Source organism: Cajanus cajan, chromosome 10 (assembly GCF_000230855.2).
Source record: "Cajanus cajan strain Asha chromosome 10, NIPB_CcT2T_4, whole genome shotgun sequence".
In the NCBI taxonomy this organism is placed as follows: Eukaryota; Viridiplantae; Streptophyta; class Magnoliopsida; order Fabales; family Fabaceae; genus Cajanus; species Cajanus cajan.
This window is the reverse complement of record NC_138526.1, coordinates 5,809,787-5,881,875: the sequence shown is the minus strand read 5'-3', so window position 1 is coordinate 5,881,875 and position 72,089 is coordinate 5,809,787. Positions and strand designations below refer to the sequence as shown.

Genomic DNA, 72,089 nt, shown 5'->3' with positions numbered 1-72,089 from the left:
TGATGTTCTGAAAATACAGACTGAAGTGGAAGAGTTGAAAAAGAAGATTAAGGAGTTTGAAGAAAGGTGCTCAGGAATTGAAAATGAGAATCAAGCAAGGCTGAAAGAGGCGGAAGAAGCACATCTTAAAGCATCACAACTTCAGGAGACTATTGAAAGGTTGTTAAGTAATAAATAACAAACACAATATTTCTTCCAACATAAACTGGCATTGACTATCTACTCTTTATCACTCCAGATTAGAATTGAGTTTGTCAAACCTTGAGTCTGAGAACCAGGTTCTATGCCAGCAGGCTTTGGAAGAATCTAAAAATGAAGAGCTCTCTGAAGAGATCAAAATGTAAGTTCTAATATATTATTCGCATTATTATTATTTCTTTGCATTAGTGATATTTAGCTTCCAGAGACAATTAGTGAATTAGTATTTAGTAGATCATAGCAGCACCTGCATTTGAATGTAACTAGTAAAAAACTTTGTGTGACATTTAGTATTTAGCTGCCTATATGAGGTCCCTTCTTTTAGGCTCGGATGCTTTGATGGATACAACTCCCTTAGCAAAGGGGGATACAGAAATGATACCCCAAAATGAGCCTGGTGTAGCTCCAGTAACTGTTCATGAAATAGATTTTAGAAAATCAGATGATAACCAATAAATATGAATAGAGAAATGCTAGCAAGCTTTGTCACACTCTTTTAAACACTCATTAGTTGAAATTTATTGAAAACACAAAATTTGATGAGTCTCACATCCTATTTAATGATTATCCCTCTTGATTTTTTAGTTTTCAATAAATTCTAACCAATAAGAATGAGTGTGTCAGGAGTATGTTGTTTGCACTCTCACTATGAATATTATGATAAACTGTCCTTTCGTTTATTTTTAGAAGTTTTCTATTCACTGCATTTATATGGTCACTTCTTTATTTGGTACCTTCCCTAGGTAATGCAACTAAGTCACTAGTTTCAGTGAAGATTTAAAGTTTTTTAATTATCAGAATTAATTTCAACTGCATAATACAAGCCATAATATACGTCTCTGCTATACTGTGTCTTACACACCACTAAATTAAGAAAAATAAATAAATAAATTTTGGAAAAGTAATAGAAATGTGTAAGGGCCATGTCCAAGAGTGTGGGATTTTAGGTTGAGTAACATGTTTATCCCAAAATATCTAGGCACTTAAAAGTTCAAACTCATGGCCGTCTTCATTATGTACCCCCTTTAACTTGTTTCATGTTTACTCTCATCTTTTTAATCAATTTTTTTGTCTGTCCTGATCTTTATTTATTTATTTATTTATTTTATTTAATTGGGAATTTTAATTTTTTTAATTGCTTTTGCTTTCAAGTCTTTGGTGTGAGCTTTTAGGTTGTATAGCCTATTTGTTCTAAAATATATAGGCACTTCAGGCTCATTAGTCACTGACCTCTTGCTCATATTGGGCCGTTTGTTTAAATTTTTGTTTAAATATAATTTTTTTAATAAAATAAGTAGCTTTCTATTTTTTTAGTGTTTGTGACTGAATTTTTTTTAAAAAGTAGTTTTTTTTTTTTTTTTGAAAAGCTCTCTCTATATATAAAAAATAGTTTTCTTCATTTTTATTAAAAGTAAATCCTATCTACTTCTTAATTTGTCTTAAATCAATATTTTTAGAATATTTTTTTAAAATTTTAAACAAATTGCTCCATTATTACCCTTTAACTTTTTTTTTTTCTTTCTTAATTACCGATGTGGGACTTATTCCTAAATAGGAAGGAATGTAGAAAAGCATAAAACTGAAACTAACACATACATGCCATTAAAATACTTAAATTTTCATGTTGTCTCTAGCCTCAAGGATCAAATAGCAAATCTAGAATCAGAGAATGAATTCCTACGGAGCCAGGCAGCAGCTGCTTTGGAGCAGAAAGTTCATCCAGAAATTTTAGAAACAGACCATGAAGTTGCTGTTGTAGAGCAGATGCAACCAAGAGTTATTGCAGATAATGTGACTGCAGTCACTGCACCAATCAAGGTAGGTTACCTCAAGTTTTCTCTTTAAAATCATTATTGGAAATCTTACATTGGCTAATGAGATGGTCATACTAGTGTATATAAATAGGGAGCAATCTTTACCTTGTAAGCTAATTTTGTAAAGTTGTGTTAGGCCCATAATCCATTGTTTTAACATGGTATTAGAATCTATCCTAGAAATATTGATTGTTGTTGGACTTATCGTGTCACCCACGATCGGATCACCTACAAATATTTAGTCTTATGATTTCACGCTTGAGATGTTCAGTTCTCGGCATGAGAGATGTGTATTGGAGATCTCGCGTCGACTAGTAAGATGACCATACTATTGTATATTAATGGGGAGCAATCCTTAACTTACAAGTTGATTTCGTAGGATTTAGTGAAGTCCATAACCCACTATTTTAAGAATTATTTTTCACCATGTAACAATTATCATTATGATGATGCAGATTTTGGATAATGGAAATCAAACAGAGGAAGAATGGCATGCAAGAAAAGTATTTTACAATTTACCTCATTTGTCCTATAAGAATTTCAGGGTATGTGATAAAAAAACAATATGCTAATTTCTAGTTATAACATTATGTTTACAGGAACCAAAACCACCAGTCTTGTTTCTTACAAAACAAAGATCACTCACCGACAGGCAGCAGGTATGTTTTAAAGACAAAAACAAGTAAGGGAAAGAAATGCTATTGCTATTACTCTTTCTAGTTTCTACTACTGGTTGAAATTTGAAAATCACAAATTTTGCTAAGTTTTACCTTAAATTAGGGGAGAGACTCATTGGATGAGATGTGAGACTCACAAAATTTGTGATTTCCAATAAATTATAGTTAATTATAGTGTTAGAGATAAAGTAGTTAGTATTCTTCCTAAGGTAAAGTCATGCAGTTGCACACAAAAATAAAGGGTACTTACAATTTCCATATCTATTATAAACAGGAAAGTCATGATGCACTGCTCAAGTGCCTCACTGAAGATAAGCGATTTGAGAAGAACAGACCAGCGGTTGCTTGTATTGTGTATAAAGCACTTCTTCATTGGAGATCCCTTGAAGCAGAGAAAACACATATATTTGATAAAATTACACACGTTATCCAATCATCTATAGAGGTAGTAATAGTATTCTCCAAGAACTTAGTACACTGACAAAGATTAAGGAATTCTAAATAAAACATTCATCATTTCAACCAAGATGTAATCACTCGTATTGATTGCTGTATGAAAGTAACTCGCATTTTATGTTCTGGTAGAGTCAAGAAGGAATACATGATCTAGCCTACTGGCTTTCAACAACTTCAACACTTCTGTTTTATCTACAATGCACAATGAAGGCCAGCAATACAACTAAGGCAGTATCACGTAATCGAAACTCCCCCGCCACTTTGTTTGGCAAAATGGCAAAGGTGAGATTTTCAAAAGTGCTAGTTTTCATTTGTTGGATAGTCTTACATTGCTTACTTCAATTCTTAGAGTGCAACTTATATATCTATTTTTTTGGACAATTTCACTTAATGATAATTGATTTAAAAATTAAATTTAATATGGTATCAGAACTTATAGTTTATCTTGGTAAATTGCCTATTTTGGTAGGCTCGCCTGATTTGACACGCATTTTGGAGGGGAGTGTTGGAAGGTTTCATATTGTTTGTCACAATTCTTGGAATGCAACTTAATGTCAATTGATTTTAAGATGGAATCTAATATCATTACATTAAATCAACGTTAAAACTTAAAAATATAATGGCACTTAATTTACACCTTCAGGGTTTACGTTCATCTTCAATGGGCTTGGGGATTTCAAGTGGCTACAGTGGAATGGTGGACAAGCCGAATGACCAATCTAAAGTAGAAGCCAAGTACCCGGCTATTCTGTTTAAACAACACTTGACTGCATATGTTGAGAAGATATATGGAATGATTCGTGATAGTTTAAAGAAAGAGATTAGTCCATTCTTAAATTTGTGTATACAGGTAAACATCATGTTTAAGATCAATTCCAAAGTAACAGAAAATTTTGTATTGGTTGATTAGATAAATCTTTTATCAACATTGGCAGGCACCAAGAGCCATAAGGACTAGATCAATAAGAGGGTCCTCCAGAAACATCCATTCAAATATAGTTGCAAAACAACAGGCATTGCATATGCACTGGAAAGGCATTGTGGACAAGTTAGATCACGCCTTGCGAATATTTTCTGATAACTATGTAAGAACGAATTACTCACTCAATGTTTGTTTGGGTGGTTTGTACTTGTTAGAGAAGACATTTTCCAATATTCTACATCTTGTTACTTCAGGTCCCTCCCATCATAACAAGGAAGATATTTAGTCAGGTTTTCTCATTCATGAATGTGCAACTCTTCAATAGGTGAGCAGAATTTCCATTCAATTGCACTAAACATTTTGGGGTAGTAACTGTTTACTCAGTTTAATATGAATTCTCATGAAGTTTGAAAACTTTGGTCAGTTTGTTGCTTCGTCGTGAGTGTTGTTCCTTTAGCAATGGAGAATATTTGAAGGCAGGTTTGCATGAGTTGGAACTATGGTGTCTTAAAGCAACAGATCGGGTAACTTCATATATTTTCCATAACCAAAGCATTGACTGAAAATGCAAGAGATACATTTCCTACATCTTTTTATCTTTCTTATTTGGTTCATTTTTCAGTTTTCTGGGTCGTCTTGGGAAGAACTCAAACACATACGCCAAGCTGTGGGCTTTTTGGTATATTTTCTTGGATCAAGATTAAAGAAAATTCACTGTTAACTCTTTCATTCCCCTTTCCTCAATATTCAGTTTTTAAAATGCTTTGTTTATGTAGGTTTTGCATCAAAAGACTCAAAAATCTTTGGATGAGATCACAAACGAACTCTGCCCGGTAACTTCACTAACTCATCTACAAAAGACACCACAATACACAATGACAACCTTTTTTTTTTGGATTAAAGTAGCTTTTCTCTAACTTGTAGATTTCTATTAAGATTAAGTCTTTACTTTAAACACTATCTAAATACTCCTTCCAGTCCATAATTTTTTATTTGTTGGCCTTGCTGTTTTGTTACAATTTTTACTTTTAATGTTTTACACATTCCAAGTAATGTTAATCAACTTTTTTCACATGTCTTTATTTAACAATTGTTATTCCTACTCCATAATTGCTATTTTTATAAGTATTAAATAAGGTTATTTTTTATTTAACATACTAGAATTATATATTTCTTAAGGAATGTGCAAAAACCTTCAACATAAAATATTATAGACCAGGAGAGTAACATATTTGAAGCACTAGGAAAGAGCAAGATTCTAACTCTTTTCATTGCAATGTATCATTTCTTGTTTATTGTTCCTGTATCAGGGGTTAAGTATTCCACAAATATATCGTATTGGAACTATGTTCTGGGATGACAAGTATGGAGCACAGGGATTATCTGCAGAAGTAAGTACTTGTCTCCTTAACCATGTTTAGCTCTACTGCATGTTTGTGTGCAGCTTTCTAACCTTGCAAATTCATTTGAAGTATGATGAATATTAGCAAACTTTCGATTCGCTTCAAAACAATATTAAGATCTTTTTGAAACATAGAAAGTCTGAAACCAACGAAGGAGTAATAATTTAATAAAATATTGATAATCAACCTCCGAAAATAAATATTAAAACCGTAGAGGACAGTACACTTTCTTGAGGTGGTCCATTAAAATCTAGCTTGAGTAGCTTCAGTCGATTAAGTAATCAAAACTCAAAACTAAAGAAAACATATTTCTATAGGAAATAAAACTAGTCTATTTAGAGTCTATTTGGATAAACTTCTTTAGCAGTACTTTTAGAAGAGAAAAATAAGAAGAAAAAAAATGAAATAAACTTATTCGTAAGTTAAATTAATACATAAGCTAATTTGTAAAAGCTAATTCTTCAAAATCTTAATTTTACCTCATGCATAAATTAGTTTTAACTTATGAAGAAACTTATTTCAGTATTTCTTCCAACTTTTTTTCTCCTAAAAGTACTTCCGAAGAAGTTTATTCAAATAAACCCTTATATCCTAACACCAAAACAATTGGGTCATCCCTTGGTTCCTAATTAGAATACATACACCAAAGGCATATACATTAAATTAATTACAATCATAACATCATTCTGCATTAGATAACCTCATAACACATGATAACTAAAGATCTTTCAATTCTTTTTTCCCCCTTCTGACTATTGTTTTTACAGGTCATTAGCAGAATGAGAGTGCTTATGACAGAAGACTCAATAAACATAAACAATAACTCATTCCTTCTGGAGGTGGATTCCAGGTAATTAAGTATTATCATATGCTTCTAGATCAATTTTGATTTTCCTCTTTTTCATATTCCAAACCCAAAAGTCACTTCCTAGCCAATAGAAACACATTTTTCTGACAAACTATTACACTGGTTCCTTTTACAAAACTCAGCATACCATTCTTAATGGAAGAGATGTTCCGGTCCATGAGTGACATTCGCCTATCAGATATGGATGTGGATCCACCACCAATCCTCAGGCAAAGGTCTGACTTCCAATTCTTGTTGCAACAAATGGATAGTGACTCTCAGTGAAAGTTTGGTGCTGATATTAGTATAGTTTCTGATGTGCATTGATTTATTGTGGGTTTGGTGTGGAGAGAGGAATTGAGTGATGAGGTGAAGAATTGTAATTAGTTTATTTATTTATTCTAATTTTTTTCATTTGTTTTTCGGGTAGACCCCAATTTTGTTTATTATTCTTGTAAGGCTTCTTGTCAAGGAAGGCCACAGAGAATTTTGCCATTATTGTATAATGTTACTTCAAAAGATAATGAAAGGAAAGTTTGGCCTTTAATTCAATTTAGTAAACTTCACTAGATATTTATTAATAATTGCTATTAAGGATATTTTAGTTGGTTTGAATTTGATGGAGTTGTTCCTTCCATGGGTGATGACAAAGGTTGAAAGGAGACTCCTTGCCCTTGATCTAGGCTCACCAAAGGGTAGAGAAAAGGATGACTTTGATGGGAAAGGAAGATAGGCGTGAGATATAGATGGTTGGCGGAAGTGTTTAGGGTTAAGGTGTTTGGTGCTCACAAGGTTGGCTCACTCCAAAGGTAAATGGAGGCCACTCTAGGGTTCTCACTCTCCAAGGGTGGAGATAGGAGAAGGTTAGTCAAAGTTAATCTAGTGACTAAGGAGAAGATTTGAGGCACAAAAAGGCTCACTCAAATTCATATATTCCAAAGTATTTACAAGTGGTGGGGTGTTGGGTATTTATAGGAGGGGAGGCATCTAGGGTTTCATTTGGGACTTGCATGGCCGAAATTCATAAGGCAAATGCACTCCAAATGACATGCCAAATGAACCCTAGATGCTACTTGGTGACCAAGTTTGGAATCTATGGGTCTAGATTGGCTACATCAAGGTGCATGATAAGACCATGCAACCTTTGCCCTCTACTTGGGCCTAAGCCTTTCTATCACCAAAAATAGATCCAAAGCTCACCAATAATGCGTCACCCTTCTAGTGTAATACCCTAGCCCAAATTAAAAACCTAATCATCTAAAGCACCCCATAATACAAGGGTAAAATGGGAAATACAAAGAAAATAAATCCTATGACTAAAATACCCCAAAATACAAGGGTAAAATTGGCAACTAAAATAAACCCTATACTAATGAGGCTTAGGAGAGAACTAATACTCTATGATCATGAGGAGAGTATCCTTTGGTGTGTGAACACCCTCCTCCTCTTCAACTCTCCTAGCCATGGACCTAGTGATGGGGCCCACATGTGTCTTCAAGGATGGTCCTCCATCAGAATTTGTTTAATGGAAGAAAAAGAATCTATCTATCTGTTTGTAATATAAAAGTTGAGTTACATTCTAATACGTCAATACATCACTTTAAAATGAATTTGTGTTGCCATGTTATTTTGTAGTCTTTTTCTTATTCTATTATATTGTTATGAAATAAATGTGTAAGTGAAGGACACGTGTTAATTGCTAGCATGAGTAACCGGCTGTTAGTTAGTTAGAACCTCTCCTTTTGTGGAGGGTTGTTAAGAGCAGTTGGAAACAGATAATTATAAATAGCTAAGGGATGGTTTAGGCTGGGACATGATTCATTCAGCTTAAGACCAAATTCTTGTAATTCTTCTCTCAAGTCAATAAACATTCCCGAAGCTCTTCTTATTCATGATTTTCCTATTTCTCTATTCTGTTCTTCGAGTTTAAGATTCCTAGAATTAGAAAAATTTACAAGTGGTTGTAGACACCCAATTTCTTCCGAACTCACAAAAGTAATGAAATGGACGTCTATTATCAAGGAAAGGAACTCCCGAAGCATGGAAGCAATAGGACATGACATCAGAAAGTCTAAAGCCCAAATACGCTAGTTTTAGTAGCTCGGAACAGGCTATTCCAAAATCGGAACGGTCCGTTCCAAGTTACAAAAAGGGCTTAAAGCCCTAGTTTGGAACGGGCCGTTCCCAAACTAGAACTAGCCGTTCCAACATAGGCAGTTATGTGTTAAACTCACTTTTAGAATGGGTCATTCTAGTTCTAGGAATGGGTCGTTCCAGTTACAAAATTAACACAAAACGGTCGAATCCAAAACAAGTCGTTCCGATTTTGGAACGGGCCGTTCTGACCACTTTTTGATGCCTATAAATAGCAGGCTCGGGTACAGTTCTTGTTGGGGTTATTTTATGGCATTTATCTGAGGGGATATTTTATGAAAGTTATTTTTATAGGGTTATTACACAAACATACTCCACAATGATGAGATATTGTCCGCTTTGGGCCTTAACCCTCACGGTTTTGCTTTTGGTCATTACCCAAAAGGCCTCTCAATTATTGAAGTATGTTTGTATTATATAAGTTGTTATTTGTTGTGTTATTTTATCGATGTGGGACTTGTTTGTATCCCAACAATCCTTGCCTCAAACAAGGGACCTAACCTTTCATGCAGCGGAATTTGTCTTTATATAGCACATTATATATTATGAGTTATGAGGGGTGTTGCCACCCGCCGAAACGGACCTTGGCATTCGCGACGATGGTCGGACTCATTTTAAAGGTTTGAAAAGTGGTGGATTGCTAGAACGACTTATTCTCAAACTGAGACCTTGTCGAGCTAACAATTAAATGATTCACCAATCCATGTTAATCCCAAGCGGGACCCTCCATAGATTAGTGGTTTTCGCAAAAGGTAGGGTTCTTGGAGTCGCCACCAATGTTTTACTCAAAACATTGGAAAAAGATTTAAGGCAATTGATTTTATAAATCAACCTTGGCCATTACAACCAGAGTTGGGTAAGGGAGTCGGTTACGTGCGGGGAAGGTGTTAGCACCCCACAACGCCCCTTTCGGGTTCCCTATGACGGATTATTTCATAAATAACAGTGTAAAATTACTAAATTACCCCTATTTATTATAAACGATTATAAATTAAATATCTACATGATGACAATATTAAATATGCGACAATCAGAAAGCAATAAAAGAAGGGATTTTAAGAAAAACCTCTTGAAGCGTGCTTTTATATATCTAAACAGATGTTAGGAGGCTTTTTGGCGCTCCCTCCCACTACACGCTCGCTCGCTCCTTCCCTAAAAATTAATCTTTACTATGGAAATCAAAAAGATTTCCCTTCGACTAGTTCGAATTCTCAAGCTAAATGCTTAGAACTCAAGAACTTCGTCGGATCGGCTCTCGGAGAGAATTCTAGGGCAGAACACTGCTCAAAAACCCCAGAATACTCAAGAAGAGAGTCCAAGAAGTGTGTAAAAGTGTCAAATGACGTCCAAATGACGTCTTATTTATAGGGGTGAGGCGCAGTACGGCCCCTGGTGTCAATACGGCCCGTATTGAAGTTTTGAACTTCAATACGGCCGTATTGAATTTAATACGGCCGTATTGAGGTTCAAAAACATCAATACGGCCGTATTGGTTTCAGTACGACCGTATTGCAGTTCAAAAATGCAATACGGGCCGTACTGAGCTCCAAAGAGGCCGTATTGAGCTCCACTCCTCTCACTTTCTTATTTTTAGCTACTCTAAGACCTCTAAACCTACAGATAGTCATCCTATGGTCTTCTGGGAGTCCTTCTGGCTGACTTTCCGTTGATCTTTGAGAGTCTTCGAGTCTTATTTCCGACCCGGACAATTTTAGGGGACTACAGCTGCCCCCCCTTTACTTAGTCAAGCGGCTTTTTAGTGTACCGGTTGACAAGTAAAGGAGTTGACCCAATTGTCCGGGGAAAAGGCCATCCTTCCGACTTGTAGTGTCTTCTAGTGGAAAATTGCTGAGTAGCCTCTCCAGGTTGAGTACCGCCTCTCCAGGCTTTGCTTCCGTTGTTTTTGACGACGTTAGCAGATACCCTCTGTTGTTTCTGACGACGTTGGTGGCTGAGTACCGCCTCTCCAGGCTTAGCTTCACTCGACACCCGAGCTGGAAGCTACATACCTCCGTGTTCTTGACAACCTCGGGGTAACTGAGTACCGCCTCTCCAGGCTATACCAGCGTGTTCTTGACAACCTCGTGGTAATTGCATACCTCCGTGTTCTTGACAACCTCGGGGTAGCCGAGTACCGCCTCTCCAGGCTATACCAGCGTGTTCTTGACAACCTCGTGGTAGTTGCATACCTCCGTGTTCTTGACAACCTCGGGGTAGCCGAGTACCGCCTCTCCAGGCTATACCAACGTGTTCTTGACAACCTCGTGGTAGTTGCATACCTCCGTGTTCTTGACAACCTCGGGGTAGCCGAGTACCGCCTCTCCAGGCTATACCAACGTGTTCTTGACAACCTCGTGGTAGTTGCATACCTCCGTGTTCTTGACAACCTCGGGGTAGCCGAGTACCGCCTCTCCAGGCTATACCAACGTGTTCTTGACAACCTCGTGGTAGTTGCATACCTCCGTGTTCTTGACAACCTCGGGGTAGCCGAGTACCGCCTCTCCAGGCTATACCAACGTGTTCTTGACAACCTCGTGGTAGTTGCATACCTCCGTGTTCTTGACAACCTCGGGGTATCCGAGTACCGCCTCTCCAGGCTATACCAGCGTGTTCTTGACGACACTGGCAGTTGCATACCTCCGTGTTCTTGACAACCTCGGGGTAGCCGAGTACCGCCTCTCCAGGCTCTGCTTCGGTGTTTCTGGCAACCTAGGCAGTTGAGTTTGCCCTCTCCAGGGTCTGCGGTTTACCCTCCCCAGGGTCTGCCTCCGTGTTCTTGACGACGTTGGCAATGTGAGTTTGCCCTCTCCAGGGATCTGTGATGGTTTTGTCTCCACAGTCCACGATGCTGCTTCGACGATTTGTTTTTGATTTTGGTGCCGCTGAGGGCTGGATAACGCAGGGATCCGTCTAGGGGATGTGCAGTTACTCATAGGTTCTTGTGTCCCAATTTTGCATTGCGTAATTGGTGCCCATTGAGGAATTTCTGTTTCCTTGGGGTGTAGACACGAAGATGCTCTTTCTGAGATGAGCGGTGCCTTATGGTTGGCTGACGTCCTTTTGACGGTGGTGGAGTATCCCGGTTATCCTTATTCGGGCGACTCTTTTTGTTTTTCTGGTTTTGTTGCCTCTGTGTAGGCTATTATCCGCTGGGGATTTTGTCATTGATTGTGATTAGCCTCTTCTGTTAGGCGGATCATCTTGATGCTTGATGTTTGGTTGAAAGCCGAATTCCACTTGGGGAATGGTTTATTGATTTTTGCTTTTTGAAGGGATGCCTCTTAGTAGGCGACTGGGGATTTGAAGTTCTTATATATCCCAGAGTATTATTTAGAAAGCCTCTTCAGGCTTAGCTTCACTCATCGCTTGAGTTGGAAAGCTATCCTCCACTGAGGAAGTATGAGTCCTTTCGACTTGGATATTCTGTTTAGATGATCAAGCCTCCCTTGGGGAATCTTGCTTGATCTTGGTTTGATAGCTCTCACTGGGGAATTTGGCCTGTGAGTAGAAGCTGAGATATCTCTGGGGAGTATTATTTCGGCAAGCCTCTCCAGGCTCAATTATTCTGATGAGGGAGTATTATTTCGGCAAGCCTCTCCAGGCTCAGTTATTCTGAGAGAGTATTATTTTGGCAAGCCTCTCCAGGCTCGGTTATTCTGATGAGGGAGTATTATTTCGGTGAGCCTCTCCAGGCTCAGTTATTATGTACGATGCGGAATCTTTGCCTTTTTTGTCGAATTTTGACTTTTTCTGTATTTTTGCCTTTTTTGTCATTTTTTGGCTTTTTCTGTATTTGATTGCTTTTTCTGTCGATTTGCGGCTTTTTCTGTTGACCGCTGCCATACACAAGCAATTTTTCCTATTTTTCTATTTTATGTAATTGCCTCATGAAGAGGTCTTTGAAAATTTCTTTGTGGCTAATACGGCCATATCCATTTCAGTACGCCCGTATTGAGTTGAAAATTTGTTCATAACCCTATTTTTAGTACGGGTGTACTGAACATGACACGGGCGCATTTGTTTTTTCTGAAGTTTATATTTTTTGTTTTTTTGTTTTTGTTTTTTTGTTGATTTTTTTTTGTTTGTTTTTTCAATAAACAGAGAATAAGTGATCTTCCAGTACACCTATCATCTGTATGCATGTATGCGGTATGATGCACCTAATTCTATTTGATTTATTTTTTCAAAAGAATTAACCGATGCGTTTCTCTGTTTGAATTTTGCCATTCCTCCAGACGGGCTGTGCGATGCCGAATTCTGTAACCGAGGAATGATGCGTGTTATATTGAGATGGGCGTCATCAACCCAGTGATCCTCCCCTTCCTTTAGAAGACGTGTCAACCCTCCTATTGACCACTATATCTCCATGTTTCCACTAGATTATCCTAAAATCGTTTGGGACAAGAGATAAAAGAAGGGAAAGATATTTTTGTTCTGAAGTTTGTGTTTTAGAGGGGTTTTTATTTTCATTTTGAAAAATGGTTTTTGTAAGAATGGCTGGCCAAGGTAGGCTTATTGTGTTTAGGCTTGTTTGTTTAAGCATTTATGAAGTTAAGAAAATCTTGTTATTGACGTTGTGATTTTGACAACTTAGATAGCTTCCTTTGAACCTTTTTTAAATTCGGCTCATGGTACCATCATGGATTTCTTTTGTTTTTTGATTGTCCTTATTTTTTGCCTAAAACACCCTTTTATGGCGTCTTAGCGGACCTTTGTTTTTGTTTATTTTTGCAACCCTAATTTTTGCCTAGGTCACCCTTTCGTGGGATTCCTAGCGGGTCTTTTGCTCTTATTTTTGCGCAGCCCCCTTTTTGGGTTTCCTGCCGAGCTTTCTTTTATTTTAAAGGATTTCTTTTTATCCATGATGGCACTTGTCGAGGCCAAGGGAAGGTGCTCCAAGTTGTCACACACACTTCCACATAAAAATGATGCGGGTTTATTGTTATTAAGACAATTTTAACCTCATTTATGCTTATTCAAACAGGGTTAAATAATGCGGCCTAGAAATTTATTGTAAGCGAGAAAAGAAGCAATAAGAAATGAATATAGAATGATTTTATTATAATCATAATGGAAACATGTGCCCTATCGAGGCTCGGGGGTCGGGCTGTCCCCGAGGAGTAATCTCTAATAGTCATCAGGTCTATACATCCCTATCGGAAGGAAAAGAGCACTTGATGACGACGACCGGCCTTGACGCTTATGAACCGGCCTTCCTAAAGATCTGGCTTAAAGAACGTCGAGAAGGATCTTTGTTCCTCTTCGTTCTTTGATCTTTATTAGGGTCATATCCTAACCCTTGTTTTCCCGGATTATCTTTGATAGTGGGTAGCTCGGGAATTCCTTGGGAATCCTTGCCAAGTCCTTGTCCCGGCAAGTATCCGTTCTTGGTGAGCATGTAGGCTACCTTCTTCATTTCTCGGGGAAACGTTTCAACATTGGCAATCTCCAATGCTTGGAAGGCGGTTTCTAAAGCTTCCTCTGTTGCATCCACGTAAGGTATGGTGGATGGCTTACTGATGAGTATGTCATCTTCAGCTTGTACAGTCACCAGCTTGTCACCCACTATGAATTTGACTTTCTGGTGGAGCGTAGAAGGAACAGCTTTCGCATCATGAATCCAAGGTCGGCCGAGGAGACAGCTGTATGCGGGAGTAATGTCCATCACTTGGAATTCGACATTAAAGATGGTGGGTCCAATTTGGATTGGGAGATTGACTTCTCCCACCACTTCTCTTTTAGAACCGTCGAAAGCTCGGACGATCATGTTGCTCGGGCGCATTTGGATTCCCTTGATTGCCACTTGATCGAGCGTTCTTTTTGGCATTACGTTCAAAGAAGATCCATTATCTACCAAGACTTTAGCGATGTGATACTCCTTGCACTTTACTAAGATGTGCAAGGGCTTGTTATGATTTGGTCCCCCAGCGGGGATTTCTTCATCGGTGAAAGTGAGGTGATCATTAGCCGTGATGTGACTAACGATCCCCTCAAACTTGTCTTGGGAGATGGTATGCGACACATATGCCTCGTTCAAGACTTTCAACAGAGCTTGCCGATGCGGTTCGGAGCTTAGGATCAACGACAACAGAGTAATCTTTGCTAGCGTCCTATGAAGTTGATCCACGATGGAGTACTCGCTCTGTCGGATATACTTTAACAGCTCATCTGTCTCCTCCTCGGATTCTTTTTCCTCGGTTTTATCTTTTTCTTTTTCTTTATTCTTGGGAGCTTTGTCATGAAGATCTTCGGGAGTGTAGATCCTGCCACTCCTAGTCATGCCCCCAAGTCCAGCGATGTTAGAGATATCGCTGTCGGCAGAAGAATGGATGTCGTGTATCCATGGCACAGCCTCATTCGATTCGTAGGGGAAAGGTCTTGGAGCAGTGATCCTTAACGGTGTCGGACCTTCCCCTTTATTCGTCTTGATTACCAACAACGGAGTTGATGTGCGTTCGCTTGGCGCGGTTGTTGGCTTACACTTAATAACAAATGGCGTGCGATCCATTCTGAACATACGCATCGATTTAATCCTTTCTTTTTATGTTTATTAATGAATTACTAGGAGGGATGTATGAAATGCAAACCTAGATCCCTCCATGATCTTTGATAAGAATGCATGATATGAGATGATGGCGTTGAATATGCATGCATTGTGTTTATTCAACTAAGCATTATCATGTTTTCGGGATGCTCCTAAGATGATGCATGATATTGCTTGGTTTGGGATAAATAATATTTTTTCTTTGTTTTTTTGAATATTTTGTTTTTTTTTTGTATTTTTTGGGTGAAAAGGGAAACTACCTATATGAATGTGATGAAGGTAGATGTTAACACCATGTAATGGAAGATTCTTATTCCCATTTTATTCTTATTTAAAAGGGGAATGTTGTATGTTTAAAGAATGCAATGTATGCTCAAACAATGTCACATAAACAATGCACAAACAATTCACTCATCCACGAACAGTCACGAGCGAATCACGAGGTAGGGGTATCCTGCAGAAAAGTGCATATTCAAGGAGGTTCTAACTGTTCTCACTGGTCTGAGGCCCCCAAGGTGCCCCCATTATAGGGACCCAATTCCTCTCGTCGTAAGTCGATGGAAAGTTCCAACGCACTGTCGGACTTGAGTTCATGGTTATCACCTTGAGTGATGCTTTCCGACAACGGTCTACGGGCACCTATAGACCCATTCGACAACCGGCCGTACTAACATCCACTCCCTATGGCTTTCCACTCATGCCCCCGGGTATAGAGGGAACTGTTGTGTGCAAAGGTTTGTGTGCAGTTTGTATTTCAAACAATTGCGAGAATTTAAACATACAACAGTTATTTAAAGCCAAATAGATAAAGATGTTATCATACAAGTGAGGGGTAATAAAGTAATTTTAAACTATTATTTTGAAAAGAATCCATCACTAAATGGGATTGACTCTCGAGGCTTCCCCAGTGAAGTCGCCATCTGTCGCCACCCGCCGAAACGGACCTTGGCATTCGCGACGATGGTCGGACTCATTTTAAAGGTTTGAAAAGTGGTGGATTGCTAGAACGACTTATTCTCAAACTGAGACCTTGTCGAGCTAACAATTAAATGATTCACCAATCCATGTTAATCCCAAGCGGGACCCTCCATAGATTAGTGGTTTTCGCAAAAGGTAGGGTTCTTGGAGTCGCCACCAATGTTTTACTCAAAACATTGGAAAAAGATTTAAGGCAATTGATTTTATAAATCAACCTTGGCCATTACAACCAGAGTTGGGTAAGGGAGTCGGTTACGTGCGGGGAAGGTGTTAGCACCCCACAACGCCCCTTTCGGGTTCCCTATGACGGATTATTTCATAAATAACAGTGTAAAATTACTAAATTACCCCTATTTATTATAAACGATTATAAATTAAATATCTACATGATGACAATATTAAATATGCGACAATCAGAAAGCAATAAAAGAAGGGATTTTAAGAAAAACCTCTTGAAGCGTGCTTTTATATATCTAAACAGATGTTAGGAGGCTTTTTGGCGCTCCCTCCCACTACACGCTCGCTCGCTCCTTCCCTAAAAATTAATCTTTACTATGGAAATCAAAAAGATTTCCCTTCGACTAGTTTGAATTCTCAAGCTAAATGCTTAGAACTCAAGAACTTCGTCGGATCGGCTCTCGGAGAGAATTCTAAGGCAGAACACTGCTCAAAAACCCCAGAATACTCAAGAAGAGAGTCCAAGAAGTGTGTAAAAGTGTCAAATGACGTCCAAATGACGTCTTATTTATAGGGGTGAGGCGCAGTACGGCCCCTGGTGTCAATACGGCCCGTATTGAAGTTTTGAACTTCAATACGGCCGTATTGAATTTAATACGGCCGTATTGAGGTTCAAAAACATCAATACGGCCGTATTGGTTTCAGTACGGCCGTATTGCAGTTCAAAAATGCAATACGGGCCGTACTGAGCTCCAAAGAGGCCGTATTGAGCTCCACTCCTCTCACTTTCTTATTTTTAGCTACTCTAAGACCTCTAAACCTACAGATAGTCATCCTATGGTCTTCTGGGAGTCCTTCTGGCTGACTTTCCGTTGATCTTTGAGAGTCTTCGAGTCTTATTTCCGACCCGGACAATTTTAGGGGTCTACAAGGGGTTATGGGGTTATTGGTGGTCACCGAATCTAACCTGTGGCTCTGATACCACTGATGGGGTTATTTTTATGGTATTTGTCTGAGGGAATATTTTATGATGGTTATTTTTATAAGGTTATTACACAAACATACTCTACAATGATGAGATATTGTCCGCTTTGGACTTAAGCCCTCACGGTTTTGCTTTTGGTCATTACCCAAAAGGCCTCTCAACCATTGAAGTATGTTTGTATTATATAAGTTGTTATTTGTTGTGTTATTTTATCGATGTGGGACTTGTTTGTATCCCAACAGTTATCAGGGTCACAAAATTTCGTCCAAGCCTCCTTAGATCTCGAAATTTCTCTCTTTCTCCCTCCTATTGTATTTCTTGAGTTTTGTGAGGCATATTGTAGTGTGAAAGGTAGCCAAAAAGCTCCTAAAAGTCTCCATAGTTGAAGATCTAATAAATCTTGCTACGAGGTATTGCTCATTAATCTCTTGCTCTATCTTTTGCTTCTTTTATTTTAAATATTATTAAAATAAAAGAAATTATGTAGAAATTTTAAGTTTAATTGTATAATTTAAATTTCAAGCATGTAAATAGTCATTAATAAAAGGGGATTTAATATTTATATTATTATTGTTTATAATGCTAACTTCATCATAGGGTACCGATTAAGGGCGTTGTAGGGGTGCTTAATACCTTCCCTACACATAACCAACCCCCGAACCTAATTCTGGTTATCAAGGCCATTATTGGACTTTTAAAAACCTTTTCTTTTTTCAATGTTTTGAGTAAAACATTGGTGGCGACTCCATGAACCTATTTTCAAAACCATTAATTAAGGATTAGTCTAGTGTCTAGGCATTCCTTAATTGATGAGATTTTCAAAAGGATGTCTAAACCAAAATTCGCAAGAAAATGTTGGGTGAGTCTCTAATGGGAGAGTCAACATGCAATGTGACGACAATAAAGGAATTGGAGGAGCGTGTGTGTTCACGATTAGAGGTTCATTTGATAGAGTTGGGGGTTCCATGCAGAAAATGTTGGGTGAGTCTCTAATGGATTAGGTCCAAGAATTATGACGTCAGAACCTTGAAATGTTGCAGGATCTTTCTGTTGGAGTTCCTTCTAGGGGTGAGTGTTCCCATTCTTCATGCTATTCTTGTGGGACAGGTCTTGCTCGTATAGATTTTCCTAAATTTTCTAGTGGTAATGTGCAACAATGGACATACCATTGTGAAAACTATTTTCTTATTGATAATACTCCTGTTGATATACATGTGAAATTGGCAATTGTACATCTTGAGGGTCGTGCCTTGCAATGGCATACAGCGTTTTTGCGATTTGCGAGTTTTCTCCGTCGCTTTCTTGGGATAATTACGCCAAATTGTTGATTGAAAGATTTGGAGATGTTTGTGATGATCCTATGGCTGATTTAATGGGGTTAAGACAAAGGAAGAGTGTGAGTGAGTATCATGAGGAATTTGATTCCATAGTTACTTGTTTGAATCTTTTGGAGGAGTATATGTTGAGCATTTTTCTGGGAGGTTTAAAGAAGGACATAATGATGGTCAGAATGTTTAAACCTACCACTATACGGAAATATTTTGCTTTGGCTAGAATGTATGAACCTGCCAATTTAGGTTCTGCTTCTCCATTGCTGATTAATAAGTCACAAAAAGGTGTATTGGGTTCTTGATGGAGGACCATCCAAGGAGGAGGCATGCATGAAGGCCATTGGACCTTTAACTAGGTCCATGGTTAGGAAGCTAGAGGAGGCTTCTACAGAGGAAGTGCTTCTTAGACCTTTGCTCTTCATGAGCATTGAGTATGATTCCTCTTATTAGTCTCTTAAGTTTCCATTGTATATACATTGTATGATACTTGTACATAGTATTGCTTGTATAGGTGTATTTTGCCTTTGTATTTGTGAGGTACTTTCTTTCTTTTATTTAGGTTATCCTTTAGGAATTTAGGGTATGTTACTTGGAGACTTTTGCTCCATTTGACCTTGTATTCAGAGTCATTCATTTTTGTATTTTTCAGTAGAGAAAGTGGGGTGACAAATAGCAAGGTGTGTAGGTGCAACTAGTAATTGGGCCAGGACTGGGCCTAGGCCAAATTTTACATATTGGGCTTGTTTTGCTCCATATTTTTCAAGGAATTGATTTAGCTAGGTCTCACCATCATATGGTGAACCTAACTAAACCAATTCCAAAATTTTGGATTGGATTAAACATGGAGAAAAGCAAGTTGGCTGCCTAGCTTTGTGTCTTGGCAGGAATTACCTAGCTTCTCTTGCACACTTGGGAAGCTTGTAGCACAAGCTTCTAACTTAGCTTGCTTCCCAAGCTTCTAAGTTAGAAGCTTGCTCCACAAGCTTCCCAAGCTAACTAGACTGGTCAAGCTAAGCTAACCATGGTTCTCTTGAACCATAATTAGCCTAGCTTGCACCACAAGTTTCCTTCACCCTATATAACTCTTTTTCTTACCTTTGTAATCACTTTTGATGATATTGATTGAGTGAGATCAGAATTATCACGAAAATTCTCTCTTCCAAAAGTTGTAAACCTTTTTGATATTCATCCAATTCTCTTATCCTTTTCATAGAAGAGTGTGATGAGGAGTGAAGGGGCTTATCTTCCTTCCAAGGAGTGGCGCCTCTTGAAGGGTGTTCTTCACCAACCGTGGTGATTCCAAGGCTTCTCCTTCCATTGGAAGCCTTGGAGAAGCTTGAGAAGAATCAAGGAGGCAAAGATCTAGGGAGAAGCTTGAAGAGGAATCAACATCAATCCGGTTTCTCAACAATTTTTCCATAAGTTCTAAACCTACTAAAGTTTTCAATCATTCGGTGTCACGTCCCTACTCCAGTTCTTCTTCTACACCTAAGGTGAAAGCTAACAGGAATTTAACCCCTGCTTATATGAGTGAGCAAAGGGCTAAGGGCCTTTGTTATTTCTGTGATGAGCCTTATTCTCAGGAGCATAGTTTAAGTCACAAAAAGATCCAGATACATGTGTTAGAAGTTGAGGAGGAGGAAGAGGCAGAAGGTCAAGATATAGAAAACAAGGAAGGAAATGTACTTGAAGAATCTTCATAGGAGACACTACAAATTTCAGTCAATGCATTAACTGGTGTTACAAGCTTCCAAAACAATAAGGGTTACTATATTCTAGCAAAAGATACCATTACACATCCTGATAGATAATGGTTCTACTCACAACTTCTTAGACATTAGGGTTGCTCAGAAGTGGGTTGTAGGATTACAGTAGTGGATTCGATACAGATAATAGTTGCGGATGGTTCCAAGCTAACTGTGTCATTGGTGGTAAAGGGGTTTACCTGGTCTATTCAATAGACGACTTTCACTTCTGATCTATTTTCGATTCCTCTAGGTTTTTGTGATCTAGTATTGGGAATAAAGTGGTTAATGACTCTGGGTGATATTGTGCGGAACTTTGACAAATTGACTATGGAATTCAAGGTGAAAGGGAAAAAGCATGTCCTTCGTGGTGCATCATCAAACACTATTAAAACTGCTAAGAAACAACAACTAGAAAATGCATTGTCTTCAGGAGTACATATTTCTATGATTCAGTTTTGTGAGGAGGGAGGGGGTTTGTTACAGTCACTTACAACTCATGCTGACTAGCCACATGTACCACCTGCAGTGGAACAAATTCTGGTGGAATTTGAGGAACTATTTCAAGAGCCAAGTCAATTGCCTCCATTTAGGGAGGGACTGATCATAAGATACCACTAATTCAAGGTGCTAATCCAGTTAATAAAAGACCATATAGATATGCAAAATAGAAAAAGGACACCATTGACAAATTGGTGCAAGAATATTTGAAATCAGGAGTGATTCAGATTAGTATTAGCCCATATGCCAGTTCGGTAGTATTGGTGGGAAATAAGGATGGGACATGGAGACTATGTGTGGATTATAGGGAGTTAAATAAAAACACTGTGAAGAATAAGTTCCCGATTCCCTTGGTGGATGATCTATTAGATGAATTACATGGTTCTTCAATATTTTCCAAAATAGATTTAAGATCAGGCAACAATCAAGTGAGGATGGATCCACTTGATGTGCATAAAACAACTTTCAAGACTCATGCTAGCCACTATGAGTATGTAGTGATGCCATTTGGCCTCATTAATACGCCTGCAACTTTCCAAGGATTAATGAACACCGTATTTTAGAAATTCCTAGGGCAATTTCTGTTGGTTTTCTTAGACAATATTTTGGTGTACAATAGAAATTTGGAAGAGCACTTGGATCATTTGAGACAGGTGTTAATCACTCTCAGGGAGAATTACCTTTTTTCTAGAAGAAGTGTTATTTTATGGTGTCCAAGGTAGAGTTTTTGGGTCATTTCATTTCTAGTTTAGGAGTTTCCACTAACTCTAACAAGATCGAAGCAATGGTCAATTGGCCTCTTCCTAAAACCATTAAACAACTTTGAGGGTTCCTTGGCTTGGCAAGATATTATTGGAGATTTGTGAATGGGTATGGTATTATGGCAAAACCTTTAACTGATATGTTAAAGAAGGATGGATTCATTTGGTCAACAGTTACTGAGTTGGCATTTCAAAAATTGAAGGAATTGCTCAGTTGTGCTCCTGTGCTAGCCCTACCATATTTTTCTAAGATGTTTGTAGTAGAAATGAATGCTTTAGGAGGGGGAATTGGTGTAGTTCTTATAAAGGATCATCATTCGATAGCCTATATTAGTAGGATCCTCAACCTCCAACAACAATGCTTATCTACTTACGAGAAGGAATTGCTGACAGTTGTATTTTTTGTACAAAAATGGAGACATTATCTATTGAATAGGCACTTTGCGATCAAGACTGATCATTACAGTCTCAAATACTTATTAGATCAAAGGTTAAATACTAACTTTTAGCAAAAAAGGTTAATCAAACTTATGGAGTTTGACTTTTCAATTGAATACAAGAAGGGGTACGAAAAATTAGTAGCAAATGCACTATCAAGGAGAGAGGCAGTGGAGTGTAACACCTTGATTACTCTGTAGTTGCAATCTAATTTGGTTGATAGAATCCATCAGTCTTGGACTAATGATGCACAATTGCATAAGTTGATCATAGAAGTTCAGGAGAAGCCAAATTCACACAAACACTACCAGTGGCAGTAGGAGGAAATAAGAAGAAAAGGGAAGATTCTGGTGGGAAATGATCCAAAATTGAGAAAAGAGTTGTTGTAGTGGTTACATGCATCAGTTGGAAGTGGGCACTCAAGAGTTAGTGCTACCATGAAAAGAGTCAAGGTTGTAGTTTACTGGAAAGGGCTAATTAAGGATGTATCCAAGTTTATCCAACATTAATGCGCAATCTGTCAATAGTGTAAATATGATACTAATGCTTATCCTGATTTGTTGCAACCTCTTCCCATACCTGATCACATCTGGCAGCATATAACTATGGATTTTTTGGAAGGGCTATCTACTTCATTCGGCAAGCAAGTGATTTTTTTGGTGGTGGATAGGTTGAGTAAAGCTACTCATCTTATGGCTTTGACTCATCCCTATACAGCAAGTGAAGTTGCTCAGTCATTTACGGACAATGTATATAAATTGCATGGTTTCCCAGAAACCATAACCAGTGATAGGGATCCGGTGTTCATCAATCATTTTTGGCAGGATTTCATGGCTTTTCAAGGAGTTCAGATTCAGTTGTCCACCAATTACCATCCTCAAACTGATGGGCAAACTGAAGTGGTTAACAAGTGCTTAGGCACTTACCTTAGGTGCATGTTTTCTGATACCCCTCACAATTGGTCTAAATGGCTCCCATTAGTGGAATGGTGGTATAGTACCACTTACCATATGGCTACTAAGGCTACTCCATATGGGATCACGTTTGGCCAACCTGCCCCAATCAATTTACCTTATTTACCTAGAGAGTCTAATATCAAACTTGTGGAAAAGAGTTTAGCTAAGAGGGAGGAAATGTTGAAATTGATTAGATTTCATTTGAAGAGAGCTCAAGAAAGAATGAAATAGATGGCTGATAAGAATAGAGCAAATAGCTAGACAATTCCAGATTGGTGATTTTGTATATGTTAAACTACATCCTTATAAGAAAGTTTTAGTAGCATTCAAGAAGAATGCAAAACTCAGTCCTAAGTATTTTGGTCCTTACAACGTGATTGATCGTGTGGGTCAAGTAGCTTACAAGTTGGATATACCTTCTACCAGTAAAGTTCATCCTGTGTTTCATGTTTCTCAACTTAAGAAGCATGTGGGAGAAGTTGTGAGTACTACTGCTCTATCTTATCAACAAGAAGATGCGTTTGCTGAAAAGGAACCTGAGTACATACTTGACAAGAAGAAATATCCCTTGTTCCATCCTTGAGGACAAGGATGATGTTAAGGAGGGGCCATTGTTATGAAATAAATGTGTAGGTGAAGGACACATGTTAATTGCTAGCAATGAGTAACCGACTGTTAGTTAGTTAGAACCTCTCTTTTTGTGGAGGGTTTTTAAGAGCAATTAGAAACAAATAGTTATAAATAGCTAAGGGATGGTTTAGGCTGGGACATGATTCATTCAGCCTAAGACCGAAATTCTTGTAATTCTTCTCTCAAGTCAATAAACATTCTCGAAGCTCTTCTTATACATGAGGTTCCTGTATCTCTATTCTGTTCTTCAAATTTAAGATTCCTAGAATTAGAAAAATTGACAACATATATCTCTATCTATAGAAACTAAAAGTCACAAAACCTAAAAGTCTCACCATTAGGAATGATTTTAGTGAAAAGCAAAAACCTCTTCAAGTTTATTATATAAAGAAAAAAAGGTCATATTGTAAATGTTAGCTGACTGGGTCAAAAGTGTTAGTTAAATTTGTTACTAATTACTATGTTGTAAATTCTTTGAATAAGACCTCTATTGTTTAGTTGAGGGACTTTTTGTAAAATTTGTATATCTAGAAGTTTCCGGTGTGTAAAGGAGAATGCTCCTTTAGGGTGTATACTTGTATATCTTGGTTCTTGTAAGAATTTTGTTCATAATCAATACATAAGTCATTCAATTTTTCAACCTTATTGTGTGGGTGTCCTGGTCTTGGTTAGGATCTTGTTCTTCTTTTCCTTTTTCAAGCAGAGATTCCTAATAAATTGGTCCAACTTGTTGGATTTTATTACGGGGACTCCCAAAATCAAGAGGATTTGACATGGTGCTAGTTGTTGTGGATAGGTTACGCAAATATAGGCATTTTATTTTGATTAAACACCTATATTTTGCTAGATCTATAGTTGAGGTTTTTGTTAGAGAAATTATACAACTGCATGGAGCACCCATTTCCATTGTTAGTGATAGAGATCCTACTTTCATTAGTCATTTATGGAACAAAATTTTCAAATTGTAGGGTACAACCTAAAAAACGAGTGCAACCTATCGTCCTGAATCAAATGGTCAAACAAAAGTCCTAAATAGAACCTTGGAGACCTATCATCATGTTTCAATTCAGAACAACCAAAGTGTTGGGAAAACTTTATTCCATGGACAGAATATTGGTATAATACCAGTTTCAAAGTGTTGTACATTGCACAACCTTTGAGGTTGTTTATGGGAGGCCTCTACCTTCTTAGGTCAAATTTGTGCCAGGAGAAACCTTGGTAGAAGTCGTGATTCAATGGACACAGATAAAACTTTGAAGCAATCAAAATTTCATTTACAGAGGGCTCAAAACCACATGGTTCAATATGCAAATTAGGGGTGGGCAAATTAAATTGCACTAAACTGAACTATTAAAAACTGTATTAAACTGAAAAATAGTTCAATTAAATTGAACTAAACTGAAAATTAGATCACTAAACCTGAACTGAACTGTTTTTTATTCTATTAAACTGTATTGCACTAAACTAAAATAGTTTACAAATTGTATCAAGAATCCATGGTTGGTGAGTGAGGAAGGAGTAGTGAATCAAGAACCCGTGCCGTGGCTGGTGAGTGAAGAGCCTTGCAAAATGCGAGTTGCGATTTCTGATTTAGAAACCCTGGGCAAGTGGGCATTTACAAATTGAAATGTATGATTTTGTTTTTTATTTTTAGTTAATTACAGTGAACCGAACTGCAACTTAATAAGTTCAGTTTTTTAAAACTGAACTAGAAAATAGTTTAATTCAGTTTTATCTTAAATAGTTTTAATTTTTTAGTTTAATATAATTCAGTTAATTAATAGTTTAGTTCAATTTAGTTAATTTTGCCCAGCCCCTAATGCAAATGTACATGGGAAAATATCTCATGTACAGCCAGCGGACTGGGAGGACTTGATGATTAGACTTAGTAGGCAAACATCTATGCTTGATTATAAATTTTTTCTTTGTTGTTCATCACTCTAAAATTTAGATGTATTATTTTTATTATATAATTATTTTTAATTATTCATTAAAAGGTTAAATAACTCTTTTAGGTGGTATGTATAACTATTAGTAATCCAATACTAGAATGTGACACCTCTAAATAATTTTATAAGTCTTTAAAATAAATATTATTTATATATCTTAAAATCATTATTAGGGACAGAAGATATTGATTTTAGATTTTATAAGATGAAAAGTAAAGAAAAATATTTTACTGAAACTAAACCCAAAATTTATTTATCTATAAGAACAAAAATTTTTATAGAATGACTAAAAATAATGTTTACAAATTTTAAGAGAGTAAAAAATAAAGAAATTTTTTTACAAAGACAAAATCAAAATTCATTTATTTTAAAAAAACTAAAAACATATTTATGTTTTAATTTTTTATTTAATGTAATATATGTTGTTTACAATGTATTCATATTCTTTTTTTAATGTATTTTTTTTCTTTCCCATATTTTTATAACTTAACAAAGAAAAAAAAATCTCTTGAATTTGACATTGTTTTTAAAATTTCAAATTTACATTGGCTAGCAGACTTATCTCTTTCATGTGCAGGTTTCATGGGTTGGACACGAGTCAAAATTTTGGATGGTTTATTTTGTAAACCGAATATATTTGGTTCATTAAAAATGTAGGATTTGCGTGTTAGACTTTAGACAAAATGAACAACTAATAAATCTAAGCAAAGTCAGACATTTGAATTCTGTCTTGTGTATGCAGCCGTGTTAAATTTTGGGGCCAACTATCCCACCAAGAACGAACTAAAAAAAAAATGAACAACTAATATACTCATTATTGTTAAAATCAGATTGGACCGCCCTGTGTAAAAAAATGGTTTGAACTGCGTCTACATTTTAAAAAACATTTTTTAAAACTGAATTTAAAATATTTTTAATAAAATTATAAATTAAAATAAATTATTTTTAATACTTTTTTATATAAATATAATTTAATCATTTATATTAATTTTTAATTTTATAATTTATATTATATTAATTTGATACTTGTGTTTCAGAAAGAGATTTGTTATTATTAATAAAAATTGTTATTTTTTTATATTAAATTTTGAATTTAAATATTTATTATAGGTTAAAATAGTTTTTAATTTTTATAATTTTCTTACTTTATCTTTTAGTCTTATAATTTAAAATAGACCGTTTTAGTTCTTATACTTACTTTTTAAATCTTTTTAATTTTTTTTAAATTATAGAAATTAAAAAATAAAATAAATAAAATAATAAAAAAAGTTAACTTTTGTTATATTTAGTTTAGACTTTTATGTATATATTAAAATTTTTAATTTAAAAATAATATTTTATTTTAATTTTAGTATTATAAAGTTATAGTATTATATTTGTATTATTAATTACTATTATTATTATTATTTTATTAATTTCGATTCAACCATAGTTGAATTAAAATTGAAGAATTTATCCTTAGTTCAGTATCTAAACTAGTTTAACTTCATAAAAAAAAAAAAAACTAGTTTAACGAATTTAAAAATATCATGGAAGCCATAGTAAATGTATAGTTTAAGAAAAAATAAGAAGCATGCAAAATGAGGGAAGTGATTTGGAATTTGGATAACAGTAGGTGAAGTTTGCACTTTGCAGTTGACTTATCCCTTTGGATTGGCACTGAACCAAACCAACAACACAACACAATGAGAGGGTGTGCATTGCCTTTAACCAAATTGGCGCCCCCTCCGCATTTGAGCAAGTTCAAGTTTTACCCATTTCCCATTGCTGCAATTGCAACACACTCTCTCACCCCAACACGAAACCTCAAAGCACACTTGTCATTTTCTGTTACTGTTGCTGCCCAACAACAACAACAAGAACTAGAAACTGATGAAGAGGAAAACTTTGAAGTGCTCACAGCTATCAAAACTAATTACAATGACATACTCATAGTGGACACCCCAAAGTCTAGAATGCTACTCCTTGATTCGTCTTGTACCCTTCCCTCCCTCCCTCTCTCTCTATATATGTCTGAATTGTATTGTTTTTAAAAATTCAATCTTTACTTCATGGATGATCTGGGTGTGAAAAGTATTCAACTGGGGTCTTGCTTTTCCTTGTAAATGTTTGTAATTTTTTGTTTGTAATCATTGTTTCCTTCAACAATATGCCAAGGGTGACTGATGTGTCAGAATTTGTGTTTTGCAGATAGTGTTCATAGCATTCTTAACAAGGAGCAAAAATGGACTGATTCTTACTGGGTATGTGTGCTACTTTGACATTGTTGTTTTGCTTTATGCATATCTTTTAGGCGTTCTTGAACCTCCAGAGGGTAGTGTGTAGTGTATATTATGGAAAAGTAGAAGTCTTTTCGGATAATGATATTTGGATTGCTCAGTATCAAAATTTAAGATATTATCAAAACACTATTCCCTTTTTGGGGTTCATATATCAAATTGATGCTCAAATTAATTGTGTGAAGTGTATATAGTTGTGTTCATGTTTTGCTTACACTTTGAAGATATGCATTCACGAGGTTGAGGACTACTACTGCTTTTCATATAATTTTTTCTTATATTCAGCTTATCCCATTTTTGGTGTTGTTATATTTTTAAATACAAATAAGTGAAATTATTAACCTGACTCCATAGGAGTTTCTGAATAAGAAAACTTGTTGAATTAGCTTTATAAGCCCTATATCAATGGTGAGAATGTCACAGTAAGGAACACACCATCAAATTATTGTCGAGATCGTGTTAAAATGGTTTCTGGGCCAATTCAATCACGCTTTTTAACAGTGAAAGTTGTCTTTCATAAATTGTGTTGTTTGATGGGTGAAACTGGTGATGCAATTTGCTATGCTAAATCAGTATTGAAACACAATCATTGCCTCTGATCTTGTATTCATGGTCTAATGAAACGTATCTTGAATGAAATCAAAGCATTTCACAAGCTGAACTAGCACCATCAGATCTTCATCCAATCCTGTACTGTTAAATAAAATGCTATTTGTTCCATGCTTGTGAATAAAGCCATGCAATATAGCCAATATATGTACCGAATTAAACTATGTATGTCTGTGAAACTACGTATGTGTTTGGATTAGTAGTGAGTTAAACTCACCATAATTTTTGGAAGAAACAAGTAGTTCTTTTGTGGTGAACTCACCATGATTTTGTACCACCATGGTTTTCTACCACCAAACTATACACACTAGTAGTAAAACTAATAAAATATAGATACAATAACATGTATAATTACTCAAGAGCTAATGAAAAACTTCTATTTGGGGTGCTACTGTGCTTAAATTAATTGCAAAGGTTAGAATCATTTCCATTTTATTTTGAAGATCTTAAAATCCATATCTTCTGAAAATATGGGTTATAAATTACTGTAAAGAAGCTTCTCATAGGAGTTGCACTTGAAAGTTTGAAATGAGAAGCTTACTTTTGCTATCCCTTTAGCCTTTTGATTTAATGTTAGAAATTTGAATATAAAAGTTTATCTTCAAAAAAGCAGGTACATTCTTTTTATCTTTGGTTGTCATATTCTTTGAGCATTAAGGTGAACACAGATACATAAGTTACATCATTCTTAACTTCATTTCTTGTATCTTATTTAACTGCATGGTACTTTTGTATTTATATGCACATTATTAGATCAATTGTTCATGCCAGGGGTTTCTAAACTTGTTGCATTAAACAGGATGAATTTGCCAGCTTGCCAGCTATTGTTCCAGAAGGTCCCATTGCTATCTTAGGTTTGGTAATTCATTTAATTTTAAGATGGCACATGTTGTCTCGGGGAATTCACACGATGGAATTTCTATATTGTCAGTGATCTTATTAGTAATATCATACTGCTTTTAAATCCTTCAGGGTGGTGGAACAGCTGCTCATCTGATGCTTGACTTATGGCCTTCACTGCAACTTGATGGTTGGGAGATTGATCAAATCGTAATATATGCTTATTTTCTGCAATGATATTTTTCTTGACTTTAAATGGAATTTCTATGGTATACCCTATTGGCTATTGATATCTATACTTCAGTGATCTAGAGCCAAGAACATTGTTAAATACAATGAAACAACAATTTCTTCAAAAACCTGATAATCAAAAATTCAAAATTGAAATTCCATAGTGAGTGATAACTTTCCAGTGAAAATGAAATAACCGACCTCCCATTTCTACTTGTATATGATTTAGGATTTTAATCTATTGTTGAGATGTAAATTTGAATTACTGTAGTATACACTATTGCTTTGGAAATAGAAGGCTTCTTCATTGTCAATAAACAACCTCTTACGTAGACACTTGACTTTCTCATTTCTGACCGTTGGTAATCAGAAGTGGCACCAGATGGTCATAACTGATAAGGTATATTAATGTAGTTGTTGAGATCCCACATTGAACTTAGATACTGTATGGCCAAATTGGAGCTTATAAGGGCTCGAACAATGATCATCTTACAAGCTAACTTTGGGGCTGAGTTAGGCCCAATCCAAATCCTCAACTTAAGGACCTGGTGCTGGTCCAATTCAATGTAGAACCCATTGAGTATAGTCCATAACTGTTCCTAACAGAAATAGAGAGGCGGCTAAGAAACATGAATTTCTGTGTATATTGATTACCAATGATTACAGTTTATATAGTCTGTACAAAAGGATGGAATGACCTAAAGGAATAAAGCATATTCTGTACAATATATGACAGCGCATTATTGCTGTAAAATGGTCACTAAAATAAGAAGGAAAAGAGGAAAAATAACAGAAAGATCCTTCGTTGTGCTGTCATGTAATTTGTGCTGTGCTGTTATACGGTTCTGCTGTTAGCCCCCCACAAGCTGGAGGTGCAAAAATGTTTTGTAGCTGTAGCTTGGAGAGATTCAGTTTGAAGGCATGAGGAGGCAAGGCCTTAGTGAAGATATCCGCGAGTTGTTTGGCAGAAGGAACAGGGAGCAATTTCATCAAGCCTGCTTGGGTTTTCTCACGCACAATATGGCAATCAATGTCCAGGTGTTTCGTTCTTTCATGAAACACTGGATTGGCAGCAATGTGGAGGGCGCTGGTGTTGTCGCAGTAAAGGAGGGAAATCTGAGAAAGGGAAATATGGAGATCTCTGAGCAAGTAAATGATCCATTGCAATTCACAGGTAGCAGAAGCGAGGGCTCTGTATTCTGCCTCGGAAGAAGATCGTGATACAGTGGTTTGCTTCTTTGTTTTCCATGAGATGAGAGCATTACCAATAAAGAAACAGTAACCGGTGATGGAACGTCGAGAAGCTACACAAGTGGCCCAGTCAGCATCACTAAAGCCTGAGACTTGAATTGGACAAACTCTAGGAAAGAAGAGTCCTGTACCTGGACAGCTTTTGAGGTAACGAAGAACACGCATGGCTGCGGCATGATGAGCATTGGTGGGTTTTGACATGAATTGGCTGAGTTGCTGTGTGGAAAAAGCAATGTCAGGGCGAGTATTAGTCAGATATACTAATCGGCCAACAAGTCTTCGATATGGCAAGGGGTCATCTAAATAACCAGAGGCATCATCATGAAGCCTAAGAGTACTATCCATTGGAGTCGAAGAAGGTTTGCAACCAAGCATTCCGGAGTCACTGAGTAAGTCTAAGCAGTATTTTCGTTGACAAAGGGAAATTCCTTTAGAAGAGTGAGCTACTTCAATGCCTAGGAAGTACTTCAACTGTCCTAAATTCTTGACATGAAAATTGCTGTGCAGAATGTGTTTAATGCGAGTGATTTCAGCAGCAGAATTGCCCGTTAGCACAATGTCATCTACATAGATGAGCAGAGCAGTGAAAGCTGAACCATGTCTTTTAGTGAATAGACTATGGTCAGAATGAGCTTGTTTGTAGCCATTGGAAAGCAACAAATTGGATAACTTTTCATACCACTTTCTGCTGGATTGCTTCAGCCCGTAGAGTGATTTGCGCAATTTGCAACTGTGACTTGATGAGTAACCAGTTAAACCTTGTGGCAGCTCCATGTAGACATCTTCCAGAAGGTCACCATGGAGGAAGGCGTTACTGACATCTAATTGTTGGATGTGCCACTGATTTATGGAAGCCAGAGCAAGGACAACACGAACAGTGGTCATCTTGACTACAGGAGAAAATGTCTCAAAGTAGTCAATACCCTCAATTTGAGAATACCCCTTTGCTACCAATCGGGCCTTGTAACGCTCTATGCTGCCATTGGGTAAACGCTTAATTTTGAAAACCCATTTGCAGCCTATCGGGCGTACATGAGAGGGTGTTTCAACTACATCCCAAGTGTGATTCAATTCAAGGGCTTTGAGTTCACATGTCATGGCCTCACGCCAACATGGATTCTGAATAGCTTGACGGAATCCAGTAGGTTCATGTTCAGAAGATAGGGCCATTAGAAAATGATGGTAGGAAGGAGATATGTTAGTGTAGGACAGAAAACTTTGAATTGGATGTGAACATCTTGTGGATGATTGGACGGACTTAAGGGAAGGAAGCTTGTATTGATATTCGGAAAGGTATGGAGGAGGATGGATATCACGCTCGGAACGGCGCGGTGGTGGAATGGCAGGAGAGGATGATCTGTGGTGAGGCACAATATCAAAGTCGGTGGAAGTAGGGTATGAGGAAATAGAGTCATGGAAAGGAGATGTGGGTGCGGCAGGTGAAGATGGAGACGCAGACGCGTCTGGATTAGGATTTTGGGAAGGTGAGGTGTCGTTTGGAGAAGTTGGTGGTGTGGTTAGTATATCTGGGTTTGGTGATATGGTTAGGGATGGTTGGGTTATGAATGGAGAGGTAGGTGCAGATGTGTGGAAGGGAAAAGAAGTCTCATGAAAAATAACATTCCTGGAGACAAGTATTTCTCTTGTATTAATGTCCAAAATAACAAATCCCTTTGTGCCATTTTGAAATCCCATAAAAATACCTTTTCTTGAACGGGGTTCAAACTTATGACGTTGGTTGTGAGTGGAAGCATAACACAAACAACCAAAAACCTTTAGCATGGAAAAATCGGGAGGAATTTTATTTAGAAGTTCAAAAGGTGTTTTATGTGAAATGATGGGAGAAAGAACCCGGTTAATGAGAAAAATGGCATGCTTAATGGCATAGGACCAAAAATTTGAAGGAAGTTTAGATTGAAACATGAGGGCCCTAGCAACATTAAGGATATGTTGATGTTTGCGTTCCACTCTCCCATTTTGTTGGGGTGTGTAAACACAACTAGTTTGATGGATAATTCCTTTAGAATTGAAAAAATCTCTTAAAAAGAATTCCGGTCCATTATCCGATCGTATGCATTTAACTTTGGTTTCATATTGATTCTCAACCAAATTAATGAAATTATGAACATGAGTCTTCACTTCACTTTTTGATTTTAATAAAACAACCCATGTATATCTACTAAAATCATCAAGTATGGTAAGAAAATATTTGTGCCCGTGAATGGATGCCTTTGAAAAGGGTCCCCAAATATCCATGTGAATCAAATCAAAAATCTTAGATACTCTACTTGAGCTAGGAGAATAAGACAACTTCTTTTGTTTAGCAAAATGACAAACGTCACAGACTTCATTAGAATGTTTTGAAATAAAGGGAAATTGTTGATTCAAGACATTAAGACGGTTACTAGATAAGTGTCCTAATCTAAAGTGCCAAAGATTGGAGTTATTGATGGGGGTGGCAGTAGCATTATTAGTGGATGATCTCCTTTCCTTTCCAATATCTAAGTGAAAAAGTCCTTCTTTTAAGTTAGCCGAACCAATCATCTTCAAGGTGTTCATGTCCTGTATTTGGCAAAGAATATTAGAAAACTGATTTGAGAAAATGACACGGCATGGTGCAGTGAGTAACAGTTTAGGAAGAGATAATAAATTAAAAGAAAAATTTGGAACAAAGAGGACATCATGGATAACGAAATCCGGAGATAATTGTATGCTTCCAGAAAAGTGGGCTTGAACAATGGACCCATTTGGTAAATTAATATTTAAAGGTTTAATTTCAGAATATTTAAAAAATAAATCTATGGATGTGGTTATGTGATCAGTGGCTCCGGAGTCAATTATCCATGGTGTGGTGTGTGAGAGATTATTAAGTGTGTGTGTGGTGTTAATAGAAAAAATAGACCTACTACCAAGACCACTGTCATGAGATTGGTTTGGGGTGGAGTGAGAGAGGTTAGCCCTTGAAGGCGTTTCTGAACTTCCCCCACCAGATCCAGAGGCTTTATTCAGAAAGCCCATTAGCTGTTGGAATTGGGCCATAGCAGTGTGAAGGTCTTGGCCCAAAGTTGAACCATCCTGTCTTTCTCTGTCGGGAGTTAGGGCCGGCGAAGGAGGAGTTGAAGAAGAGGAGACAGCAGCGCTGTTAGCAGCGCCTCTAGTGGTAGCGTTTCCAGCTGCAAATGTGTTTTTGTTATTGAAAAGGCGTGGCTTTCCTGGGTATTTGGGATGTCCAGGTGGATAGCCATACTTTCCGTAACACACATCTTCAGTGTGTCCAACCTTGTCACAATGGCCGCATTTTGGTGGCTGGATGTTGTTTTTCAGGAAGCAAGAATCAGAGGTGTGGCCTAGGCGTCCACAATGATCACATTTGCGAGGCTGTTTTGTCCCCCCTTGTTGCGAAGGGCCTCTGTGATTGCCAGAGACAGCATTGATGAAAGGGTTTGAATCTATCGAAGAAGAAGATTGAGGGTTCTGCTGTCGCTCATGTTGGATAATCATGGAAAATACACGGTTGGCAGAGGGAAGAGGATCAAGCAACAAGATTTGGGAACGAACCATGGCAAAGCGTTCGTCAAGACCCTTCAAGAACCGGATGATGAAATCCTGTGAGTGGTATGTACGAGCAGAGCAAGAACAGGGTGTAAGAGGACGGTAATTATCCAACTCTTCCCAGAGGGACTTCAAGGATGTGTAGTAGTCAGTTACAGAGAGGGCTCCTTGTTTAAGAGTATAAATGTCTTCTTGTAACTCAGCAATACGAAGCAAATCGCCTTGAGAGAATCGTTCACCAATGTCTGTCCATATATCAGTTGCTCTGTCGAAAAAGACAACACTCTGAGCAATGGAAGGAGAAAGAGAATTCAGGAGCCAAGACATAACCAGAGTGTTACATCTCTCCCAGGATGGGTATTTAGGATCAGTGGTTGCTGGAATGGGTATGGCACCAGTAAGGAAACCCATTTTGTTCTTCGAAATCATGGCCATTCGGAAGGAACGGGACCATGATTGGAAGTTGTTAGCAGAGAGCTGGGGAGAAACCACAACTGAGGAAGGGTTCTCACTTGGATGTATGTAGAAGGGACTGGAAGGAGTTTGACAAGGATCAACAAATGGAGGAGGAGGAGGAGAAGACGTTTCATCCTCATGATCAGAAACAGATTCGGCCATGAAAAAAAAATGGAACCTTTAGAAGGCTGCTGATACCATAACAGAAATAGAGAGGCGGCTAAGAAACATGAATTTCTGTGTATATTGATTACCAATGATTACAGTTTATATAGTCTGTACAAAAGGATGGAATGACCTAAAGGAATAAAGCATATTCTGTACAATATATGACAGCGCATTATTGCTGTAAAATGGTCACTAAAATAAGAAGGAAAAGAGGAAAAATAACAGAAAGATCCTTCGTTGTGCTGTCATGTAATTTGTGCTGTGCTGTTATACGGTTCTGCTGTTAGTTCCAAAATGAATTACCTCGCTTAGAGGCGAAATTCTCCATCATCTGTTCATAACAGATAGCTAAATCCTGCTTCATGGAATAAGTTCCAATGGTTTCTTTGCTCGACATATCGTGAGCAGATGGGAAAACATAAAATATTTGCTGACTGCACAGATATAATTGAATTCCAAAGACAAGACATAGCCAACTTTGGATTACCATTCAATGTGAAAAAGAATTCAGTTGATCGTAAAAGCTATAAAAAGTTGCTTCTTTATTTGGTGCTTGGTAATGTGTGAAATCTCGTTTGCCTCATTGTAAATGGGTTCTCAAACATGCACCAAGATAGGTATCATGCAACAGAATCAGTGACTATGACACCATCTGGTCAAAGAATAATCAACAATAAAGGTGGACCATATATTCATGAACAATAGCTAGAGTCCCAATGAAGGCTGATCCGGACTTGAAAAATGTGATAAGAGAAAAATAGCAGGAGTTTGAGTGAATTGCTTATTTGCACTCAGCATACTGCTATTTATATGCATGACAGAATAAAAATTGCTTATATTTACAAGAACAATGAATAAGAATTGAACTACTATTTTCTAGGATCTTCCTAACACTGACACTACATTAACTCCCAGTATTTCCAATGCTACATTTATTAGTTACAATTTCCAATACATTGTAATCAATGTGGGATCTTACAACAGGAAGCAAGGGTGTTTCTCCCACCAAATACCTATAGAGCGAAGAAGAAATGAGATTATAAAAGGATTTTCCAATAACAGTAAATTATGGAAGACCTAAAGGATTTTTAAGGATTAACTAGGCTTTTTCTTTTAAATATTGGAAACTCTGCTTCATTGAAGGGAGAAAGGGAGTGTTGTTTTGATTTTTTTTGTAATTGCTTATCCCCTTTTGTTGCGGCTATGGTTTTGGGGCGGTTGTGATGGTTCATTTTTCTGTTTCCCATTGAAACATGTTTGTTTTGAGGTTTCTTTTTAAGGATACCATATCCTCCCTTGTATTTTACCCTCTTTATCTATTCTAGTAATATTTATTTCTTCTGTTTATATATTATAAATTCTTACTAGAACTCAGTACATTCTTGGCAAATTTCTTTTCTGTCAAACAATATGTGCTTTCAATTGAATTTGATTTGATCTCTGATGCTTGCATTCTAACCCTTTTTTTTGCTTTAAAAACCAAATAATTTAGTTGATTGATAAAGCAAGAGATTATTTTGGCCTATCCGCTCTGGAGAAGAAAAAAAAAGATGGTGGCGTTTTAAATGTTCATATTGGTGATGTCTTCATTCCCTCAAAGGATTTTCACAGAAGATATGCTGGTGAGTCTTCACTTTGCATATTGCCTAGTTTATCTAGCTCCTCACACTACTTTTATTATATATATACCTAGCTGGTCAAAATATTTTCTACTACCTATACTTTTGAGTAAAAGAAACTCTACCTTGTTTGTGTTTTCATCCACTTGTAAGGAAATTAATTGAAAAGTGAAGCACAATTTAATTGAAAACATTAATGCAGCAATGCATTGTATTCGAGCATATGGGTGCGTCATTATTCATGCAGTAGCAATACACCATTAAAATATCTCTTATTTCCTCATTTTTTAAAGTATATATTATTCTGTGACTATTGGCCAACTTATATTTGAACCATTGTCAGGCATTGTAGTTGACTTGTTCTCCGATGGAAAAGTTTTGCCTCAGCTGCAAGAGGTATGTAGTTTTTCTTCACACAGATATGCATGCTCTAGGTGACTCTGAAGTTTTTCATGGTCAAGTGACAGCTTGTTTAACTTGTTATTATGATAGTAGTAGAGTCAAATTTAAGCTTCCACCAATTAAAAAGTATAAAATGAAATTGATATATTTTTTTTAATGTTTTTACTCGGTCCTGCCATTATCTCATCTATTAGCCAAATTTCTTTAATACTTTAGAGTATGATTCACGTTTTGCATTTATATTATATGGTATAGAAAGCGAGAAGTTAATGGAATTTGGATACTCGCGAGTTTTTCACATGACCAAGCCCAAGGTCCCCCAACGTTTTTCAATTTTGTGGTCTTTGTCTACATCTATCTCTTAACATGACATGCTCATGCAAAAAACTCTTAAAAGAGAATCCAACTTCGATGTTATTGTGTGTAAAAGATATGATTATTTTTTACAATGTGAATGCCTATACCATGTTGGGCACTAAATCTTTGTAGAATATCTGGGAATATCATATTTATATAGAGCAAGTCTATAGATAGTTATCAGAATATATAATTGATAGTATGGAAAAGTGCACACTGTTAGAGCATTTTTGGATTTAACAGCTTCTCTATTAGAAAATACTCTTTATTTTCAGTAGAGAAACTTTTAAAAACCCTTTTAAACTGTATTCAAACATGCCCTAAAATGAAGATAGATGGCATTCAAAAATATTTTGCTTCTACAGTAGAAGTTAAAGAAATCCCACAAGTTGATCAACCTCTGGTCTAGTGAGAAGATTAAATTTAGGAATGGAAATTTCTAATTATTTTTGTAGCCTTATTTCTGAACATTTTTTTTTACTTTATTTTCAATGTTCCTGTTATGAGCATCCGAATTTAGGATTGAAAATTTCTAAACATGTTAAAAAAAATGTTATCTTTTTTAGTTTTGGTTCTGAGCATGTATTTACTTAGTATTCAATGTCCCTGTTATTTCTAATAATACAAAAGACGCCATTTTTATAGTTTGCAATCTATATCACAATTCATTGATTCACAAACAATTATTTTGGTTCTTCCATCTTATTAAAAAGTAAAGGCTTTGTTTCACCATTCTTCATCTACATCCTGTATAAATTTGAGATGAATTTTTTTGTTAAACTGATCATGGAATCATAAAGCAGAAATTAATCCTCAAAATATTCTAAAGTAAAAGTGTTTGAGATTGAAATTTTCTTAATTATACATAAGTAAGCAAATTCATGCAATGATCTGCTTAATTGATTAACTTGCTTTTTTTTCTTCAGAAATCCAAGGACAGTGATAAAAAAAATAAAAAAAAACTTTTACTGTCTCAAGGAATTGTAGCATTATGTTTCAGAGTTCTTAATGCACTTGGCAGGTTAGTACTTGGTTGGAATTACACGAGAGATTGATGGCCAATGGCCGCTTCATGGTGAATTGTGGTGGCAGTGATGGGGGGCCAAATGCCATGGATGGAACTACTGATTCAGAAATTCCATCAAGTGATGAATCATGGTTATTAAATCCAGCATTACGAGCACTATCCAAAGCATTTCCTGGACAAGTAATTCTTCTGTTGCTGACAGCATTGTTTGTCTTTGTTTGATGCATTACACTACATAAATATTACTTTCTGAGCTGATAACGGAACATAATCTTTATATACTATAGAATAGTAGAAAGTAACCAGATACCAAGTGCTTTCTTGTGCAGAAAGTTTCTAAAATGAAATTTCTTTTATGAAAATGTATGGACACATTAAGTGTTGTGTATGACTCATTATATATCATATATATACAGGGTTTTAATTCTTATGTTGATTATTGTACCTGCTCAAGGGTACACTCGTAGTCTTCTTGGTAAGAAGGGCCGAACGGATACTTCAAACGGATTCTTCAGAGGGGGGAGGTACCTGCAAAAGGCACTCCGACGCTCAAGTCAGGACAAGCACGATATTCTAGGATAATTAATGAACAGTGACGTACCTCGTTACGTGTGACCTATTTATAATACCTGACATGGGCCTGAACGTGGTGGGCCTATTCTACTCTTTACCAAATTAGGTAATACGATGCTAATTAGCTAATCATGTCTTAATTAGGCACTTGTCCTTGTTAACTATGATTTGTACTATAACCCTATTAACCTATCGGCACATTGCCGAGCCGACAGGCTAATGCTTGGGAGGTTGCATGTCTTCGACTGTTGACCAGGCCGGTAAACGTTTACTTGGTAATCTTATCGGATCGGCATTGGGCTGAGCCGATACGTAGGATGCGGGGATGCATCATGCTGTTTGCATCGGCCTTCAGCCGGGCCGATGCTAACGTCAGCCTTGGGTATGGTCCAGTTCGCATGGGTGTCTGACGGAACGACACATGTTGGTCAACGTGACCGATAGGGTCCTCCCGGTACACAAGCCCCCCAGCCTTGAGGAGTGAAGCGACGTAAAGGATAAATGTAAAGGGAAATAGGGTACTTTGGCTGCTATTTTGGAGGGAAGGCCAAGGGTTACAATCATTGGTGGGAAACGAAGGGTTGTAACCGTTGGGCACCGATGACGCATGCGAGGAGTTATGACGGGAAACAATTGTAACCGTTGTTATAATACCAAAGGTTATAACCGATAGGTATTAACGACGCATGAGAGGGGTTGCACATCGTGGACCGTTGGATCGAAATGATCCAACGGTGCATAGGAGGGCGTCTCTTCAGATACTTACGAGAAACGCCTATAAATAGGTGTATGGGGGGTGGTCCCCAAAGATACACACTTAACACTTACTCTGAGCCGAGATCGTCTGTATTTGAGCATTCCAGAGCGATAGGTCAAGTTCAAAACTCAGGTACGTAATGGCTAATCTAGATGTTGTTCATGTTGACTCCTCTAGGGACGAAGGGGAATCTAGGTTGAGAGCGACGCCGGACCGAGATGTTGCCTCGGCCTCGGCTTCAAATGGTGATCATACGGGATCCGTTTCTGGGTCTGAACGGTCGCGGAGTGGTGATTCTTCGTCGGCTGTAGCTTCAGATGATCATCAGAGTATGGGTGGCGGATCATCAAGGAGTTTTGCTCCCATATCGACCCCTGGATATTCGTGGGTGCACGGCGAGGTTGGTAGCGTGTATTCTCGATATACTGATAAGAAGTCTCTTGTTAACTTCGTATCGGCCACGAGATTCTTAAACTTTCCCGAAGATGAAGAGCCCTCCGCGATCTTCTTCCAGCCGTGCCGAGGTGATGGGGTGCCGAACCCGAATTTTGTATATTTGAGCCAAGGGTCGTCCAAATATCCATTCTTTTACGTGTACGATTATATGTTCCGGGATTTGAAGATATCCCTCCCTTTTGACAACTATTTTATGGGTATACTTCGGCTCTTGAACGTGGCGCCGAGTCAACTTCATCCAAACACTTGGGCGGCAATGCAAGGGTTTAGGCATCTGTGCTTGGCTCTCGGCCTTTCTCCTACCCCGCATCTATTCCTGCACTTCTATTCGTCTCGGCCTACCAAGAAGGCGAAGTGGTTGTCATTGATTCGGCACCATGATTGCTTGCTACAGCCGTTCACTACTTCCTACAAAAAATTTAAAGTGGGATTTATGAAGGTGATGATTCGGCCAGAGACGGGCAATAAGTATTTCTTTGATGCCGAAGGGAATTCACATTTTCCCTTGTACTGGACTCGAAAGCCGAGAAAATATGACACGATTTCTAAATCGCGTATGTCCCCGAGGGAGAATTTGAGTCTAAAATTTTTAGAGAAGCTGCCTCGGCCTCTACCATGTCGTCCTCTGGTTCGATTGTTTGAATCGGCCAACGTAGTCAAGAAGCTAATTGGTATAGTACCTTTCTTACTTGTTTAAATTCTTGTGTTATCATTGATTTTGACTAATGATGTGCAGACATAATGGCGGACCACAGAGAGGACGACTTGGACATCCGCACGATAATCCGCAAACAAGTGGCTGCGACCACTGGAATCAATACCCCGGCTGCCGGGCAAGGGAATCCGCCAACTGTCCAAGGCGGTGGGGCGGGGCCAACGAAGCAAAGGAAACCAACTCGGCCCCATCCTGAAAAAAGAAGGCCTGACACAAGGGCCGAGGAGGAGGGCCGTCGGGCTAAGCAGCGCCGAGTGGTTAGTCCCACTGTTTCAGAAGGCTTGGCTGCGCCAAGTTTTCTGGCCGGCAATGTCAATGCTCAGGATTTCCTGAGTCAAGACTTGACTTCCGAGGTAGGTCAAGGGATGCTGAGCCGTATGACTGCAGCTCAGAAGTGGAGCTTTTTCTGTGAGTTCCAAGTGCGCGCCGTGGCCATGGCACAAAGCATCGTCATGGAGCCGAACGGCGAGGCCGATGGACTGCGTCGGCAACTTGCTGAACAAGAAAAGTCGCTCCAAGAGACGCTAGCGGCGCTAACTGACGCTCAAACGGCCAACAGCAAGTATCAGGCCGAAATGGATCGCCGAGGCCGAACTGCCGACAACCTTGCTTTGAAGGTTCAGCGTCTCGAATTTGCCCTGAAGAGTGAGACCGAGAAGGTTGCAGCTTTGGGTAAGGAGCTAGATGCCGAGAAAGTGGCCTTCAGAGCTTACCAAGAGAAGGCACGTAACAAAGTCCTTACCCAGCATCAGGCGGGCTTTGCTCAGGCGGCTCGGCAAGCCAGCTATTTCGGGGACTTTCCTCCCGACTTCCATTTGGATATGACCAAGGATTTTTTCCAAGGGAAGTTGGTGGACCTGGCCTCTATTCCAGCCGACCAACCAGCCGATGAAGAAGCCCCGGCTCGGCCAACGTAGCCAATTGGGGAGGAAACGGCGTATGAGGAGGGTGCGCCTGAAGACGGCCCAGTGCAGGGGGAGGCCGAGGTGCAATCTTGAAGTTTCTTCGTGTTTGGCGAGCCGACAATGCTCTTTTAATTTTTTGCTTTTTGTATAGGTGGGCCGATAGTGCCCTTTGGTGTTTTTCCCGGCCGTTAGTGCCGTAATGAATTTGGGTTTTTGATTATTGCTTATTTGTACAACTTGCTTTGCCCGCGTATTAAAATTTTGTAACAAGTTTGAACTTTAATGGCAGTGACGTCCTTGGTCGAGAGGCATCTCGGGAGGGAAGACATTTAATAAAAGTCACATCCTTGGCCGAGAGACATCTCGGGAGGGAAGACTTGTAATTTTAATAGAAGTCACATCCTTGGCCGAAAGACATCTCGGGAGGGATGTCGCCACCCGCCGAAACGGACCTTGGCATTCGCGACGATGGTCGGACTCATTTTTATAGTTTGAAAAGTGGTGGATTGTTAGAACGACTTATTCTCAAACTGAGACCTCATCGAACTAACAATTTTATTAAATGATTCACCAATCCATGTTAACCCCAAGCGGGACCCTCCATGGATTAGTGGTTTTCGCAAAAGGTAGGGTTCTTGGAGTCGCCACCAATGTTTTACTCAAAACATTGGAAAAAAGGATAAGGCAATTGATTTCATAAATCAACCTTGGTCATTACAACCAGAGTCGGGTAAGGGAGTCGGTTACGTGCGGGGAAGGTGTTAGCACCCCACAACGCCCCTTTCGGGTTCCCTATGACGGATTATTTCATAAATAACAGTGCAAAATTACTAAATTACCCCTATTTATTATAAACGATTATAAATTAAATATCTACATGATGACAAAATTAAATATGTGACAATCAGAAAGCAATAAAAGAAGGGATTTTAAGGAAAACCTCTTGAAGCGTGCTTTTATATATCTAAACAGATGTTAGGAGGCTTTTTGGCGCTCCCTCCCACTACACGCTCGCTCGCTCCTTCCCTAAAAATTAATCTTTACTATGGAAATCAAAAAGATTTCCCTTCGACTAGTTCGAATTCTCAAGCTAAATGCTCAGAACTCAAGAACTTCGTCGGATCGGCTCTCGGAGAGATTCCTAGGGCAGAACACTGCTCAAAAACCCCAGAATACTCAAGGAGAGAGTCCAAGAAGTGTGGAAAAGTGTCAAATGACGTCCAAATGACGTCCTATTTATAGGGATGAGGCGCAGTACGGCCCCTGGGATCAATACGGCCCGTATTGAGTTTTTGTACTTCAATACGGCCGTATTGAATTCAGTACGGCCGTATTGAAATACAGAAACTTCAATACGGCCGTATTGGTTTCAGTACGGCCGTATTGTAGTACAAAATGTGCAGTACGGCCGTACTGAACTCCAAGGAGGCCGTATTGAGCTCCAAACCTCCCACTTTCTTATTTTTGGCTACTCTAAGACCTCTAAACCTACAGATAGTCATCCTATGGTCTTCTGGGAGTCCTTCTGGCTGACTTTCCTTTGATCTTTGAGAGTCTTCGAGTCTTATTTCCGACCCGGACAATTTTAGGGGTCTACAGCTGCCCCCCCTTTACTTAGTCAAACGGCCTTTTGGTGTACCGTTTGATAAGTAAAGGAGTTGACCCAATTGTCCGGGGAATAAGCCATCCTTCCGACTTGTAGTGTCTTCAGGTGGGAAAATTGTTGAGTAGCCTCTCCAGGTTGAGTTTGCCCTCTCCAGGGTGAGTATTAGTCGTCGCCTCTCCAGGCTCATTGCATACCTCGGTGCTCTGGACATCTGGGTAGCTGAGTAACGCCTCTCCAGGCTTGTGCATACCTCGGTGCTCTGGACATCTGGGTAGCTGAGTATCGCCTCTCCAGGCTTGTGCATACCTCGGTGCTCTGGACATCTGGGTAGCTGAGTATCGCCTCTCCAGGCTTGTGCATACCTCGGTGCTCTGGACATCTGGGTAGCTGAGTATTGCCTCTCCAGGCTTGTGCATACCTCGGTGCTCTGGACATCTGGGTAGCTGAGTATCGCCTCTCCAGGCTTTGTGCATACCTCGGTGCTCTGGACACCTGGGTAGCTGAGTATCGCCTCTCCAGGCTTTTGTGATAGTTTTGTCTCCACAGTCCACGATGCTGCTTCGACGATTGTTTTTGATTTTTGTGCCACTGAGGGCTGGATAACGCAGGGATCCATCTAGGGGATGTGCCGTTATTTCATAAGTTCTTGTGTCCCAACTTTCCATTGCGTAGTTGGTACCCACTGGGGAATTTCTGATTCCTTGGGGATGTAGACACAAAGATGCTCTTTCTGATGTGAGCGGTGCCTTATGATTTGGCTGACGTCCTTTCGACGTTGGTGGAGTATCCCGGTTATCCTTATTCGGGTGACTCTTTTTGATTTTCTGATTTTGTTGCCTCTGTGTAGGCTGTTATCCGCTGGGGGATTTTGTCGTTGATTTTGATTAGCCTCTTCTGTTAGGCGTATCATCTTGATGTTCAGTGATTGGCTGAAAGCCGGATTCCGCTTGGGGAATGATTATTGATTTTTTCGATTTTTCCTCTTTTTGAAGGAGTGCCTCTGAGTAGGCGAATGATCTTGATGTTCAGTGCGGCTGAGTGCCGGATTCCGCTTGGGGAATGGTTGTTAATCTTTTTGATTTTTCCGCTTTCTGAAGGAGTGCCTCTGAGTAGGCAAATGTGGATTGAGGATTTGACGTATCCCAGAGTATTATTTAGGAAGCCTCTGCAGGCTTAGCTTCACTCATCGCTTGAGTTGGAAAGCTACCTTCCACTGAGGAAGTCTGAGTCCTTTGGCTTGGATATTTCGTGTTTGGGCGACCATGCTTCCATTGGGGAATTTTACTGGTCTTGCTTTGGTAGCTCTTACTGGGGATTTTGATCCATGAGAGTGAGCTGAGATATCTCTGGGGAGTATTATTTCGGCAAGCCTCTCCAGGCTCAATTATTCTGATGAGGGAGTATTATTTCGGCAAGCCTCTCCAGGCTCAGTTATTCTGAGAGAGTATTATTTCGGCAAGCCTCTCCAGGCTCAGTTATTCTGAGAGAGTATTATTTCGGCAAGCCTCTCCAGGCTCAGTTATTCTGTACAATTTGTTGGGTTTTCTGTATTTTGCCCTTTTTGTTGATTTTTGGCTTTTTCTGTATTTTTGCCTTTTTTGTCGATTTTTCGGCTTTTTCTGTTGGAGGGATCTCAAACACACTCACAGACAATATAGATAGAGGAATGAAGAATGCTGTGATGAATGAGAATGGACCAATACGGGCCGTATTGAATTCAATACGCCCGTATTGGTGTGGACGTTATGGCCAATGCTGTCGTATTCATTTCGGTACGCCCGTATTGAGTTGAAAATTTGTTCATAACCCTGATTTTAGTACGGGTGTACTGAACATGATACGGGCGCATTGTTTTTTCTGAAGTTTATATTTTTTTGTTTTTTTGTTTTTTTGTTTTTTTTTGTTGGTTTTGTTTTTTCAATAAACAGAGAATAAGTGATCTTCCAGTACACCTATCATCTGTATGCATGTATGCGGTATGATGCACCTAATTCTATTTGATTCATTTTTCAAAAGAATTAACCGATGCGTTTCTCTGTTTGAGTTTTGCCATTCCTCCAGACGGGTTGTGCGCTGCCGATTTACATAACCGAGGAATGATGCGTGTTATATCAAGATGGGCGTCATCAACCCAGTGATTCTTCCCTTCCTTTAGAAGACATGTCAACCCTCCTATTGACCACTATATCTCCATGTTTCCACTAGATTATCCTAAAATCGTTTGGGACAAGAGAGAAAAGAAGGGAAGGATATTTTTCGAAAGTTTGTATTTTAGAGGGGTTTTATTTTTATTTTGAAAAATGGTTTTTGTAAGAATGGCTGGCCAAGGTAGGCTTATGTGTTTAGGCTTGTTTGATTAAACACTTATGAAGTTAATAAAATCTTGTTTATTGACGATGTGATTTTGACAACTTAGATAGCTCCCCTTGAACCTTTCTTTTTGAATTCGGCTCATGGTACCATCATGGATTTCTTTTGCTTTTTGATTGTCCTTATTTTTGCCTAAAACACCCTTTTGTGGCGTTTTAGCGGACTTTTGTTTTTGTTCATTTTTGCAACCCTAACTTTTGCCTAGGTCACCCTTTCGTGGGATTCCTAGCGGGTCTTTTGCTCTTATTTTTGCGCAGCCCCCTTTTTGGGTTTCCTGCCGAGCTTCTTTTATTTTAAAGGATTTCTTTTTATCCATGATGGCACTTGTCGAGGCCAAGGGAAGGTGCTCCAAGTTGTCACACACACTTCCACATAAAAATGATGCGGGTTTATTGTTAAGATGACAATCTTAACCTCATTCATGCTTATTCAAACAGGGTTAAAATAATGTGGTCTAGAATTTTATTATAAGCAAGAAGAGAAGCAGTAAGAAATAATAAAGAATGATTTTATTATAATCATAATGGAAACATGTGCCCTATCGAGGCTCGGGGGTCGGGCTGTCCCCGAGGAGTGGCCTCGGTGAAAGTTATAGTGGGTAGGCGGCGACGAACAGTTTCGACGGCATGCACATGCCGAACGGCCCGTAAGTGTCTACGCTGCGCGGACGAAGACGAACCGCCACCAGCGAAGCCGCCGACAATGGTGTTGATGACCCGGCGAGGCTGCGTTGAAGGCTCTTCTCGCCTTTCTCTAGACCGACTGCGTTCTCGATACGAACGACTTTCTGTTCTTTGTTCAGCTTGATCGTCCCGTCGTGACCGGTGGGTGTTTCGGGATGAGTTCGAGCGGTCAACGAAACCTTGCAAATGTCCCTGTTTGATCAAATCTTCTATCTTATCCTTTAAGGCCGCACATTCTTCTGTTGAATGCCCTCGATTGCAGGGATACCTGCAAGACTTCGTTGTATCGGCCCTAGGAGGGGTCGAAGCTCGTTTCGGGACGGCCAGGACCTCTGAGGTCAACGCTTGCTCTAGCACTGCCGACCGACTGGTATTGAGCGGTGTGTATTGTGAATACCTTGGGCCACGAGGGGGCCTCTCGCGGGATGCTAATTCTTTCGGAAGGCTCCAAAAATTGTTTTCAGTCGGCTTTTCCGGCTTAGCGGCTGTCTCCGTTCTGGCTTGATTGCGGAACTCTGCTAATTCTTCCATTTGCATGTATTTATCGGCTCGTCGCCGCAAGTCATCCATATCGGTCGGCGGTTTTTTGCAGATGCTGTTGGCAAAGGGACTCGGTTTTAGAGCGGTTGTGAGATGATGTAGAGCCACAGCAGGGTTTAGGTCTCGGATTTTGAGAGCCGCTTTGTTGAATCGGCTCATGAACGTCCGAAGAGACTCCTTTCTATCTTGACGAATGCTAACTAATGCCAACGAGGTCAACTGATGAGGGCGGCTGGTGGCGAACTGGATTGTGAACTGGGAGGCCAGCGTGCCGAATGAGTCGATAGAATTGGCTGGGAGCCGAGTGAACCAACTCAGCGCTCGCCCCTTCAAGGATGTCGGAAAGATTCGGCATAGCGCGGCATCATCGGTGGTGCTCAAGGTAACCTGTGTCAAAAACACATCCACGTGTTCATCTGGGTCGGTTGTACCATCGTATTTGTCAAGGGGCAGGGACTTCTAGTGGTCAAGAAGTGCCGATTGCATGATGTTCGGCGTAAATGGATGTCGGTGTGCCCCGGCCGGCATTGGCTGTGCCGGTCTTCCGATCGAAGCATGGATGCCTGGGGGCGCGACAGAGGTATGAGGAATAGAGGTGTGATGACCGTGCGAGTGGAATGATCCCTGAGTGTGGGTCGTCTCAGATGGTTTCCATGTGGGGTCTCGGTATTGGTTTTTTAGAGCAGCATTCTCTTCTTTCAATGCGGCCATCTCGGCGGCATCTCTCTCTCGATGCTGTTTCATGGCGATCATTTCCTCTTTCATCTGGCGTACCATATCGGTCAAGTTTGTCTCCTCAACCGTCTCGGCCCCGGACTGGTGCTCCTCTTCAGACTGTTGCCCTTCAAAATTAGTATTCCTTGTCTTTACCATGATTCTTTTACTCGTAAACTTTCGATGCTTCTGCAATGCTTTCGGTTCGGCCCCACGGTGGGCGCCAAAATGTACCTGCTCAAGGGTACACTCGTAGTCTTCTTGGTAAGAAGGGCCGAATGGATACTTCAAACGGATTCTTCAGAGGGGGGAGGTACCTGCAAAAGGCACTCCGACGCTCAAGTCAGGACAAGCACGATATTCTAGGATAATTAATGAACAGTGACGTACCTCGTTACGTGTGACCTATTTATAATACCTGACATGGGCCTGAACGTGGTGGGCCTATTCTACTCTTTACCAAATTAGGTAATACGATGCTAATCAGCTAATCATGTCTTAATTGGGCACTTGTCCTTGTTAACTATGATTTGTACTCTAACCCGTTTAACCTATCGGCACATTGCCGAGCCGACAGGCTAATGCTTGGGAGGTTGCATGTCTTCGACTGTTGACCGGGCTGGTAAACGTTTACTTGGTAATCTTATCGGATCGGCATTGGGCCGAGCCGATACGTAGGATGCGGGGATGCATCATGCTGTTTGCATCGGCCTTCAGTCGGGCCGATGCTAACGTCAGCCTTGGGTATGGTCCAGTTCGCATGGGTGTTTGACGGAACGGCACGTGTTGGTCAACGTGACCGATAGGGTCCTCCCGGTACAATTATGATGCATGGTCCACAAAATAGTACTGCATTTAGATGGTGATAGGATATCAACTATCAAGGGTTCTTTGTGCCTCAGAACTTTATATTATGAGGAGATTAAGTTACACTAATACAAACAAGACAGATATTTGCTATCAAATACTTGCATTTCTGTTGTAATCTGGTTATGCATGATTTGAAATGTGACTCCTCAATTGAAGTTCAGTGTACCTATCAATTGTATAAAATGGAAAAATGATTTTTTTTTGAAATTCAAATATTTACAAATTTATTTAAGCTTAGTCGCAATATTTACCTCCAAAGTTTCACAATCTCACAAATTTTGCTCCCAAAGATTTATTTTTTACCGCAAAGCTTGCCCCCTAATTTACAAAACATCGCAAATTTTGCCATCATGTGGAAAACTGCCACCATGAATACAATTTTGTGGCTATTTTTTCTTTTAGCCATTACAATTAAGACAACTTTGTGACAATTTTTCCTTTAAACCTCACAATTTTTTATGTGAAGACAAAATTTATGATATTTTATAAATTGGGGCACAATTCACAAAAGAGATTCTCTAGGGACAAAATTTGGGATATTATGTAACTTTGGGAGCAAAAGATGCAATTAATCATGGGATTTCAAGATAAAAAAAATAAAGCAGCAGCGATGCTGAAGTTGTATTGGTCATGATCTTTATTATTGGATCCTTTTGAAATTTCCAATTTAAACAATTAGGTATTGCATTGAAAATTTATCTTTCTTTTATGAATACTTGTTGTATTGATGTCAGTTTAACATCCTATATTCTCTGTAATTTTATAATGTCATATATAAGGATGCTTACAGTTTGTATTTTTGAATTTCTCAGCTATGTTGGAAGAGAATGCCAAAGAAAAATGGTGAAAATTTTATGGCACTTACAGGACCTTTGCCTGATCTGGAATCTTGGTCTGCTAGTATGCCTTCTCCACTGAGCAAAAGTGTGAAGAATTGGAGACCATTATGAGTTGGTTTCTAGGATTTGATCTTCCCTCTTCGTAGCAAATTTGAAAATATGTTTTGTAGAGGAAGCAGTGAATTTTTTATTTTTATTTTTATTCTTAAAACAACTATTTCAAACTAGATTGTTGATAATCTACACACCAGGATCCATCCTCCTTCTCAACAAACAAGATTGGAGCCACCAAGGTGAGGAACTCAAGTGTATGAAACCTCTATATAGTAAATCCTTTAAGGAGAGTTAGTAACACATTCTCTAACATACATGATTATGGTGGAATTCGTTTACGAGTTCTTTTTATTTGAACTAGCACGAAATTGTTTCAATTTAGGTATTTTACAATTAAACTCTCTTAAGAACGTAGATAGACGAGACAAAGTGACTAATAAGCATCTGTTTCCAGATTTTCATAAACAATTATCAAACAACAATTTTCATGCATATAGACACTCAGATGAACGGAATGAACAATTAATATATTAGCAATACAAATCATTGTCCAATTCACATAATTATCAAGTTACAATATCATGATTAAATGAACTACAAACTACGAAATTTAAACGAAACTACACTAATCCTAGGAAAAGAAAGAAAATATGGCCAAGAAGTTGTCATACCCAGCAATTCCATGCACGAAAGCCATATGCACAGGCGGTGAGTGCTTGAGAGTGTAAGTATGATTTTTTCTGACCTCTGTGAAGTAGCATGCTTCTCATATTTATAGAACCAGTCGAGAGCAATTAATTTTGTGCAAGTTCATCGTGGGCGCGTAACCGCTATCCACTACGCTAATTATGTGGCTTACATGTAAACTCTCGTAACCGTTCATCCCATGTTTCTTTATTTCTTTGACTAGGCTTAGTAACTGCCTAAGTGTAACTGTCCCAAACTGCTCAAGCAACCTTTATTAGAACTACTCGACCTACCCTCGAACACCCACGTTCTTTTCGTCTAGCTCGATCTTTATCTGTAGGACATGTATTCCCATTTGTTTTTTCGAGTAGATTTCGAGAGAATTTGTTTCAAGTGCCCCCAACAGATTCCCCCCTAGGAATTTAGTTTCGAGAAGTATGTTAAATCGAGTTAGAACTAAATTCCTATTTATCTCTTCACCTTTCAAAAAATCCTTCTTTCAACTCTAGGTCTAAAAGGCTAAAGCTTCTTACTTCTGTTCGATGAAACCCTATTCTGAGCATCTCTTAAATGCGGTTAGTGTTTCATTTAAATTTTACTACTCCCTCATCAATTTTGACGGCGCATGCTCACTTTTCCTTAGGTTTTTGGTCCGTTTGATTTGAACTGTTTTGGCGGCTGACTTGATAGCTTGGTCTGTTGGCCCAATTTACGCTTAGGCCCATTTGACTTGTTTAAAAGATTTCACCTAGGGTAAAATCATTTTTACCGTTTTCATTGTGCACAAGGGTTCTTCATTCTTCTTCGTTCTTGCTTTCTTTACCCTTCTTGTTCTTCAGTGCTACCATGGCTTCCTCCGCTGCTTCCACTTCAGCCACTGCTTCTGGTCTTTCTCCTACATTAGTCTCTACCTCATCCACACAATCTCTTCCTTTACTAATGTCCAATGCTACTACCTGTACTGTGAAGGATGGTGATGAGAGTTTCGTTCCTATTCCAGGCATGGAAGAAAAAAATCTCAAGATCTTTCATTCACAGGTACTCCTCCCTTTCTCTCTTCAAGATGGTACTATCCATGCTTTTCTAGGTCCGTTCATGGGTCAGAATAGAAAAAAGTTTGGTAATACATTACTCCCTGAAGATTCTTATACCTTGCCTTTTATTTACTCTCCCATGATAGATTTGAACTTGTTTAGTGATACCACTAAAATTTTTAGTGCGTTCCCACCCACTAAAGATAGGCACTTGCAATGGTTAGAACGCGTAGAGCGTTCAATGCATTCTGTATGGGTAGGTGCTGGCATATCTGAGTTCATTCAACTTTCTAAATTTGACTTGAATATTTTTTATCCTCAAATGCTCCTCTCTGCAATCTTCTTTTGGAATAGAGAGACTAGAGATTTTGAATTTCCGTGTGGTTTCGTATGTCCCACTTTGTTAGATATTGTTGCTATTACTGGTTTAGCACCTATAGGGGATAAGTTTTATCCAGATGCACTCGAGGAAGAGATTTCTATAAAAGAAACTTCTATTTCTTGGGATAAAAAGACTTACCTGGCCTTCATCAACGCGCACATGGGTAAATTGGATACCCTCGTTTCGACTTCAGAGCATATTGCCTTTTTGATGTATTGGCTATCTGCTTGTGTTTTCTGCACTCCTTCTCTTCAAGTTCCTAAGTACTATTACGTTTTGGCCCAAGATTTACACTGACAAAAGAAGATTTGTTTGAGTAAATTATTGTTGGCCTCTTTATACTCTTCCCTCGACGAAGCTTCAGAGAGTCTTTTTCGTGAATCTGGTCCTCGTAATCTTTCTGGGCCACTATGGTTGTTACAATTGTGGCTTAATGCAATTCTGGAGAAAAAAACTCTTGCTAACTTCATCTTTTCTTTCTCCGATGTGTCAACTTGAAGGGGCTCGTTTAACCACCCTTACACCTCGAAAGCGCTCAATCAAGAATTTTGCCAAATATATTCAAGCATTCCTTAGTTTCAGTGAGTTCACTGAAGATTTGGCTCTTTTTATTCGTTCCAATTTAACAGGGCCTTCTTGGCTTCGGGAAAACAACCAAGTTGGAAGTATTTCTCCAGATTCTGTTGATATGTGGTTTGGTTTTTTATCATGGGATGTTATTTTGTCTAGGATGCGACAAAAAGATGTTAGGATCTACCCTTACCAACCCCAACTATTTGCTCGACAATTTGGTCTCTGCCAAATGAAGCCTCTTCCATTTTGTCGTAAAGAAAGAATAGATGTTGATATTTGTATCGAGAAAGGAGATTATAAAGATGTCTTGGATTTTATCTTACGTCATGACAAACAACTTTCCCTTACTCCCTGCACCTTCTCTACTTCTTTTATAGTGTCAATGTGCTTTCTTCGTTGGTGGTGTGAATATTATGTTGACAAAATGTTCACCTTCGATGATTTTCTAAAGAAGCTGATTAATTCTTCTCTTTCTTCGCAGGGCCCAAAACTACCAGGTACTTACAAGAATCGTAATATTATTTATCAATTCGAGCAATTTTTTAAAGTTTTTTATCGACCCGACAATCTTGGTCGAACCATTTTTGATGCTTCTGTCTCTTTATCGAAAATGATACAAAGGAACATTCGCTCAAAGAAAACTATCAACCCTCGAGGGAAAACAAATTTTAAAAAATTTTGTCCCAAAAATATTCCTCTTCTCCCTAATACTCGTTTTGGTCTAGTTAAACATTTATCTTACCCTCCTTGGGTGAAGACTCTCGATCCTTTTTACCTCGAACGCAAAAAAATTTATGTAAAAGATCGAGTTACTTATGCGAGATGTTCCGTGTACGATTTTCCTCGAGAGAGATGGTGGCCTTTATGTTGGGTCGATAACCGCAACCTTCCACCAGCTGGTAGATGTCTGTAACAAACACCCTTAATGTTATCTTCCTTGTCAATATTTGATCCTTATTTCTATCTTGCATAGTTGTTGTCCCTCAACGTGTTCCTCAACACCTTGATGAGACCCCCCAATGGGAAAGTGAGGATGATGATGACGATGGTTCTTCATTAAAAACTCGAAAAAGGAAGACTGTTTCTAATAAAATTTCCTTACAACAAGGTATAATTTCTAATCCACTTTACTTAACATAGAAAAAATCTTTCTTAATACCTCTTTCCCTTTTCCAGGGTTTCGAGACCTCTAAAAAACAAAGAACCAAGGCTGATTCGACAAGTGGCAAGATTGTAAGTATCTTATATTTTTCCTTTTCATGTTTTCTTGTCCTCTTCATGTTTTCCCTTTACTCATCTTTCTCTCTATTCCTTACTTGTCTTTCTATTCCTTCAGGTTTCGACAACAAGAAAACTTGATAAGGGGAAAGGAAAACAAACTTATGCTACTAAACTGAACCCAATGCCGAATGTCGAAAAACTTTTAAAAGATACGATGAAATCTATCCCCAAAGTATTTGGCTTTTAGCACAATTTCCACTTCCTCTAGTCTATCCTGTTCATTCGATTGCTTTACAAATACTTCTTTAATCACAGGATGTTGATATAATTCATATCTCCTCCTCTTGAGACGCTTCTAAAGATATTCCACTTTCAACTGAGGGTCCTCCAGAGGTTTGGAGTTCTTCATTGATTTTTCTTTCTCTGTGTTTTATTTCCGTATTTGATTTGCCCTTTTTGCAGTTGGTTACTCCTCAGTTAAACATTGTCAATATTCCTTTGACAGATGTTACTATGGGCGTCGCCAATACTCCTCAGAATGCTCAAGGTGATGTTCTTCTGTCATAACCAACTGTGAATACTGAAACTCCTCACCAATCCTCTCAAGATGAAGCTCCATTTTTTGAGCTTAAACCTCCCATTAGTCCTGGTCATGGTATGTTTCCTTTACCTCTTTGACAACTTCTATTGATTATTATAAAAAAATAAGAATGACTGTGTCTCTTTTTATGTGTAGACTCGATTGGTCCTATATCTCCAAGGCCTCTTACTCCTTCACCATCCAACCAAGGTGGCGTCGAATCTTCCATGCCACCTCCTGTTTCAATTCCTTCTGCTAATTTAGACTTGATCAGCTTTTTTAATGATGACATCGAAGTTGATAATATCTTTGATGTCTTGGAGAATTGGACGAGTGGTATGTCTGCCTCGGAGAAAACCCCTGAGTCAGTTACTGATGAGCCGTAATTTAGTGCTTCAATTCATATCATTATGGCATTGATTACTTCTCACATTTAGGGTTAATTTCGTGGTTTTATCATGTTTGCTAATTGTCATTTGAATTATGGGCTTAATTGCAAAACTAATCAAATTTCTGTTTCTGGACAGTTTGACCTTTGCTCGGTGTTTTGGCCATATCTGGAGCTACAGGACTCCGAATTGAGAAATCTTAGTGGCGTTGGAAAGCTAAGAGAAAACGCTACAAATGTCTCACTAATGTGCATCTCCTAATTCGAAGCCTAAGATGGTCAAAATGGAGCCCGAAAATGACCCACGGAATCTGGAAACGTTTTGGGCCTTGTTTTGCAATGTTCAAATCAGTTTGGGCCCAATTTGACCCAAGCCTTCTAGAAGGGCAAAAGGGTAATTTAAGAAACCCTAAAAGAGAGCAGAAGACAGGGGCTAGAGGCACACTCACGGGGGCTTGCTCCCATTGCTTCCACCTTCTCTTCCGTTTTTAGTTTTTTTTCTTAGGTTTAGTTTAGGGTCTCTTCTTTCTTCTTCTTCTTTCTTTTTCCTTCATTTTCAACACTTCTTTGGACTCCTTTGATGCGAATCTCTCCATGGGTTAGAAATGTAATCTCTAATTTCAGTTATTCACTTTCCCTTCTTTCAATTTACAATTTCAAGTTCAATATCTCTTTAGTTGTTGCTTCTTGCTTTAGTTCAAGTTTATTGTGATTCTAGCTTGTATTCATGCTTTGTGGTTGTTTCTATTGCTATTTTGCTGCTTCCCATGAGAGTTTAATTTCGAATTTATGGTCTCGTTGTTGATTAGCTTAGGGTTTAATTTACTAGCTAGTGCTATGAGTAGCTAAGTAGCTTTGGTTGGATTTCTTAATGTGGATAGCAACTTCTCTTTGAGGTTAATGGTGTTTTAATGTTGTTTTTGAGTTGAATTACATTCCATAATCTCTATTTGAGTTCTTAATGAATGGTTCTTAGATTTTCGCTTAGTTAATTGACGAATCATTATTAATTTCACAAGTCATATAATTGGGTTTTCGCTTAGTTAACGAGATTATGTGAATTGTGATGAGATTTACAAATAGAGAATTGAAGTGGGTTGTGTAAGTGCTTAACTGCAACTTACTTTGTTTAATTCTTAATTAATCTTCGCTTAGTTGGTTAATTAGGAGCTCGAATGTGATTTAACTCAGTAACTTGCATGTTTAGATTAATTGAGGATAAGAGGTCAAGCTATCTAGTTAAGGAATCCAACTTTTTAGTTTATTGTTTGTTACCGTTTGGTTACCATTTATTTGTTTCTTTTTCAATCAAAACCCCCCCCTCTATTTTAATTTCCGTTGCTTGAATCCTATGGCTTAAATGCATTATTCCTTGAGAGAACGACCTAGGAGTCACTTCCTAGTATTACATTTACTTGTATTTATTTGACCGGATACGGCTTCGATCAAATTTGGCGCCGTTGCCGGGGAATAATGGTTTTTTGTCTTAGGATTCTAGTTTGTGTGTGTGCGTTGAGTGAAATAAATTCTCGGTATGTTTATGTGTTCAGTTGTGTTTTATTTCAGTTTGGAGTGATGTAAAAAAATGAAAAAAAAAAAATCTGAATAATTTTAGTGTTCTGTTATGTGTTAGTTTGAATCATGTTATGGCGATGAGTAGCACTTAACAGTAACATGGACCTAGCATTAACACTTGTTTTCATTTGAATAACTTGCTGTTGTGTGAGTTACATATCACTTGTGCATCGGAGATTCGTTTTGTTGTTGGTCATTGCTGTGCTGGTCCTGCATTCAAATTCAAATTCTATTTCATAATCCTTTATATTTAATTGTGTTTATTTTTGCATTTAGTTATTGTTCTGCATGTAGTTAGTTTCTAGTTTTTGTGCTGGTTTTTGCATTTAGTTAGTTTCAAGTTATGTTAAAATAACAAGAAAATTTTGGTTCTAATTTCTGTTCTGCATCAGTTGTAGACCCATTATTCTGTTTTGCACATGAAATTCTGTTTGTGTTCAGGTTCTAGTCTTAGTTTTGGTGTAGCTTTTTGCATTGTTGAGCATTGTGCAATCAATTAATGCACTCTGGTTTGGTCTAGAGTGTTGCATTGCATAATCTGATTTAGTGCAGTGTGTGAATTCTGAACCGGACTACAGTCAGAGGAGGATCCATTTGAATAATTCACATTCTGTTCTGCATTATTCCCATCTGCATTTAAAATCTGGTTCTGCATTTAAAGAACAACAAATTCTGCTGCACAAATTCTGCACAAAATTCTGCTGCACAAATTCTGCACAAAATTCTGTTGCACAAATTCTCAATTTCTGCTGCACAAATTCTGCACAAAATTCTGCTGCACAAATTCTGCATTCTGCTGCACAAATTCTGCACAAATTTCTGCTGCACAAATTCTGCACAAATTTCTGCTGCACAAATTCTCAATTTCTGCTGCACAAATTCTGCATTCTGCTGCATTCCTGCTGACTTTTGTATATTGGATATGGAAGAGGGATTCTCCCGTGGTTCTTCCGTTCCAATTATTTTAGGCAGACCATTCTTGAAAACAGCTTGAACTAAGATTGATGTCCATGCTGGTACACGTTCTATGGAAGTTGGTGACATAGTAGTTCGGTTCAATATTCTTGATTCGAAATGTCCATTTGAGGATCATTCTGTTTTCCGAGCCGAATTACTTTCTCATCCTGATTACATTGATTTTCTTGAATTCCTTGATTTCGTTGAAGATGAGTGTATATCTAATTTTGCACTTGATATTGATTTTCCATCTTTGATGGACACTCATCATGTTTGTTCTGATTCCATGAGATGCGCTATCTGTGTTGAAATTGAAAATGCTTTGCATCCACATTCTTTAGATATAGCTGTATCCATGGATATTGAGGGCGGTTCTGTTTTAATTGATACATCTAACCCATTTAGTGAGGTGCGTTCTGCACAAGCACACTTTCTTTTTGCAGGTTCTTATTTTGTGCCACCACCTCCATTGAGGAAGGATCATTATCCACCACCCTTAGATGATCGGATGTTGGAGATTTCTCACCCGCCGCTCCACTCCCATTCCCATCTTTCACCTGATGTTATTCCCAATGCCATCTCTGCAGTGTCTTGGCATCCTCCATGATTTAGGGAGTCTTCTTTTTCTCTCCTTCCTTTAGTGTCACTGCATATGTTTGATTCTGGATTATTTGGATTGATATGTTTGTGTCACATTGGGACAATGTGTAGTTTAAGTGTGGGGGGGAGACCTTTTGCTTTTGGTCTTTTGTTATTTTTTACGTCTTTTGGTCTTTTGTTATTTTTTACGTTTTTGGTTTTCCTTGTGAATTCCTGGATCTGTATAGGTAATAAATACTTGTTTCACTCTTGGTTTTGAGTTTCCGAATATTTCATGGACTGAATTCTTGTATTTCTTGGCATGTTGAGTTTATCTTGAGGTTTGAGAGGTTGTTTTGAAAGTGACGTATATACCCTGTGTGAGGATTGGAGCCTTCATGATTCTTTCTTGGGAATTTTATGCCTCTTGACTGCTTGCACATGTGCCTTGGCTTGACTCTTTTTGATGATTCTTGATTGATATGCATGTATGGAAGTGATAAAGGCAATTTTGTTCTTGATCCTCTAGCCAAATAAGCTTACCTTGATTTAATCCCTTGATAGCCCCTTTGAGCCTATGTTTATCCCTTTTCTTTGTTTTGAAGCTCATCATTAGCCTTAAGTGAAAAACCATGATTACCTTAACCTTAGGGAATTTTGGAGCTTTGGAATTGTTTTGGGAACAAGTGTGGGGGCGTGTGTGCTCATTGGATTCATGTGAATTGGCTAGTTGATTTTATTGGCTCCTTGTACTTTTTATTGTGTAAATATGTTTAATATCTTGTCTCTTGCAAAAAAAAATAAAATAGAAAAATAGAAAAAAAAAATCATTATCAAATTCGAAAAAAAAAAAATGAAAAAAAAAAAGAGACAAGATAAGAAAAGAAAAAAAAAATAGTAAATAAAAGTGTTTGGTGGAGTCAAGAAGAGGATTAGAATTAGGGGTTTTGGGTGTGTTTTTATTGTATTTTCACCTGTTCCCCATTGCTCCTCTATTCTCTTTAGCTTTCAGCTTCTCATCCATATTTTATCCTCCCTTATCCTTGGCCCCATTACAACCCTGAAAAGTCCTTTTGATCTGAATATGTATATGTTTTCGAGTGTTTGATTGTAGAGGCTTGCCAAGTCTTGTGTGTTGCTTGCTTTCTTGAGTGCATTGAGCGGAATTTCATTTACCTTATACACTATACACTTGAGAGATACACTTGAGTGATCCTGTGAGGTTTGGTTGCTTTTGATTCACCTCTTGAACTGATTGATGTGCTTATCATGTTTTGAGGTATTTCAATGATGTTCATGGATATTTGGTTGCTTTGACTGAAAGTGTACAAGTTATTTGTTCCTTACATTTTCCTTGGATTCGTGCTGGTTAGCAAAATCTTCTCTTCCTTATGTTTCTCTTGTTGGGTTGTTTCGTGATTTGATTTTGCCCAGGAGTGCAAAAGGCTAAGTATGGGGGTATTTGATGAGCCGTAATTTAGTGCTTCAATTCATATCATTATGGCATTGATTACTTCTCACATTTAGGGTTAATTTCGTGGTTTTATCATGTTTGCTAATTGTCATTTGAATTATGGGCTTAATTGCAAAACTAATCAAATTTCTGTTTCTGGACAGTTTGACCTTTGCTCGGTGTTTTGGCCATATCTGGAGCTACAGGACTCCGAATTGAGCAATCTTAGTGGCGTTGGAAAGCTAAGAGAAAAAGCTACAAATGTCTCACTAATGTGCATCTCCTAATTCGAAGCCTAAGATGGTCAAAATGGAGCCCGAAAATGACCCACGGAATCTGGAAACGTTTTGGGCCTTGTTTTGCAATGTTCAAATCAGTTTGGGCCCAATTTGACCCAAGCCTTCTAGAAGGGCAAAAGGGTAATTTAAGAAACCCTAAAAGAGAGCAGAAGACAGGGGCTAGAGGCACACTCACGGGGGCTTGCTCCCATTGCTTCCACCTTCTCTTCCGTTTTTAGTTTTTTTTCTTAGGTTTAGTTTAGGGTCTCTTCTTTCTTCTTCTTCTTTCTTTTTCCTTCATTTTCAACACTTCTTTGGACTCCTTTGATGCGAATCTCTCCATGGGTTAGAAATGTAATCTCTAATTTCAGTTATTCACTTTCCCTTCTTTCAATTTACAATTTCAAGTTCAATATCTCTTTAGTTGTTGCTTCTTGCTTTAGTTCAAGTTTATTGTGATTCTAGCTTGTATTCATGCTTTGTGGTTGTTTTCTATTGCTATTTTGCTGCTTCCCATGAGAGTTTAATTTCGAATTTATGGTCTCGATGTCGATTAGCTTAGGGTTTAATTTACTAGCTAGTGCTATGAGTAGCTAAGTAGCTTTGGTTGGATTTCTTAATGTGGATAGCAACTTCTCTTTGAGGTTAATGGTGTTTTAATGTTGTTTTTGAGTTGAATTACATTCCATAATCTCTATTTGAGTTCTTAATGAATGGTTCTTAGATTTTCGCTTAGTTAATTGACGAATCATTATTAATTTCACAAGTCATATAATTGGGTTTTCGCTTAGTTAACGAGATTATGTGAATTGTGATGAGATTTACAAATAGAGAATTGAAGTGGGTTGTGTAAGTGCTTAACTGCAACTTACTTTGTTTAATTCTTAATTAATCTTCGCTTAGTTGGTTAATTAGGAGCTCGAATGTGATTTAACTCAGTAACTTGCATGTTTAGATTAATTGAGGATAAGAGGTCAAGCTATCTAGTTAAGGAATCCAACTTTTTAGTTTATTGTTTGTTACCGTTTGGTTACCATTTATTTGTTTCTTTTTCAATCAAAACCCCCCCCTCTATTTTAATTTCCGTTGCTTGAATCCTATGGCTTAAATGCATTATTCCTTGAGAGAACGACCTAGGAGTCACTTCCTAGTATTACATTTACTTGTATTTATTTGACCGGATACGGCTTCGATCAGTTACCAACTTTCAACCCTTGCTCGAATCATTTCATTCCAAGGCTTATGTTGAGGATCTCGACTAGGCATTTCTCGTTCCTGAATTTAAAACTGAAGTTGAACAAATGGTTGATGATTTGATCGCGTATCCAAATCTTCCTCCGAAAATTCATCTCGAGCTTCAAGAATTCATCAAGCCCTTCACCCTCGCCTATGATCTTCGTGCTAAATGGGCTAACACTTTTCAGGAAGTGGCCCATATTGAGGTAGAGACCGAGGGTGATCGTGCCAAGCTTGAGCATCTTCGACAAGAATTGTTTTCCATCAGGAAATGAATAGAAGAAATGATTCCTGCTCTGAAGAAATTGCAACAAGAAAAGGCTGACATCGAAAGGTCTATCTCGAGGTTTTGCAAAAGGAGCTTGATACTCTTCGAGAAAAGCAAACTGCTTTAGAGACTCAAATTCAAGAAGTAATTCAACGGCAAAAAAGTCTTAAAGAAGAAGGCAAGGAAATCTCTTCGAGACTTTCAAAGACTTTGGAGCATAAGAAATGCCTAGAAACTCAGTGTGCTTCTCGAAGACAGAGCTTAGATGAAGCCTATCAAGCTTTCAAGAGTTTTAAGTCTAAGTTTTGTAATATTGATTAAATTTGAGGACCATGTTTTCGACTTACTGTATGCTACTTTGTTTCCTCTTTTAACACTATTATCTTTCATGGAAGTATTTGCCGTTGATTACCTTGCTTGCCGCGTTCGAATTTATTTCTTTAATTACGTACATATTTTTCGAGTATACTTGATCAATTATAAATGGGCCTTCCCTAAAATTGTCCGGGTCGGAAATAAGACTCGAAGACTCTCGAAGACCGAAGGAAAGTCAGCCGAAAGGACTCCTGGAAGACCCTGGAAGACCCTAGGATGATTCTTCATAGGTTTAGAAGTCTTAGAGTAGCTTAAAATAAGGATGTGGGAGGATTGGAGCTCAATACGGCCTCCTAGAAGTTCAGTACGGCCGTACTGAACAATTTGAACTACAATACGGCCGTACTGAAACCAATACGGCCGTACTGAAGTTTTTGAACTTCAGTACGGCCGTACTGAATTCAATACGGCCGTACTGTAGTTCAAAACTTCAGTACGGGCCGTATTGATGTCAGAGGCCGTACTGCGCCTCACTCCTATATATAGGACGTCATTTGGACGTCATTCCACACATTTGGACACTTTTTCCATACTTTTGGACCCTCGGGCTGAGTATTCTGGGGTTTTTGAGCAGTGTTCTGCCCTAGAAATCTCTCCGAGAGCCGATCCGACGAAGTTCTTGAGTTCTGAGCATTTAGCTTGAGGATTGAACTAGTCGAAGGGAAATCTCTTTGATTTCCGGAGTAAAAATTATTTTTAGGGAAGGAACGAGCGAGCGTGTAGTGGGAAGGAGCGCCAAAAAGCCTCCTAACGTCTGTTTAAATATATAAAAGCACGCTTCAAAGGTTTCTTTTCCAAATCCCTTCTTTTACCACTTTCTGATTGTTGCATTGCATATTTAGAATTTTCATCATGTAAATATTCCGCTTATAATCGTTTATAATAAATAGGGGTAATTTAGTAATTTTACACTGTTATTTATGAAATAATCTGTCATAGGGAACCCGAAAGGGGCGTTGTGGGGTGCTAACACCTTCCCCGCACGTAACCGACTCCCTTACCCAACTCTGGTTGTAATGGCCAAGGTTGATTTGCGAAAATCAATTGCCTTATCCCTTTTTCCAATGTTTTGAGTAAAACATTGGTGGCGACTCCAAGAACCCTTCTTTTTGCGAAAACCACTAATCCATGGAGGGTCCCGCTTGGGATTAACATGGATTGGTGAATCATTTAATAAAATTGTTAGTTCGATGAGGTCTCAGTTTGAGAATAAGTCGTTCTAACAATCCATCATTTTTCAAAACTTAAAAAGAGTCCAACCATCGTCGCGAATGTCAATGTCCGTTTCGGCGGGTGGCGACAGATGGCGACTCCACTGGGGAAGCCTCGAGAGTCAGTCCCATTTAGTGATGGATTATTTCTAAAATGATAGTCTAAAATTACTTCATTACCCCTCGCTTGTATGATAATATGTTTTTATCTAATTGGCTTTAATAACTGTTGAATGTTTAAAATTTTCGCAATTGTTTGAAATACAAATTGCACACAAACCTTTGCACACAACAGTTCCCTCTATACCCGGGGGCATGAGTGGAAAGCCATAGGGAGGGGATGTTAGTACGGCCGGTTGTCGAATGGGTCTATAGGTGCCCGTAGACCGTTGTCGGAAAACATCACTCAAGGTGATAACCATGAACTCGAGTCCGACTGTGCGTTGGAGCTTTCCATCGGCATACGACGAGAGGAATTGGGTCCCTATAATGGGGGCACCTTGGGGGCCTCAGACCAGTGAGAACAGTTAGAACCTCCTTGAATATGCACTTTTCTGCAGGATACCCCTACCTCGTGATTCGCTCGTGACTGTTCGTGGATGAGTGAATTGTTTGTGCATTGTTTATGTGACATTGTTTGAGCATACATTGCATTCTTTAAACATTCAACATTCCCTTTTAAAATAAGAATAAATAGGAATAAGAATCTTCCATTACATGGTGTTAACATCTACCTTCATCACATTCATATAGGTAGTTTCCCTTTTCACCCAAAAAAATATAAAATAAAATAAAATACAAAAAAACAAAATACCCAAAAAAAAGAAAAAAGGGTTATTTATCCAAACCAAGCAATATCATGCATCATCTTAGGAGCATCTTGAAAACATGATAATGCTTAGTTGAATAAACACAATGCATGCATATTCAACGCCATCATCTCATATCATGCATTCTTACCAAAGATCATGGAGGGATCTACGTTTACATTTCATACATTCCTCCTAGTAATTCATTAATAAACATTAATAAAAAGAAAGGATTAATCGGTGCGTATGTTCAGAATGGATCGCACGCCGTTTGTTATTAAGTGTAAGCCAACAACCGCGCCAAGCGAACGCACATCAACTCCGTTGTTGGTAATCAAGACGAATAAAGGGGAAGGTCCGACACCGTTAAGGATCACTGCTCCAAGACCTTTTCCCTACGAATCGAATAAGGTTGTGCCATGGATATACGACATCCATTCTTCTGCCAACAGCGATATCTCTAACATCGCTGGACTTGGGGGCATGACTAGGAGTGGCAGGATCTACACTCCCGAAGATCTTCATGATAAAGCTCCCAAGAATAAAAATAAGGAAAAAGAAAAGGAGAAAACCGAGGAAAATAAAGAATCCGAGGAGGAGACTGATGAGCTGTTAAAATATATCCGACAGAGCGAGTACTCCATCGTGGATCAACTTCATAAGACGCCATCAAAGATTACTCTGTTGTCGTTGATCCTATGCTCCGAACCGCATCGGCAAGCTCTGTTGAAAGTCTTGAACGAGGCATACGTGTCGCACACTATCTCCCAAGACAAGTTTGAGGGGATTGTTAGTCACATCACGGCTAATGATCACCTCACTTTCACCGATGAAGAAATCCCCGCTGAGGGACCGAACCACAACAAGCCCTTGCACATCTCTGTAAAGTGCAAGGAATATCACATCGCTAAAGTCTTGGTGGATAACGGATCTTCCTTGAATGTAATGCCAAAAAGAACGTTCGATCAAATGGCAATCAAGGGAATCCAAATGCGCTCGAGCAACATGATCGTCCGAGCTTTCGACGGTTCTAAAAGAGAAGTGGTGGGAGAAATCAATCTTCCAATCCAAATTGGACCCACCATCTTTAATGTCGAATTTCAAGTAATGGACATTACTCCTGCATACAGATGTCTCCTCGGCCGACCTTGGATTCTTGATGCGAAAGCTGTTCCCTCTACGCTCCACCAGAAAGTCAAATTCATAGTGGGTGACAAGCTGCTGACTGTACAAGCTGAAGATGACATACTCATCAGCAAGCCATCTGCCATACCTTACGTGGATGCAACAGAGGAAGCTCTAGAGACCACCTTCCAAGCATTGGAGATTGCCAATGTCGAAACGTTTCCCCGAGAAATGAAGAAGGTAGCCTACATGCTCACCAAGAACGGATACTTGCCTAGACAAGGACTTGGCAAGGATTCCCAAGGAATTCCCGAGCTACCCATTAGCAAGGATAATCCGGGGAAACAAGGGTTAGGATACAACCCTAATAAAGATCAAAGGACGAAGAGGAACCAAGATCCTTCTCGACGTTCTTTAAGCCAGATCTTTAGGAAGGCCGGTTCACAAGCGTCAAGGCCGGTCGTTGTCATCAAGTGCTCTTCTCCTTCCGATAGGGATGTATAGACCTGATGACTGTTAGAGATCACTCCTCGGGGACAGCCCGACCCCCGAGCCTCGATAGGGCACATGTTTCCACTATGATTATAAAAAAATCATTCTTTATTATTTATTGCTTCTTTTCTTGCTTGCAATAAATTTCTAGACCACATTATTTTAACCCTGTTTGAATAAGCATGAATGAAGTTAAAATTGTCTTAATAACAATAAACCCGCATCATTTTTATGTGGAAGTGTTCGTGACAACTTGGAGCACCTTTCCTTGGCCTCGACAAGTGCCATCATGGATAAAAAAGAAATCCTTTAAAAACAAAAATCATAAAAACAAAAAAAGCTCGGCAGGAAACCCAAAAAAGGGGGCTGCGCAAAAATAAGAGCAAAAGACCCGCTAGGAATCCCACGAAAGGGTGACCTAGGCAAAAGTTAGGGTTGCGAAAATAAACAAAAACAAAGGTCCGCTAAGACGCCACAAAAGGGCGTTTTAGGCAAAAATAAGGACAATCAAAAAGCGAAAATAAATCCATGATGGTACCATGAGCTGAATTCAAAAAGAAAGGTTCAAGGAAACTATCTAAGTTGTCGAATCACAACATCAATAACAAGACTTTATTAACTTCATAAGTGTTTAATCAAACAAGCCTAAACACATGAGCCTACCTTGGCCAGCCATTCTTACAAAAACCATTTTCAAAATAATAATAATCCCCTCTAAAACACAAACTTTTGAACAAAAAGAATATCTTTCCTTTCTTTTCTCTTGTCCCAAACGATTTTAGAATAATCTAGTGGAAACATGGAGATATAGTGGTCAATAGGAGGGTTGACATGTCTTCTAAAGGAAGGGAAGGATCACTTGGTTGATGACACCAATCTCGATATAACACGCATCATTCCTCGGTTACAGAAATCGGCAGCGCACAGCCCGTCTAGAGGAATGGCAAAATCCAAGCAAAGAAACACATCGGTTAATTCTTTTGAAAAAATAAATCAAATAGAATTAGGTGCATCATACCGCATACATGCATACAGATGATAGGTGTACTGGAAGATCACTTATTCTCTGTTTATTGAAAAAACCAAAAATCAAAAAAAAAAAAAAAAAATCAAACTTCAGAAAAACAATGCGCCCGTACCATGTTCAGTACGCCCGTACTAAAATTAGGGTTATGAACAAATTTTTAACTCAATACAGGCGTACTGAAATGGATACAGCCGTATTGGCCTTTAGTTGCACATTTAAAGACCTTATCATGAGGCAATCGCATAAAATAGAAAAATAGAAAAAAATTGCTTGTGTATGACAGCAGTCAACAGAAAAAGCCAAAAAATGACAAAAAAGGCAAAAATTCAGAAAATCAACCGCATCATACAGAATAACTGAGCCTGGAGAGGCTTGCCGAAATAATACTCCCTCATCATACAGAATAACTGAGCCTGGAGAGGCTTGCCGAAATAATACTCCCCCATCGTACAGAATAACTGAGCCTGGAGAGGCTTGCCGAAATAATACTCCCTCATCATACAGAATAACTGAGCCTGGAGAGGCTTGCCGAAATAATACTCCCTCATCATACAGAATAACTGAGCCTGGAGAGGCTTGCCGAAATAATACTCCCCAGAGACATCTCAGCTTGCACTCTTGGGCCGAACTCCCAGTGAAAGCTATCAGCGCAAGATCAGCAAGATTCCCCAATGGAAGCATGATCATCCGAACAGAATATCCGAGTCAAAGGACTTTGACTTCCTCAGTGGAAGATAGCTTCCCAACTCGAGCGACGAGTGAAGCTAAGCCTGAAGAGGCTTTCTAAATAATACTCTGGATACATAAGATCTTCAATCCCCATTCGCCTACTCAGAGGCACTCCTTCGAAAAAAGAAAAAAATCAAAAACATCAACAACCATTCCCCAAGCGGAATCCGGCACTCAGCCGAACACCAAACATCAAGATAATTCGCCTACTCAGAGGCACTCCTTCAAAAAAAAAAAAAATCCGAAAAGATCAATAACCATTCCCCAAGCGGAATCCGGCACTCAACCGAACACCAAACATCAAGATAATTCGCCTACTCAGAGGCACTCCTTCAAAAAGAGAAAATCCAAAAAAGATCAATAATCATTCCCCAAGCGGAATTCGGCATTCAGCCAATCATTGAACGTCAAGATGATCCGCCTAACAGAAGAGGCTAATCAAAATTAACGACAGAATCCCCCAGCGGATAACAGCCTACGCAGAGGCAACAAAACCAAGAAAATCAAAAAGAGTCACCCGAATAAGGATAACCGGGATACTCCACCAACGTCGAAAGGACGTCAGCCAATCATAAGGCATCGCTCACCTCAAAAGGAGCATCTTTGTGTCTGCACCCCCAAGGAATCAGAAATTCCCCAGTGGGCACCAACTACGCAATGGAAAGTTGGGACACAAGAACCTATGAGTAACTGCACATCCCCTAGACGGATCCCTGCGTTATCCAGCCCTCAGTGGCACAAAAATCAAAAACAATCGTCGAAGCAGCATCGTGGACTGTGGAGACAAAATCATCACAAATCCCTGGAGAGGGCAAACTCACTGCCAACGTCGTCAGAAACACGGAGGCAGACCCTGGGGAGGGCAAACCGCAGACCCTGGAGAGGGCAAACTCACGCTACCAAAGTGACCAGAAGCACGGAGGTACGCAACCCTGGGGAGGGCAAACCGCAGACCCTGGAGAGGGCAAACTCAGCTGTCAAGGTTGTCAGAAACACCGAGATAGAGCCTGGAGAGGCGGTACTCAGCTACCCCGTCGTCAGAAACACGGAGGTATGCAACCCTGGGGAGGGCAAACCGCAGACCCTGGAGAGGGCAAACTCAGCTGCCAAGGTTGTCAGAAACACCGAGGCAGAGCCTGGAGAGGCGGTACTCAGCTACCCCGTCGTCAGAAACAACGGAGGTATGCAACTGTCAAGGTTGTCAGAAACACCGAGACAGAGCCTGGAGAGGCGGTACTTAGCTACCCCGTCGTCAGAAACAACGGAGGTATGCAACTGCCAATGTCGTCAGAAACACAGAGGCAGAGCCTGGAGAGGCGGTACTTAGCCACCAACGTCGTTAGAAACACGGAGGTGTGCAACTGCTAACGTCGTCAGAAACACGGAGGCAGAGCCTGGAGGCGGTACTCAGCTACCGAGGTTGTCAGAAACACCGAGGTATGCACGAGCCTGGAGAGGCGACGACTAATACTCAACCTGGAGAGGCTACTCAACAATTTTCCACCGAAAGACACTACAAGTCGGAAGGATGGCTTATTCCCCGGACAATTGGGTCAACTCCTTTACTTGTCAACCGGTACACCAAAAAGCCGTTTGACTAAGTAAAGGGGGGGGCAGCTGTAGACCCCTAAAATTGTCCGGGTCGGAAATAAGACTCGAAGACTCTCGAAGACCGAAGGAAAGTCAGCCGAAAGGACTCCTGGAAGACCCTGGAAGACCCTAGGATGATTCTTCATAGGTTTAGAAGTCTTAGAGTAGCTTAAAATAAGGATGTGGGAGGATTGGAGCTCAATACGGCCTCCTAGAAGTTCAGTACGGCCGTACTGAACAATTTGAACTACAATACGGCCGTACTGAAACCAATACGGCCGTACTGAAGTTTTTGAACTTCAGTACGGCCGTACTGAATTCAATACGGCCGTACTGTAGTTCAAAACTTCAGTACGGGCCGTATTGATGTCAGAGGCCGTACTGCGCCTCACTCCTATATATAGGACGTCATTTGGACGTCATTCCACACATTTGGACACTTTTTCCATACTTTTGGACCCTCGGGCTGAGTATTCTGGGGTTTTTGAGCAGTGTTCTGCCCTAGAAATCTCTCCGAGAGCCGATCCGACGAAGTTCTTGAGTTCTGAGCATTTAGCTTGAGGATTGAACTAGTCGAAGGGAAATCTCTTTGATTTCCGGAGTAAAAATTATTTTTAGGGAAGGAACGAGCGAGCGTGTAGTGGGAAGGAGCGCCAAAAAGCCTCCTAACGTCTGTTTAAATATATAAAAGCACGCTTCAAAGGTTTTTTTTTCCAAATCCCTTCTTTTACCACTTTCTGATTGTTGCATTGCATATTTAGAATTTTCATCATGTAAATATTCCGCTTATAATCGTTTCTAATAAATAGGGGTAATTTAGTAATTTTACACTGTTATTTATGAAATAATCCGTCATAGGGAACCCGAAAGGGGCGTTGTGGGGTGCTAACACCTTCCCCGCACGTAACCGACTCCCTTACCCAACTCTGGTTGTAATGGCCAAGGTTGATTTGCGAAAATCAATTGCCTTATCCCTTTTTCCAATGTTTTGAGTAAAACATTGGTGGCGACTCCAAGAACCCTTCTTTTTGCGAAAACCACTAATCCATGGAGGGTCCCGCTTGGGATTAACATGGATTGGTGAATCATTTAATAAAATTGTTAGTTCGATGAGGTCTCAGTTTGAGAATAAGTCGTTCTAACAATCCATCATTTTTCAAAACTTAAAAAGAGTCCAACCATCGTCGCGAATGCCAATGTCCGTTTTGGCGGGTGGAGACAGTGCATAATAGGGTGTCGAAGTTACTAATTTAATTCCTCTCGACTGAGCATATTGTGTAACTTTTTGACCTGTAAAAGCTGTACCTTGATCTGTAGTGATTGTTTGAGGTATTCTAAACCTCACTATGATATGATCTTCGATAAAATCAATAATCTCTTTTGGATCTACTTCTTTCAAAGGGATTGCCTCCACCCATTTTGTAAAATAATCTATGGTGACTATTATATACCTGTGATTTTTCGATGAAGGTGGGTGAATCTATCATATTATTGTTGAGCTTAGGAGAGCTTGAAGCTTAAAGGAGTTTTGATGATCACAACATGTGTACAACAACAACTTATGATCACAATGTGTGTGTACAACAACAACTTGGAAGCACAAAAACAAAGTCAAAGAAAAGTCAATACTATCTAATAGGAATCAATGTATAAATTGTTTTGATTGGTTTAGTGTGTTGTGTATGCTATTTGCATGAGAAAATCTATATCTAAGCTAAGTAGAGAGTGTATGATGATGAGTTAAAAAGGTTAGAAAGTTATTTTGAGGCTTAAAATGAAGTTTTGAAAACTAACTCAAAATAATCGATTATCGTTAAATATAATCGATTATTCCAGCAACAGGCAAAATGGGATGCCTTGCTGCAATAATCGATTATTTGCCAAAATAATCGATTATCCCAGGAACAACTCTCTGGAATAATCGATTATCCAGCAAAATAATCGATTATATTGTTCTTGGTTGGTTTCCAGAAAACCTGAAGAACAAAATAATCGATTATTCTTTGAAATAATCGATTATCTGCGTCTGAGACTTTTATAAATAGTTTGAACTTTGAGAAACTTCAAACATGAGTTAGAACTGATAATCAAATTGAGAAAAGCGTTTTTGTGGAGTCTTTGTGACTATCTTGGAGAGTTTTCTTTGTGAAATCCAAGAGTAAAAACATTTGTGAAAAACTTTGTTAGAGGATCATCATCATCATCATATTCTTGAAAGGGGAAGATTAAGATTTTCTTCTGAATTCCAGGTGAATTTGTTCCTTTATTCTATGTGAATACTTGTAAATCTTGAGAAGGGTTTCTCAGGTGGTAAGGTTTCTTGTAGTGGGTTTCTACAAGGGGTGCTTTCTTGGGGTTAAGAAAGTGGTTATCTTTAGTGTTGAAGTATATGCATGTGTGTGTGCTTGTAAACCTTCTTCCTTGAGATAGTGGAACAAAATCTTGATCAGGTGTTGATTGAGGACTGGATGTAGGTCACATGTGGAGTGGCTGAACCAGTATAAAAGACTTGTGCAATCTTCTTCTACCTTTATCTTTTACTTTAAGTAATTTCTTGGTTGGATATTAAAGAAGATAATTCTTGATTAACTTGTGTGTGTGAATATTGATGGTTTAATCTGAATTAGAGCATTACATTTGAACCTCATTATTTTGTAATCAAGAAAGCATAAAGCATTCATACTTTCATAACAAGTCTTTAAAGAAGCTTCATTTGAAAATTCAGTCTTAGAAAAGTTTAAGTGAAATAAAGATCCTAAATACTCTGAAAATTTTTAAAGGGTCATAGAATCCAATTCACCCCCCTCTTGGATTGTGCCATTCTTTTCTAACAATTGGTATCTAGAGCAAGGTTCTTGAGAGTTATTCAAGATTTCAAAAAATGGCCAACAACAACCTACCCTATGGTGAGGGTGTGTTTAATCATAGACCTCTTGTTTTCAATGGTGAAAACTATGTCTACTGGAAAATTAGGATGAGGATTTTCATTGAAGGTATTGATATTGCTACATAGGATGCTATAGAAAATGGACCCTATATCCCTATGAAAAAAGATGGTGATGAGCTTAAAGAAAAACATTGGAGTGAATGGAGTTGATAGAAGAAGTAGGAGAAATGAAGATTGAACTCCTCCTAAGCTCCTCCTAGGCACGGATCCACTTCAATGGAGATGACACCAAATGGAATTGCTCTTGAATGGAAGATATGCACGGTTGAATTTAGGCCTAAGCCTTGGATGGAAGCACCCAAGCTTATGGATCAAGGGAGTGCTCACTTCAAAGAGAAGGAAGAAGGTGAATTCCTAAGGTTTGAAGGAGAACTCTCAAAGGGACTTTGATGTAGAAACTCAGCAACTATGGCTTTCAAATTTCATAAATGTCAAAGTGAATACAAAAATGTGAAGGAAGTGCTTAAGTATGCACGGAATTGAAGCACATAGGCGCCTAAACTAAAGCTACACAAATTGGCGCCTAAAGTTTAAATTCAAATTTGAAATTTGAATTCAAACTTTGGTGCACATGTGTAAGTCCGAAAATTTAGGTACCAAGGTGCATTTAGTTTGATTTGAGAGTTATTTAGGGTTAATTTGAGTGGCACATGTTCAGCCACCCATGGTGCTAAACATGTGACTCAAATGTAACTTAAATAACTTCCAAATTAAACCTAATTTAACCTAATTAGCATACTTTAGTATTCCTTGTATTTTCCTATTCTAATGACCTAATTACATTGGTCAAACAATTACAATGGAAAGGAAAAATTACAAGAATGAAAATGAGCCCAATATTGGGTACCAAAAGCCCAAAGGCCCATGAAGCCCAAAACTAGGCCCAACTAGCCTAAAACCTAAAATGCTACTCTATGTGGTCCAAAATACAAGACCAAAATATATTCAAACTATGCTAACAAAATATAATAAGAATGTTAATAACAAGATAGGCCCATGTTGAAACTTGATTTGGGCCTTCCAAGCCCATAGGGCCTTGACTGGCCCAATCTTCCATGTCTACCCCAGTCCTCTTGGATCTTTGAGTATGTCACCTCTTGCACTCCAAAGCATGATTCCATCATCCCCTCCCTCTTGAAAAGGATTTGTCCTCAAATCTCGAGGATGAATGGAAGAAAAATCAACACCTACATGTATAACATACAATGGATAAGAGATGAAATCTTCATAAATC

At 38.8% G+C, this 72,089-nt stretch overlaps 2 protein-coding genes across 6 annotated transcripts in view; both read left to right on the top strand.

Annotated features, from left to right (window-relative positions):
- The window catches only part of XIF (myosin-like protein XIF), a 14,697-nt gene extending 7,833 nt beyond the window's left edge, over positions 1 to 6,864 (top strand). Inside the window, exons 25-40 of the mRNA XM_020382370.3 lie at positions 20 to 159; positions 239 to 340; positions 1,833 to 2,016; positions 2,468 to 2,515; positions 2,612 to 2,671; positions 2,964 to 3,134; positions 3,275 to 3,427; positions 3,789 to 3,995; positions 4,081 to 4,230; positions 4,322 to 4,392; positions 4,492 to 4,591; positions 4,690 to 4,746; positions 4,844 to 4,900; positions 5,378 to 5,458; positions 6,238 to 6,320; positions 6,461 to 6,864. Coding sequence (XP_020237959.1) covers positions 20 to 159; positions 239 to 340; positions 1,833 to 2,016; positions 2,468 to 2,515; positions 2,612 to 2,671; positions 2,964 to 3,134; positions 3,275 to 3,427; positions 3,789 to 3,995; positions 4,081 to 4,230; positions 4,322 to 4,392; positions 4,492 to 4,591; positions 4,690 to 4,746; positions 4,844 to 4,900; positions 5,378 to 5,458; positions 6,238 to 6,320; positions 6,461 to 6,602 — 1,806 coding nt within the window. The 3' untranslated portion in view covers positions 6,603 to 6,864. The remainder of the gene's footprint in view (positions 1 to 19; positions 160 to 238; positions 341 to 1,832; positions 2,017 to 2,467; positions 2,516 to 2,611; positions 2,672 to 2,963; positions 3,135 to 3,274; positions 3,428 to 3,788; positions 3,996 to 4,080; positions 4,231 to 4,321; positions 4,393 to 4,491; positions 4,592 to 4,689; positions 4,747 to 4,843; positions 4,901 to 5,377; positions 5,459 to 6,237; positions 6,321 to 6,460) is intronic.
- A 20,202-nt stretch (positions 6,865 to 27,066) lies between these two features.
- On the top strand, positions 27,067 to 59,420 carry LOC109792768 (uncharacterized). 5 transcript variants are annotated; one of them, XM_083065287.1, is made up of 11 exons: positions 27,068 to 27,443; positions 27,657 to 27,709; positions 29,154 to 29,213; positions 29,327 to 29,404; positions 36,345 to 36,474; positions 36,815 to 36,867; positions 38,252 to 38,437; positions 49,259 to 53,629; positions 53,742 to 53,891; positions 53,973 to 54,152; positions 54,344 to 59,420. In XM_083065287.1, exons 1-8 carry the CDS (start codon positions 27,152 to 27,154, stop codon positions 49,394 to 49,396), a joined length of 990 nt encoding a protein of 329 aa, XP_082921413.1. In that variant the 5' UTR covers positions 27,068 to 27,151; the 3' UTR covers positions 49,397 to 53,629; positions 53,742 to 53,891; positions 53,973 to 54,152; positions 54,344 to 59,420. The 5 variants fall into 5 exon arrangements, with proteins under 5 accessions (XP_082921414.1, XP_029126053.1, XP_082921413.1 ...); XM_083065288.1 differs by lacking the exons at positions 49,259 to 53,629; positions 53,742 to 53,891; positions 53,973 to 54,152; positions 54,344 to 59,420 and adding an exon at positions 45,331 to 45,666 and having other exon boundaries at positions 27,067 to 27,443; XM_029270220.2 differs by lacking the exons at positions 49,259 to 53,629; positions 53,742 to 53,891; positions 53,973 to 54,152; positions 54,344 to 59,420 and adding an exon at positions 38,674 to 38,867 and having other exon boundaries at positions 27,067 to 27,443.
- The last annotated feature ends 12,669 nt before the right edge of the window (positions 59,421 to 72,089 follow it).

Bases quoted from the DNA above. Each gene is read 5' to 3' on its own strand.
- LOC109792768 (XM_083065286.1), top strand. From the start codon at position 51,876: ATGCAATTCTGGAGAAAAAAACTCTTGCTAACTTCATCTTTTCTTTCT.